General features: G+C 44.5%; 1 protein-coding gene and 1 long non-coding RNA gene across 2 annotated transcripts; both read left to right on the top strand.

The window, feature by feature from the left end:
• The first annotated feature begins 29,483 nt into the window (after positions 1-29,483).
• On the top strand, positions 29,484-32,526 carry LOC140591691 (uncharacterized). Its single transcript, XM_072713188.1, has 11 exons — positions 29,484-29,582; positions 29,710-29,770; positions 29,853-29,956; positions 30,044-30,316; positions 30,409-30,502; positions 31,252-31,319; positions 31,405-31,557; positions 31,643-31,780; positions 31,874-31,933; positions 32,153-32,281; positions 32,467-32,526. The coding sequence occupies exons 1-11, from the start codon at positions 29,484-29,486 to the stop codon at positions 32,524-32,526; spliced, it is 1,239 nt and encodes a 412-aa protein (XP_072569289.1).
• A 2,070-nt stretch (positions 32,527-34,596) lies between these two features.
• Positions 34,597-35,696, top strand: LOC140578778 (uncharacterized). Its single transcript, XR_011983052.1, has 3 exons — positions 34,597-34,660; positions 35,002-35,082; positions 35,614-35,696. It is a non-coding gene; the product is annotated as an uncharacterized lncRNA (long non-coding RNA).
• Positions 35,697-72,089: the final 36,393 nt, after the last annotated feature.

Here is a 72,089-nt window from a genome sequence, read left to right as displayed (position 1 = left end):
ATTTCAGTCAAAGTTGTCCCACTTGGCCAGCGTTCATACCAGAGCAACAAGACTTGGTATTCAACCTTAGGCCTCATCACCCCACACCCCAAGTCCAACATCTTCACCCGCACTCGTCTTTCATCCCTCGTTCTCTCCCATTGACTTCAATGCATTTCTGTCAAAGTTTCATTATTTGGCCACTACTTCTGCCACAGCTACAAGACTGAATAATTAAATCAATAAGTAAAAGCACCAGCTCTTCCTCGGTCAGCAGAATAGGCCCATCTCAAAATTTCTTCAGGAATTTTCGTTTCTAGTTTATTATTTATTATTCTTCCGTAGATTTTCGGCAATTAATGCGGGTCGTACCGTAGCGTGCAGCCAGGCAAGCTATATGTCAAAAGTGAGTCCTTCATGGTGTGAGGTGTGCTATTACTTTTCTGCGCAGAATATGTTACCATGGCGACGTTATTCACGTTAAAACACACTAAAAATCCCATAGGAATGCATTAAATGCTAACTTTTACTTAGCATTAGCCATGTGAATAGTAGTAAGGCGCATCTTTTTACATGGGAGTGAATGGCCCATTGGCTTCAATGCATTTTAGTCAAAGTTGTCCCACTCGGCCAGCGTTCATACCAGAGCAACAAGACTTGTTATTCAACCTTAGGCCTCATCACCCAACACCCCAAGTCCAACATCTTGACCCGCACTCGTCTTTCATCCCTCGCTCTCTCCCATTGACTTCAATGCATTTCAGTCATAGTTTTACCACTCGGCCAGCATTCATACCATAACAACAAGACTCGGTATTCAAGCTTAGGCCTCATCACCCAACACATTAAGACCACCATCTTGACCCGCACTCGTTTTTCATCCCTCGTTCTCTCCCATTGACTTCAATGCATTTCAGTCAAAGTTTTCCCACTGGGCCAGTGTTCATACCACAGCAACAAGGCTCGGTATTATACCGTACGCCTCATCACTCAACACCGCAAGTCCAACATCTTGACCCGCACTCGTCTTTCATCCCTCGTTCTCTCCCATTGACTTCAATGCATTTCAGTCAAAGTTGTCCCACTGGGCCAGCGTTCATACCACAGCAACAAGACTCGGTATTCAACCTTAGGCCTCATCACACAACACCTTAAGACCACCAACCTGACCCGTACTCGTCTTTCATCCCTCGTTTATTATTATTATTCTTCCGTAGATTTTCGGCAATTAATGCGGGTCGTACCGTTACGTGCAGCCAGGCAATCTATATATCAAAAGTGAGTCCTTGGTTGTGTGAGGTGTGCTATTACTTTTCTGCGCAGAATATGTTACCATGGCGACGTTATTCACGTTCAAACACACTTAAAATCCCATAGGAATGCATTAAATGCTAACTTTTACCTAGCATTAGCCATGTGAATAGTAGTAAGGCGCATCTTTTTTCATGGGAGTGAATGGCCCATTGACTTCAATGCATTTCAGTCAAAGTTGTCCCACTCGGCCAGCGTTCATACCACAGCAACAAGACTCGGTATTGAACCTTAGGCCTCATCACCCAACACCTCAAGTCCAACATCTTGACCCACACTCGTCTTTCATCCCTCGTTCTCTCCCATTGACTTTAATGCATTTCAGTCAAAGTTTTCCCACTGGGCCAGCGTTCATACCACAGCAACAAGACTCGGTATTCAACCTTAGGCCTCATCACCCAACACCCCAAGTCCACCATCTTGACCCGCACTCGTCTTTCATCCCTCGTTCTCTCCCATTGACTTCAATGCATTTCAGTCAAAGTTTTCCCACTGGGCCAACGTTTATGCCACAGCAACAAGACTCGGTATTAAACCTTAGGCCTCATCATCCAACACCACAAGTCCAACATCTTGACCCGCACTCGTCTTTCATCCCTCGTTCTCTCCCATTGACTTCAATGCATTTCAGTCAAAGTTTACCCACTCGGCCAGCGTTCATGCCACAGCAACAAGACTCGGTATTCAACCTTAGGCCTCATCACCCAACACCCCAAGTCCACCATCCTGACCCGCACTCGTCTTTCATCCCTCGTTCTCTCCCATTGGCTTCAATGCATTTTAGTCAAAGTTGTCCCACTCGGCCAGCGTTCATACCAGAGCAACAAGACTTGTTATTCAACCTTAGGCCTCATCACCCAACACCCCAAGTCCAACATCTTGACCCGCACTCGTCTTTCATCCCTCGTTCTCTCCCATTGACTTCAATGCATTTCAGTCATAGTTTTACCACTCGGCCAGCATTCATACCATAACAACAAGACTCGGTATTCAAGCTTAGGCCTCATCACCCAACACATTAAGACCACCATCTTGACCCGCACTCGTTTTTCATCCCTCGTTCTCTCCCATTGACTTCAATGCATTTCAGTCAAAGTTTTCCCACTGGGCCAGTGTTCATACCACAGCAACAAGGCTCGGTATTATACCGTACGCCTCATCACTCAACACCGCAAGTCCAACATCTTGACCCGCACTCGTCATTCATCCCTCGTTCTCTCCCATTGACTTCAATGCATTTCAGTCAAAGTTGTCCCACTCGGCCAGCGTTCATGCCACAGCAACAAGACTCGTTATTCAACCTTAGGCCTCATCACCCAACACCCCAAGTCCACCATCTTGACCCGCACTCATCTTTCATCCCTCGTTCTCTCCCATTGACTTCAATGTATTTCAGTCAAAGTTTTGTCACTTGGCCAGTGTTAATGCCACAGCAACAAGACTTGTAATTCAACCTTAGGCCTCATCACCCAACACCCCAAGTCCACCATCTTCACCTGCACTCGTCTTTCATCCCTCGTTCTCTTGCATTGACTTCAATACATTTCAGTCAAAGTTTTCCCACTCGGCCAGCGTTCATACCACAGCAACAAGACTCGGTATTCAACCTCAGGCCTCATCACCAAACACATAGCAACTGCCTAGCAACCACCTAGGAACACCTTAGCAACACCTTAGCAACCATCTAGCTATGCCTAGCAACCAGCTACTGAGACCATAGCAACACCTTCTGACAACATAGCCACCACCTAGCAACACCTTAGCAACCACCTAGAATTGCATAGCAACACCATAGCAACCATCTAGCTATGCCTAGCAACCAGCTACTGAGACCATAGCAACGCCATCTGACATCATAGCAACCCACTTGCAGCACCTAGCAACCACCTAGCAGCACCATAGCAACCACCAAAACATGCATAGCAACACCATAGCAACCATCGAGCTATGCCTAGCAACCAGCTACTGAGACCATAGCAACGCCTTCTGACATCATAGCAACCCACTTGCAGCACCTAGCAACCACCTAGCAACACCTTAGCAACCACCTAGAATTGCATAGCAACACCATAGCAACCATCAAGCTATGCCTAGCAACCAGCTACTGAGAACATAGCAACGCCTTCTGACATCATAGCAACCCACTTGCAGCACCTAGCAACCACCTAGCAACACCTTAGCAAACACCTACAATTGCATAGCAACACCATAGCAACCATCTAGCTATGCCTAGCAACCAGCTACTGAGACCATAGCAACGCCTTCTGACATCATAGCAACCCACTTGCAGCACCTAGCAACCACCTAGCAACTCCTTAGCAACCACCTAGAATTGCATAGCAACACCATAGCAACCATCTAGCTATGCCTAGCAACCAGCTACTGAGACCATAGCAACGCCTTCTGACATCATAGCAACCCACTTGCAGCACCTAGCAACCACCTAGCAACACCTTAGCAACCACCTAGAATTGCATAGCAACACCATAGCAACCATCAAGCTATGCCTAGCAACCAGCTACTGAGAACATAGCAACGCCTTCTGACATCATAGCAACCCACTTGCAGCACCTAGCAACCACCTAGCAACACCTTAGCAAACACCTACAATTGCATAGCAACACCATAGCAACCATCTAGCTATGCCTAGCAACCAGCTACTGAGACCATAGCAACGCCTTCTGACATCATAGCAACCCACTTGCAGCACCTAGCAACCACCTAGCAACTCCTTAGCAACCACCTAGAATTGCATAGCAACACCATAGCAACCATCTAGCTATGCCTAGCAACCAGCTACTGAGACCATAGCAACGCCTTCTGACATCATAGCAACCCACTTGCAGCACCTAGCAACCACCTAGCAACACCATAGCAACCACCTAGAATTGCATAGCAACACCATAGCAACCATCTAGTTATGGGCCTATTCATGTAATGAAAGGCCCATATTGTTCTTCACCTAGTAAACTACATTTTGCCAATTTGCGCTGAGCCCGTGAAAGGCACGGAGCTCAATTTGGTGACAAATCGTAGGGCTTACCTAGCCGGACGGATTGACATATCGCTTGTCTCCGTCCTCCTTAAGGATTGCGTGCAATTGCCTCTCAAAGTCGAAAAAAAACTTTATTATTTATTATGGGCCTATTCATGTAATGAAAGGCCCATATTGTTCTTCACCTAGTAAACTACATTTTGCCAATTTGCGCTGAGCCCGTGAAAGGCACGGAGCTCACTTTGGTGCCAAATCGTAGGGCTTACTTAGCTGCACGGATTGACATATCGTTTGTCTCCGTACTGCTTACGGATTGCGTGCAATTGCCTCTCAAAGTCGAAAAAAAAACTTTATTATTATTATGGGCCTATTCATGTAATGAAAGGCCCATATTGTTCTTCACCTAGTAAATTACATTTTGCCAATTTGCGCTGAGCCCGTGAAAGGCACGGAGCTCACTTTGGTGCCAAATCGTAGGGCTTACTTAGCTGCACGGATTGACATATCGTTTGTCTCCGTACTGCTTACGGATTGCGTGCAATTGCCTCTCAAAGTCGAAAAAAAAACTTTATTATTATGGGCCTATTCATGTAATGAAAGGCCCATATTACTCTTCACCTAGTAAACTACATTTTGCCAATTTGCACTGAGACCGTGAAAGGCACGGAGCTCACTTTGGTGCCAAATCGTAGGGCTTACTTAGCTGCACGGATTGACATATCGTTTGTCTCCGTACTGCTTACGGATTGCGTGCAATTGCCTCTCAAAGTCGAAAAAAAACTTTATTATGGGCCTATTCATGTAATGAAAGGCCCATATTGTTCTTCACCTAGTAAACTACATTTTGCCAATTTGCGCTGAGCCCGTGAAAGGCACGGAGCTCACTTTGGTGCCAAATCGTAGGGCTTCCTTAGCTGCACGGATTGACATATCGTTTGTCTCCGTACTGCTTACGGATTGCGTGCAATTGCCTCTCAAAGTCGAAAAAAAAACTTTATTATTATTATGGGCCTATTCATGTAATGAAAGGCCCATATTACTCTTCACCTAGTTATGGGCCTATTCATGTAATGAAAGGCCCATATTGTTCTTCACCTAGTAAACTACATTTTGCCAATTTGCGCTGAGCCCGTGAAAGGCACGGAGCTCACTTTGGTGCCAAATCGTAGGGCTTACTTAGCTGCACGGATTGACATATCGATTGTCTCCGTACTTCTTACGGATTGCGTGCAATTGCCTCTCAAAGTCGAAAAATAAAAACTTTATTTATTATGGGCCTATTCATGTAATGAAAGGCCCATATTATTCTTCACCTAGTAAATTACATTTTGCCAATTTGCGCTGAGCCCGTGAAAGGCACGAAGCTCACTTTGGTGCCAAATCGTAGGGCTTACGTAGCTGCACGGATTGACATATCGTTTGTCTCCGTACTGCTTACGGATTGCGTGCAATTGCCTCTCAAAGTCGAAAAAAAACTTTATTATTTATTATTATGGGCCTATTCATGTAATGAAAGGCCCATATTACTCTTCACCTAGTAAATTACATTTTGCCAATTTGCGCTGAGCCCGTGAAAGGCACGGAGCTCACTTTGGTGCCAAATCGTAGGGCTTGATTAGCTGGACGAATTGACATATCGTTTGTCTCCAGGCTCCTTACGGATTGCGAGCAATTCCCTCTCAAAGTGGAAAAAAAAACTTTATTATGGGCCTATTCATGTAATGAAAGGCCCATATTACTCTTCACCTAGTAAATTACATTTTGCCAATTTGCGCTGAGCCCGTGAAAGGCACGGAGCTCACTTTGGTGCCAAATCGTAGGGCTTGATTAGCTGGACGAATTGACATATCGTTTGTCTCCAGGCTCCTTACGGATTGCGTGCAATTCCCTCTCAAAGTGGAAAAAAAAACTTTATTATGGGCCTATTCATGTAATGAAAGGCCCATATTGTTCTTCACCTAGTAAACTACATTTTGCCAATTTGCGCTGAGCCCGTGAAAGGCACAGAGCTCACTTTGGTGCCAAATCGTAGGGCTTACTTAGCTGCACGGATTGACATATCGATTGTCTCCGTACTTCTTACGGATTGCGTGCAATTGCCTCTCAAAGTCGAAAAAAAAACTTTATTATGGGCCTATTCATGTAATGAAAGGCCCATATTGTTCTTCACCTAGTAAACTACATTTTGCCAATTTGCGCTGAGCCCGTGAAAGGCACGGAGCTCACTTTGATGCCAAATCGTAGGGCTTGCCTGGCCGGACGGATTGACATATCGCTTGTCTCCCTACTGCTTACGGATTGCGTGCAATTCCCTCTCAAAGTCGAAAAAAAAACTTTATTATTATTTATTTATTTATTATTCTTCCGTGATTTTCGGCAATTAATGCGGGTCGTACCGTAGCGTGCAGCCAGGCAATCTATATATCAAAAGTGAGTCCTTGGTTGTGTGAGGTGTGCTATTACTTTTCTGCGCAGAATATGTTACCATGGCGACGTTATTCACGTTCAAACACACTTAAAATCCCATAGGAATGCATTGAATGCTAACTTTTACCTAGCATTAGCCATGTGAATAGTAGTAAGGCGCATCTTTTTTAATGGGAGTGAATGGCCCATTGGCTTCAATGCATTTCAGTCAAAGTTGTCCCACTCGGCCAGCGTTCATACCACAGCAACAAGACTCGGTATTCAACCTTAGGCCTCATCACCCAACACCCCAAGTCTACCATCTTGACCCGCACTCGTCTTTCATCCCTCGTTCTCTCCCATTGACTTCAATGCATTTCAGTCAAAGTTTTCCTACTCGGCCACCGTTCATACCACAGCAATAACACTCGGTATTCAAACTCAGGCCTCATCACTCAACTCCTTAAGACCACCATCTTCACCCGCACTCGTCTTTCATCCCTCGTTCTCTCCCATTGACTTCAATGCATTCCAGTCAAAGTTGTCCCACTCGCCCAGCGTTCATACCAGAGCAACAAGACTTGGTATTCAACCATAGGCCTCTTCACCCAACACCCCAAGTCCAACACCTTGACCCGCACTCCTCTTTCATCCCTCGTTCTCTCCCATTGACTTCAATGCATTTCGGTCAAAGTTTTCCTACTAGGCCAGGGTTTATGCCACAACAATAAGACTCATTATAAAACCTCAGGCACCATCACCCAACACCTTAAGACCCCCATCCTGACCCGCACTCGTCCTTCATCCCTCGTTCTCTCACATTGACTTCAATGCATTTCTGTCAAAGTTTCATTTTTTGGCCAATACTTCTGCCACAGCAACAAGGCTAAATAATTAAATCAATAAGTAAAAGCCCCAGCTCTTCCTCGGTCAGCAGAATAGGCCCATCTCAAAATTTCTTCAGGAATTTTCGTTTCTAGTTATTATTTATTATGGGCCTATTCATGTAATGAAAGGCCCATATTGTTCTTCACCTAGTAAAGTACATTTTGCCAATTTGCGCTGAGCCCGTGAAAGGCACGGAGCTCACTTTGGTGCCAAATCGTAGAGCTTGGTTAGCTGGACGGATTGACATATTGATTGTCTCCGTAATCCTTACGGATTGCGTGCAATTCCCTCTCAAAGTCGAAAAAAAACTTTATTATTTATTATTATTCTTCCGTGATTTTCGGCAATTAATGCGGTTCGTACCGTAGCGTGCAGCCAGGTAATCTATATATCAAAAGTGAGTCCTTCATGGTGTGAGGTGTGCTATTACTTTTCTGCGCAGAATACGTTACCATGGCGACGTTATTCACGTTAAAACACACTAAAAATCCCATAGGAATGCATTGAATGCTAACTTTTACCTAGCATTAGCCATGTGAATAGTAGTAAGGCGCATCTTTATTCATGGGAGTGAATGGCCCATTGGCTTCAATGCATTTCAGTCAAAGTTGTCCCACTCGGCCAGCGTTCATACCAGAGCAACAAGACTTGGTATTCAACCTTAGGCCTCATCACCCAACACCCCAAGTCCACCATCTTGACCCGCACTCGTCTTTTATCCCTCGTTCTCTCCCATTGACTTCAATGCGTTTCAGTCAAAGTTTTCCCATTCGTCCAGCGTTCATACCACAGCAACAAGACTAGGTATTCAACCTTAGGCCTCATCACGCAACACCTTAAATCCATCATCTTGACCCGCACTCGTCTTTCATCCCTCGTTCTCTTACATTGACTTCAATGCATTTCAATCAACGTTTTGCCACTTGGCCAGTGTTAATGCCACAGCAACAAGACTTGATATTAAACCTCAGGCCTCATCACCAAACACATAGCAACTGCCTAGCAACCACCTAGCAACACCTTAGCAACCACCTATAATTGCATAGCAACACCATAGCAACCATCTAGCTATGCCTACCAACCAGCTACTGAGACCATAGCAACGCCTTCTGACATCATAGCAACCTACTTGCAGCACCTAGCAACCACCTAGCAACACATTAGCAACCACCTATAATTGCATAGCAACACCATAGCAACCATCTAGCTATGCCTAGCAACCAGCTACTGAGACCATAGCAACGCCTTCTGACATCATAGCAACCCGCTTGCAGCACCTAGCAACCACCTAGCAACACCTTAGCAACCACCTAGAATTGCATAGCAACACCATAGCAACCATCTAGCTATGCCTAGCAACCAGCTACTGAGACCATAGCAACGCCTTCTGACATCATAGCAACCCATTTGCAGCACCTAGCAACCACCTAGCAACACCTTAGCAACCACCTAGAATTGCATAGCAACACCATAGCAACCATCTAGCTATGCCTAGCAACCAGCTACTGAGACCATAGCAACGCCTTCTGACATCATAGCAACCCACTTGCAGCACCTAGCAACCACCTAGCAACACCTTAGCAACCACCTATAATTGCATAGCAACACCATAGCAACCATCTAGCCATGCCTAGCAACCAGCTACTGAGACCATAGCAATGCCTATTGACATCATAACAACCCACTTGCAGCACCTAGCAACCACCTAGCAACACCTTAGCAACCACCCAGAATTGCATAGCAACACCATAGCAACCATCTAGCTATGCCTAGCAACCAGCTACTGAGACCATAGCAATGCTTTATGACACCATAGCAACCACCTTGCAACAGCTAGCAACCACCTACGAACACCATAGCAACCACCAAAAAATGCATAGCAACACCATAGCAACCATTTACTTATGCCTAGCAATCAGCTACTGAGGCCATAGCAACGCCTTCTGATGCCATAGCAAACACCTTGCAGCACCTAGCAACCACCATGCAACACCATAGCAACCACCTATAATTGCATAGCAACAACATAGCAACCACGTAGCAATGCCTAGCAACCAGCTACCAACACACTTCCAATGCCTAATAACAACATTGCAACCACCTAGCAATGCCTAGCGGCACTTCGGTAACCACCTAGCAGCACCGTAGCAACTAACTTGCAAATCTTAGCAATCGCCTAGCAGTACACAGACCACCCATTTTATAAGTAGCACAGGCTCTTCCACGGTCAGCGGAATAGGCCCATCTCAAAATTTCTTCAGGAATTTTCGTTTCTAGTTATTATTATTATTCTTCCGTGATTTTCGGCAATTAATGCGGGTCGTACCGTAGCGTGCAGCCAGGCAAGCTATATATCAAAAGTGAGTCCTTCATGGTGTGAGGTGTGCTATTACTTTTCTGCGCAGAATATGTTACCATGGCGACGTTATTCACGTTAAAACACACTTAAAATCCCATAGGAATGCATTGAATGCTAACTTTTACCTAGCATTAGCCTGACTAACCATGTGAATAGTAGTAAGGCGCATCTTTTTTCATGGGAGTGAATGGCCCATTGACTTCAATGCATTTCAGTCAAAGTTGTCCCACTCGGCCAGCGTTCATACCACAGCAACAAGACTCGGTATACAACCTTAGGCCTCATCACCCAACACCGCAAGTCCAACATCTTGACCCGCACTCGTCTTTCATCCCTCGTTCCCTCCCATTGACTTCAATGCATTTCAGTCAAAGTTTTCCCACTCGGCCAGCGTTCATACCACAGCAACAAGACTCGATATTCAACCTTAGGCCTCATCACCCAACACCCCAAGTCCAACATCTTGACCCACACTCGTCTTTCATCCCTCGTTCTCTCCCATTGACTTCAATGCATTTCAGTAAAAGTTTTCCCACTGGGCCAGCGTTCATAACACAGCAACAAGACTCGGTATTCAACCTTAGGCCTCATCACCCAACACCCCAAGTCCACCATCTTGACCCGCACTCATCTTTCATCCCTCGTTCTCTCCCATTGACTTCAATGTATTTCAGTCAAAGTTGTCCCACTCGGCCAGCATTCATACCACAGCAACAAGACTCGGTATTCAACCTCAGGCCTCATCACCCAACACCCCAAGTCCAACATCTTGACCCGCACTCGTCTTTCATCCCTCGTTCTCTCCCATTGACTTCAATGCATTTCAGTCAAAGTTGTCCCACTCGGCCAGCGTTCATACCACAGCAACAAGACTTGGTATTCAACCTCAGGCCTCATCACCAAACACCTAGCAACTGCCTAGCAACCACCTAGCAACACCTTAGCAACTACCTAGAATTGCATAGCAACACCATAGCAACCATCTAGCTATGCCTAGCAACCAGCTACTGAGACCATAGCAACACCTTCTGACATCATAGCAACCCACTTGCAGCACCTAGCAACCACCTAGCCACACCTTAGCAACCACCTAGAATTGCATAGCAACACCATAGCAACCATCTAGCTATGCCTAGCAACCAGCTGCTGAGACCATAGCAAGGCCTTCTGACATCATAGCAACCCACTTGCAGCACCTAGCAACCACCTAGCAACACCTTAGCAACCACCTAGAATTGCATAGCAACACCATAGCAACCATCTAGCTATGCCTAGCAACCAGCTACTGAGACCATAGCAACGCCTTCTGACATCATAGCAACCAGCTTACAGCACCTAGCAACCACCTAGCAACACCTTAGCAACCACCTAGAATTGCATAGCAACACCATAGCAACCATCTAGCTATGCCTAGCAACCAGCTACTGAGCCCATAGCAACACCTTCTGACAACATAGCAACCACCTAGCAACACCTTAGCAACCACCTAAAATTGCATAGCAACACCATAGCAACCATCTAGCTATGCCTAGCAACCAGCTACTGAGACCTTAGCAACACCTTCTGACAACATAGCAACCACCTAGCAACACCTTAGCAACCACCTACAATTGCATAGCAACACCATAGCAACCATTTAGCTATGCCTAGCAACCAGCTACTGAGACCATAGCAACGCCTTCTGACATCATAGTATCCCACTTGCAGCACCTAGCAACCAGCTAGCAACACCATAGCAACCACCTAGAATTGCATAGCAACCATCTAGCTATGCCTAGCAACCAGCTACTGAGACCATAGCAACGCCATCTGACATCATAGCAACCCACTTGCAGCACCTAGCAACCACCTAGCAACACCTTAGCAACCACCTATAATTGCATAGCAACACCATAGCAACCATCTAGCTATGCCTAGCAACCAGCTACTGAGACCATAGCAACGCCTTCTGATATCATAGCAACCCGCTTGCAGCACCTAGCAACCACCTAGCAACACCTTAGCAACCACCTATAATTGCATAGCAACACCATAGCAACCATCTAGCTATGCCTAGCAACCAGCTACTGAGACCATAGCAACACCTTCTGAGGCCATAGCAACCACCTTTCAGCAGCTAGTAACCACCTAGCAACACCATAGCAACCACCAAAAAATGCATAGCAACACCATAGCAACCATTTAGCTATGCCTAGCAACCAGCTGCTGAGACCATAGCAAGGCCTTCTGATGCCATTGCAAACACCTTGCAGCACCTAGCAACCACCTTGCAACACCATACAACCATGTAGCAACGCCTAGCAACCAGCTAAAAACAGCATTGCAATGCCTAATAACAACATTGCAATCACCTAGCAATGCCTAGCGGCACTACAGCAACCGCCTAGCAGCACCATAGCACCAAACTAGCAACATCATAGCAATCACCTAGCAGTGCACAGACCAGCCACTTTATTAGTAGCACAGGCTCTTCCTCGGTCAGCAGAATAGGCCCATCTCAAAATTTCTTCAGGAATTTTTGTTTCTAGTTATGGGCCTATTCATGTAATGAAAGGCCCATATTGTTCTTCACCTAGTAAACTACATTTTGCCAATTTGCGCTGAGCTCGTGAAAGTCACGGAGCTCACTTTGGTGCCAAATCGTAGGGCTTACTTAGCTGCACGGATTGACATATCGTTTGTCTCCGTACTCCTTAAGGATTGCGTGCAGTTGGCTCTCAAAGTGGGAAAAAAAACTTTATTATTATTATGGGCCTATTCATGTAATGAAAGGCCCATATTACTCTTCACCTAGTAAACTACATTTTGCCAATTTGCACTGAGACCGTGAAAGGCACGGAGCTCACTTTGGTGCCAAATCGTAGGGCTTACTTAGCTGCACGGATTGACATATCGTTTGTCTCCGTACTGCTTACGGATTGCGTGCAATTGCCTCTCAAAGTCGAAAAAAAACTTTATTATTTATTATTATTATTTATTATTCTTCCGTGATTTTCGGCAATTAATGCGGGTCGTACCGTAGCGTGCAGCCAGGCAAGCTATATGTCAAAAGTGAGTCCTTCATAGTGTGAGGTGTGCTATTACTTTTCTGCGCAGAATATGTTACCATGGCGACGTTATTCACGTTAAAACACACTTAAAATCCCATAGGAATGCATTGAATGCTAACTTTTACCTAGCATTAGCCATGTGAATAGTAGTAAGGCGCATCTTTTTTAATGGGAGTGAATGGCCCATTGACTTCAATGCATTTCAGTCAAAGTTGTCCCACTCGGCCAGCGTTCATACCAGAGCAACAAGACTTGGTATTCAACCTTAGGCCTCATCACCCAACACCCCAAGTCCAACATCTTGACCCGCACTCGTCTTTCATCCCTCGTTCTCTCCCATTGACTTCAATGCAATTTAGTCAAAGTTTTCCTACTCGGCCAGGGTTTATGCCACAGCAATAAGACTCGGTATTCAACCTCAGGCATCATCACCCAACACCATAAGACCCCCATCCTGGCCCGCACTCATCTTTCATCCCTCGTTATTTATTATTATTCTTCCGTGATTTTCGGCAATTAATGCGGGTCGTACCGTAGCGTGCAGCCAGGCAATCTATATATCAAAAGTGAGTCCTTGGTTGTGTGAGGTGTGCTATTACTTTTCTGCGCAGAATATGTTACCATGGCGACGTTATTCACGTTAAAACACACTTAAAATCCCATAGGAATGCATTGAATGCTAACTTTTACCTAGCATTAGCCTGACTAACCATGTGAATAGTAGTAAGGCCGCATCTTTTTTCATGGGAGTGAATGGCCCATTGACTTCAATGCATTTCAGTCAAAGTTGTCCCACTCGGCCAGCGTTCATACCACAGCAACAAGACTCGGTATTCAACCTTAGGCCTCATCACCCAACACCCCAAGTCCAACATCTTGACCCGCACTCGTCTTTCATCCCTCGTTCTCTCCCATTGACTTCAATGCATTTCAGTCAAAGTTGTCCCACTGGGCCAGCGTACATACTACAGCAACAAGACTCGGTATTCAACCTCAGGCCTCATCACCCAACGCCCCAAGTCCACCATCTTGACCCGCACTCGTCTTTCATCCCTCGTTCTCTCCCATTGACTTCAATAGATTTTAGTCAAAGTTTTCCTACTCGGCCAGGGTTTATGCCACAACAATAAGACTCGGTATTAAACCTCAGGCACCATCACCCAACACCTTAAGACCCCCATCCTGACCCGCACTCGTCCTTCATCCCTCGTTCTCTCACATTGACTTCAATGCATTTCTGTCAAAGTTTCATTATTTGGCCAATACTACTGCCACAGCAACAAGACTAAATAATTAAATCAATAAGTAAAAGCACCAGCTCTTCCAAGGTCAGCGGAATAGGCCCATCTCAAAATTTCTTCAGGAATTTTCGTTTCTAGTTATTATTTATTATTCTTCCGTGATTTTCGGCAATTAATGCGGGTCGTACCGTAGCGTGCAGCCAGGCAAGCTATATATCAAAAGTGAGTCCTTCATGGTGTGAGGTGTGCTATTACTTTTCTGCGCAGAATATGTTTCCATGGCGACGTTATTCAGGTTAAAACAAACTTAAAATCCCATAGGAATGCATTGAATGCTAACTTTTACCTAGCATTAGCCTGACTAACCATGTGAATAGTAGTAAGGCGCATCTTTTTTCATGGGAGTGAATGGCCCATTGACTTCAATGCATTCCAGTCAAAGTTGTCCCACTCGGCCAGCGTTCATACCACAGCAACAAGACTTGGTATTCAACCTTAGGCCTCATCACCCAACACCCCAAGTCCAACATCTTGACCCGCACTCGTCTTTCATCCCTCGTTCTCTCCCATTGACTTCAATGCAATTTAGTCAAAGTTTTCCTACTCGGCCAGGGTTTATGCCACAGCAATAAGACTCGGTATTCAACCTCAGGCATCATCACCCAACACCATAAGACCCCCATCCTGGCCCGCACTCATCTTTCATCCCTCGTTCTCTCCCATTGACTTCAATGCATTTCAATCAAAGTTTTGCCACTTAGCCAGTGTTAATGCCACAGCAACCAGACTTGGTATTAAACCTCAGGCCTCATCACCAAACACCTAGCAACTGCCTAGCAACCACCTAGCAACACCTTAGCAACTACCTACAATTTCATAGCAACACCATAGCAACCATCTAGCTATGCCTAGCGACCAGCTACTGAGACCATAGCAACACCTTCTGAGAACATAGCAACCACCTAGCAACACCTTAGCAACCACCTAGAATTGCATAGCAGCACCATAGCAACCATCTAGCTATGCCTAGCAACCAGCTACTGAGACCATAGCAACGCCTTCTGACATCATAGCAACCCACTTGCAGCACCTAGCAACCACCTAGCAACACCTTAGCAACCACCTAGAATTGCATAGCAACACCATAGCAACCATCTAGCTATGCCTAGCAACCAGCTACTGAGACCTTAGCAACACCTTCTGACAACATAGCAACCACCTAGCAACACCTTAGCAACCACCTACAATTGCATAGCAACACCATAGCAACCATTTAGCTATGCCTAGCAACCAGCTACTGAGACCATAGCAACGCCTTCTGACATCATAGTATCCCACTTGCAGCACCTAGCAACCAGCTAGCAACACCATAGCAACCACCTAGAATTGCATAGCAACCATCTAGCTATGCCTAGCAACCAGCTACTGAGACCTTAGCAACGCCTTCTGACATCATAGCAACCCACTTGCAGCACCTAGCAACCACCTAGCAACACCTTAGCAACCACCTAGAATTGCATAGCAACACCATAGCAACCATCTAGCTATGCCTAGCAACCAGCTACTGAGATCATAGCAACGCCTTCTGACATCATAGCAACCCACTTGCAGCACTTAGCAACCACGTAGAATTGCATAGCAACACCATAGCAACCATCTAGGTATGCCTAGCAACCAGCTACTGAGACCATAGCAACGCCTTCTGACATCATAGCAACCCACTTGCAGCACCTAGCAACCACCTAGCAACACCTTGGCAACCACCTAGAATTGCATAGCAACACCATAGCAACCATCTAGCTATGCCTAGCAACCAGCTACTGAGACCTTAGCAACGCCTTCTGACATCATAGCAACCACCTTGCAGCACCTAGCAACCACCTAGCAACACCTTAGCAACCAGCTATAATTGCATAGCAACCATCTAGCTATGCCTAGCAACCAGCTACTGAGACCATAGCAACGCCTTCTGACATCATAGCAACCCGCTTGCAGCACCTAGCAACCACCTAGCAACACCTTAGCAACCACCTAGAATTGCATAGCAACACCATAGCAACCATCTAGCTATGCCTAGCAACCAGCTGCTGAGACCATAGCAAGGCCTTCTGATGCCATTGCAAACACCTTGCAGCACCTAGCAACCACCATGCAACACCATAGCAACCATGTAGCAACGCCTAGCAACCAGCTACCAACACCCTTGCAATGCCTAATAACAACATTGCAACTAGCTAGCAATGCCTAGCGGCACTTCGGTAACCACCTAGCAGCACCGTAGCAACTAACTTGCAAATCTTAGCAATCACCTTGCAGTACACAGACCACCCATTTTATTAGTAGCACAGGCTCTGCCACGGTCAGCGGAATAGGCCCATCTCAAAATTTCTTCAGGAATTTTCGTTTCTAGTTATGGGCCTATTCATGTAATGAAAGGCCCATATTACTCTTCACCTAGTAAATTACATTTTGCCAATTTGCGCTGAGCCCGTGAAAGGCACGGAGCTCACTTTGGTGCCAAATCGTAGGGCTTGATTAGCTGGACGAATTGACATATCGTTTGTTTCCAGGCTCCTTACGGATTGCGTGCAATTCCCTCTCAAAGTGGAAAAAAAAACTTTATTATTATTTATTATTCTTCCGTGATTTTCGGCAATTAATGCGGGTCGTACCGTAGCGTGCAGCCAGGCAAGCTATATATCAAAAGTGAGTCCTTCATGGTGTGAGGTGTGCTATTACTTTTCTGCGCAGAATATGTTACCATGGCGACGTTATTCACGTTAAAACACACTAAAAATCCCATAGGAATGCATTAAATGATAACTTTTACCTAGCATTAGCCATGTGAATAGTAGTAAGGCGCATCTATTTTCATGGGAGTGAATGGCCCATTGACTTCAATGCATTTCAGTCAAAGTTGTCCCACTCGGCCAGCGTTCATACCAGAGCAACAAGACTTGGTATTCAACCTTAGGCCTCATCACCCAACACCCCAAGTCCAACATCTTGACCCGCACTCGTCTTTCATCCCTCGTTCTCTCCCATTGACTTCAATGCATTTCAGTCATAGTTTTACCACTCGGGCAGCATTCATACCATAACAACAAGACTCGGTATTCAAGCTTAGGCCTCATCACCCAACACCCCAACTCCACCATCTTGACCCGCACTCGTCTTTCATCCCTCGTTCTCTCCCATTGACTTCAATGCATTTCAGTCATAGTTTTACCACTCGGGCAGCATTCATACCATAACAACAAGACTCGGTATTCAAGCTTAGGCCTCATCCCCCAACACATTAAGACCACCATCTTGACCCGCACTCGTTTTTCATCCCTCGTTCTCTCCCATTGACTTCAATGCATTTCAGTCAAAGTTTTCCCACTGGGCCAGAGTTCATACCACACCAACAAGATTCGGTATTATACCGTAGGCCTCATCACTCAACACCGCAAGTCCAACATCTTGACCCGCACTCGTCTTTCATCCCTCGTTCTCTCCCATTGACTTCAATGCATTTCAGTCAAAGTTTACCCACTCGGCCAGCGTTCATGCCACAGCAACAAGACTCGGTATTCAACCTTAGGCCTCATCACCCAACACCCCAAGTCCACCATCTTGACCCGCACTCATCTTTCATCCCTCGTTCTCTCCCATTGACTTCAATGTATTTCAGTCAAAGTTGTCCCACTCGGCCAGCATTCATACCACAGCAACAAGACTCGGTATTCAACCTCAGGCCTCATCACCCAACACCCCAAGTCCAACATCTTGATCTGCACTCGTCTTTCATCCCTCGTTCTCTCCCATTGACTTCAATGCATTTCAGTCAAAGTTGTCCCAATCGGCCAGCGTTCATACCACAGCAACAAGACTTGGTATTCAACCTCAGGCCTCATCACCAAACACCTAGCAACTGCCTAGCAACCACCTAGCAACACCTTAGCAACTACCTAGAATTGCATAGCAACACCATAGCAACCATCTAGCTATGCCTAGCAACCAGCTACTGAGACCATAGCAATGCCTTCTGACATCATAGCAACCCACTTGCAGCACCTAGCAACCACCTAGCAACTCCTTAGCAACCACCTAGAATTGCATAGCAACACCATAGCAACCATCTAGCTATGCCTAGCAACCAGCTACTGAGACCATAGCAACGCCTTCTGACATCATAGCAACCCACTTGCAGCACCTAGCAACCACCTTAGCAACCACCTAGAATTGCATAGCAACACCATAGCAACCATCTAGCTATGCCTAGCAACCAGCTACTGAGACCATAGCAACGCCTTCTGACATCATAGCAACCCACTTGCAGCACCTAGCAACCACCTAGCAACACCTTAGCAACCATCTATAATTGCATAGCAACACCATAGCAACCATCTTGCTATGCCTAGCAACCAGCTACTGAGACCATAGCAACGCCTTCTGACATCATAGCAACCCACTTGCAGCACCTAGCAACCACCTAGCAACACCTTAGCAACCACCTAGAATTGCATAGCAACACCATAGCAACCATCTAGCTATGCCTAGCAACCAGCTACTGAGACCATAGCAACGCCTTCTGACATCATAGCAACCCACTTGCAGCACCTAGCAACCACCTAGCAACACCTTAGCAACCATCTATAATTGCATAGCAACACCATAGCAACCATCTTGCTATGCCTAGCAACCAGCTACTGAGACCATAGCAACGCCTTCTGACATCATAGCAACCCACTTGCAGCACCTAGCAACCACCTAGCAACACCATAGCAACCACCTAGAATTGCATAGCAACACCATAGCAACCATCTAGCTATGCCTAGCAACCAGCTACTGAGACCATAGCAACGCCTTCTGATATAGCAACCAGCTTGCAGCACCTAGCAACCACCTAGCAACACCTTAGCAACCACCTATAATTGCATAGCAACACCATAGCAACCATCTAGCTATGCTTAGCAACCAGCTACTGAGACCATAGCAACAACTTCTGATATCATAGCAACGCACTTGCAGCACCTAGCAAACACCTAGCAACACCATAGCAACCACCTAGAATTGCATAGCAACACCATAGCAACCATCTAGCTATGCCTAGCAACCAGCTACTGAGACCATAGCAACGCCTTCTGACATCATAGCAACCAGCTTACAGCACCTAGCAACCACCTAGCAACACCTTAGCAACCACCTATAATTGCATAGCAACACCATAGCAACCATCTAGCTATGCCTAGCAACCAGCTACTGAGACCATAGCAACGCCATCTGACATCATAGCAACCCACTTGCAGAACCTAGCAACCACCTAGCAACACCTTAGCAACCGCCTATAATTGCATAGCAACACCATTGCAACCATCTAGCTATGCCTAGCAACCAGCTACTGAGACCTTAGCAACGCCTTCTGACATCATAGCAACCGACTTGCAGCACCTAGCAACCACCTAGCAACACCATAGCAACCACCAAAAAATGCATAGCAACACCATAGCAACCATTTAGCTATGCCTAGCAACCAGCTACTGAGACCATAGCAACACCTTCTGAGGCCATAGCAACCACCTTTCAGCAGCTAGTAACCACCTAGCAACACCATAGCAACCACCAAAAAATGCATAGCAACACCATAGCAACCATTTAGCTATGCCTAGCAACCAGCTGCTGAGACCATAGCAAGGCCTTCTGATGCCATTGCAAACACCTTGCAGCACCTAGCAACCACCATGCAACACCATAGCAACCATGTAGCAACGCCTAGCAACCAGCTACCAACACCCTTGCAATGCCTATTAACAACATTGCAACCACCTAGCAATGCCTAGTGGCACTACAGCAACCGCCTAGCAGCACCATAGCACCAAACTAGCAACATCATCGCAATCACCTAGCAGTGCACAGACCAGCCACTTTATTAGTAGCACAGGCTCTTCCTCGGTCAGCAGAATAGGCCCATCTCAAAATTTCTTCAGGAATTTTCGTTTCTAGTTATGGGCCTATTCATGTAATGAAAGGCCCATATTGTTCTTCACCTAGTTTATTATTATTATTCTTCCGTAGATTTTCGGCAATTAATGCGGGTCGTACCGTTACGTGCAGCCAGGCAATCTATATATCAAAAGTGAGTCCTTGGTTGTGTGAGGTGTGCTATTACTTTTCTGCGCAGAATATGTTACCATGGCGACGTTATTCACGTTCAAACACACTTAAAATCCCATAGGAATGCATTAAATGCTAACTTTTACCTAGCATTAGCCATGTGAATAGTAGTAAGGCGCATCTTTTTTCATGGGAGTGAATGGCCCATTGACTTCAATGCATTTCAGTCAAAGTTTTCCCATTCGTCCAGCGTTCATACCACAGCAACAAGACTAGGTATTCAACCTCAGGCCTCATCACCCAACACCCCAAGACCACCATCTTGACCCGCACTCGTCTTTCATCCCTCGTTCTCTCCCATTGACTTCAATGCATTTCAGTCATAGTTTTACCACTCAGCCAGCATTCATACCATAACAACAAGACTCGGTATTCAAGCTTAGGCCTCATCACCCAACACATTAAGACCACCATCTTGACCCGCACTCGTTTTTCATCCCTCGTTCTCTCCCATTGACTTCAATGCATTTCAGTCAAAGTTGTCCCACTCGGCCAGCGTTCATACCACAGCAACAAGACTCGGTATTCAACCTCAGGCCTCATCACCCAACACCCCAAGTCCAACATCTTGACCCGCACTCGTCTTTCATCCCTCGTTCTCTCCCATTGACTTCAATGCATTTCAGTCAAAGTTGTCCCACTCGGCCAGCGTTCATACCACAGCAATAAGACTCGGTATTCAACCACAGGCATCATCACCCAACACCTTAAGACCACCATCCTGACCCGCACTCGTCTTTCATCCCTCGTTCTCTCCCATTGATTTCAATGCATTTCAGTCAAAGTTTTCCCACTCGGCCAGCGTTCATACCACAGCAACAAGACTAGGTATTCAACCTCAGGCCTCATCACCCAACACCCCAAGACCACCATCTTGACCCGCACTTGTCTTTCATCCCTCGTTCTCTCCCATTGACTTCAATGCATTTCTGTCAAAGTTTCATTATTTGGCCAATACTTCTGCCACAGCAACAAGACTAAATAATTAAATCAATAAGTAAAAGCACCAGCTCTTCCTCGGTCATTATGGGCCTATTCATGTAATGAAAGGCCCATATTACTCTTCACCTAGTAAATTACATTTTGCCAATTTGCGCTCAGCCCGTGAAAGGCACGGAGCTCAATTTGGTGACAAATCGTAGGGCTTACCTAGCCGGACGGATTGACATATCGCTTGTCTCCGTCCTCCTTAAGGATTGCGTGCAATTGCCTCTGAAAGTCGAAAAAAAACTTTATTATTTATTATGGGCCTATTCATGTAATGAAAGGCCCATATTGTTCTTCACCTAGTAAACTACATTTTGCCAATTTGCGCTGAGCCCGTGAAAGGCACGGAGCTCACTTTGGTGCCAAATCGTAGGGCTTACTTAGCTGCACGGATTGACATATCGTTTGTCTCCGTACTGCTTACGGATTGCGTGCAATTGCCTCTCAAAGTCGAAAAAAAACTTTATTATTTATTATGGGCCTATTCATGTAATGAAAGGCCCATATTGTTCTTCACCTAGTAAACTACATTTTGCCAATTTGCGCTGAGCCCGTGAAAGGCATGGAGCTCACGTTGGGGCCAAATCGTAGGGCTTACCTTGCCGGACGGATTGACATATCGTTTGTCTCCGTACTGCTTACGGATTGCGTGCAATTCCCTCTCAAAGTGGAAAAAAAACTTTATTATTTATTATTATGGGCCTATTCATGTAATGAAAGGCCCATATTGTTCTTCACCTAGTAAACTACATTTTGCCAATTTGCGCTGAGCCCGTGAAAGGCACGGAGCTCACTTTGGTGCCAAATCGTAGGGCTTACTTAGCTGCACGGATTGACATATCGTTTGTCTCCGTACTGCTTACGGATTGCGTGCAATTGCCTCTCAAAGTCGAAAAAAAAACTTTATTATGGGCCTATTCATGTAATGAAAGGCCCATATTACTCTTCACCTAGTAAATTACATTTTGCCAATTTGCGCTGAGCCCGTGAAAGGCACGGAGCTCACTTTGGTGCCAAATCGTAGGGCTTACTTAGCTGCACGGTTTGACATATCGTTTGTCTCCGTACTGCTTACGGATTGCGTGCAATTGCCTCTCAAAGTCGAAAAAAAACTTTATTATTTATTATGGGCCTATTCATGTAATGAAAGGCCCATATTGTTCTTCACCTAGTAAACTACATTTTGCCAATTTGCGCTGAGCCCGTGAAAGGCACGGAGCTCACTTTGGTGCCAAATCGTAGGGCTTACTTAGCTGCACGGATTGACATATCGATTGTCTCCGTACTTCTTACGGATTGCGTGCAATTGCCTCTCAAAGTCGAAAAATAAAAACTTTATTTATTATGGGCCTATTCATGTAATGAAAGGCCCATATTACTCTTCACCTAGTAAATTACATTTTGCCAATTTGCGAGGAGCCCGTGAAAGGCACGGAGCTCACTTTGGTGCCAAATCGTAGGGCTTACCTAGCCGGACGGATTGACATATCGCTTGTCTCCGTCCTCCTTACGGATTGCGTGCAATTGCCTCTCAAAGTCGAAAAAAAACTTTATTATTTATTATTATTATGGGCCTATTCATGTAATGAAAGGCCCATATTGTTCTTCACCTAGTAAACTACATTTTGCCAATTTGCGCTGAGCCCGTGAAAGGCATGGAGCTCACGTTGGGGCCAAATCGTAGGGCTTACCTTGCCGGACGGATTGACATATCGTTTGTCTCCGTACTGCTTACGGATTGCGTGCAATTCCCTCTCAAAGTGGAAAAAAAACTTTATTATTTATTATGGGCCTATTCATGTAATGAAAGGCCCATATTGTTCTTCACCTAGTAAACTACATTTTGCCAATTTGCACTGAGCCTGTGAAAGCCACAGAGCTCACTTTGGTGCGAAATCGTAGGGCTTGCTTAGCTGGACGGATTGACATATCGTTTGTCTCTGTACCCCTTACGGATTGCGTGCAATTGCCTCTCAAACACGAAAAAAAAACTTTATTATTATTATTCTTCCGTGATTTTCGGCCTTTAATGCGGGTCGTACCGTAGCATGCAGCCAGGTAATCTATATATCAAAAGTGAGTCCTTCATGGTGTGAGGTGTGCTATTACTTTTCTGCGCAGAATATGTTACCATGGTGACGTTATTCACGTTAAAACACACTAAAAATCCCATAGGAATGCATTGAATGCTAACTTTTACCTAGCATTAGCCTATACCTAACTAACCATGTGAATAGTAGTAAGGATCGTCTTTTTTCATGGCAGTGAATGGCCCATTGACTTCAATGCATTTCAGTCAAAGTTTTCCCACTGGGCCAGCGTTCATACCACAGCAACAACACTCGATATTCAACCTTAGGCCTCATCACCCAACACCCCAAGTCCACCATCTTGACCCGCACTCGTCTTTCATCCCTCGTTCTCTCCCATTGACTTCAATGCATTTCAATCAAAGTTTTGCCACTTGGCCAGTGTTAATGCCACAGCAACAAGACTTGGTATTACACCTCAGGCCTCATCACCAAACACATAGCAACTGCCTAGCAACCACCTAGCAACACCTTAGCAACCACCTAGAATTGCATAGCAACAGCATAGCAACCATCTAGCTATGCCTAGCAACCAGCTACTGAGACCATAGCAACGCCATCTGACATCATAGCAACCCACTTGCAGCACCTAGCAACCACCTAGCAACACCTTAGCAACCACCTATAATTGCATAGCAACACCATAGCAACCATCTAGCTATGCCTAGCATCCAGCTACTGAGACCTTAGCAACGCCTTCTGACATCATAGCAACCCACTTGCAGCACCTAGCAACCACCTAGCAACACCTTAGCAACCACCTAGAATTGCAGAGCAACACCATAGCAACCATCTAGCTATGCCTAGCAACCAGCTACTGAGACCTTAGCAACGCCTTCTGACATCATTGCAACCCACTTGCAGCACCTAGCAACCACCTAGCAACTGCTTAGCAACCACCTACAATTGCATAGCAACACCATAGCAACCATCTAGCTATGCCTAGCAACCAGCTACTGAGACCATAGCAACGCCTTCTGACATCATAGCAACCCGCTTGCAGCACCTAGCAACCACCTAGCAACACCTTAGCAACCACCTAGAATTGCATAGCAACAGCATAGCAACCATCTAGCTATGCCTAGCAACCAGCTACTGAGACCATAGCAACGCCATCTGACATCATAGCAACCCACTTGCAGCACCTAGCAACCACCTAGCAACACCTTAGCAACCACCTATAATTGCATAGCAACACCATAGCAACCATCTAGCTATGCCTAGCATCCAGCTACTGAGACCTTAGCAACGCCTTCTGACATCATAGCAACCCACTTGCAGCACCTAGCAACCACCTAGCAACACCTTAGCAACCACCTAGAATTGCAGAGCAACACCATAGCAACCATCTAGCTATGCCTAGCAACCAGCTACTGAGACCTTAGCAACGCCTTCTGACATCATTGCAACCCACTTGCAGCACCTAGCAACCACCTAGCAACTGCTTAGCAACCACCTACAATTGCATAGCAACACCATAGCAACCATCTAGCTATGCCTAGCAACCAGCTACTGAGACCATAGCAACGCCTTCTGACATCATAGCAACCCGCTTGCAGCACCTAGCAACCACCTAGCAACACCTTAGCAACCACCTAGAATTGCATAGCAACAGCATAGCAACCATTTAGCTATGCCTAGCAATCACCTAGCAACCAGGTACTGAGACCATAGAAACGCCTTCAGACATCATTACAACCATCTTGCAGCACCTAGCAACCACCATGCAACACTGTAGCAACCACCTCTATTTGCTTAGCAACACCATAGCATCCACGTAGCATCGCCTAGCAACCAGGTAGCAACCAGCTACTGAGACCATAGCAACGCCTTCTGACATCATAGCAACCACCTAAAATTGCATAGCAACACCATAGCAACCACCTATGAACCACCTAGCAACCAGCTACGCACACCCTACATACACCTTCTGACATCATAGCAGCCACCACGCAACACCCTAGCAACCACCTATAATTACATAGCAACACCTTACCAACACCTTACCAACCACCTAGCAGCCAGCTACTGAAACCCTACCAACACCTTCCGACACCATAGCATCCACCTAGTAATGCCTAGCAGCACCGTAGTAACCACCTAGCAACACTTATCGACACCCTAGCTACTGCCTAGCAATGCTTAGCAACCACCTATCAACCTATCCACTAGCTACCTACGCCTATCCATCCTCTGACACACACACATCCCCCACTAACAAACACCCACCTACATACCCACAAACACCCACATAGACACATCCCAAGTAGCACTCAGACACACGCTCCCCCAACCAACAAACTCCTACCCACCCACACACCGCCCCAACCCAACACATTCTGCACTAATACATACTGTACCCGTTCATCAGTTACACTTCTCTTTCAGCCTCCCACCACACGCACAGAACTGAGAAAATCCAGCTTATATAATATATTGCAAAATATATTCAATTTAGACTCCTTGCCTTCTCTGATTGTGTTTAAAAATCTCTTAAACTCTGAGCTTAAACAACAGTGTCATTGTTCAATATAACTTAATTTTATTATATGTATAGCTTTAGTATTTCTATGCTTTTCAGTTTTTTGTTCATATTAATCATCTCTGTATGTATCTTCATACATGAAACTTTTGTCTTACTTTTCTTATTTTCTGCCATTTTAGCTAGAACTTCCTGGAAGACGAGATATTGTATCTCAATGGAACCTTCCTAGTTAAACAAAGGATAGATAAATAAAGAATACAATTAGAAGACAGTAATGGTAACAGAAGCACACAGATTTCAACATACGGGACATGCATTTCTATGGTGAATGAATATTTTAAGATTTAACACTTAATACTAGGGTACACACAATAAGCCCATCCATCGATCCATCCATCCATCATCTACCGCTTGTCCGGGGTTCGGGTCGCGGGGGTAGCAGCTTCAGTAGAGGCACCCAGAATAAATAAACCCATTTTATTTAATTAAGTTATCTCTGACAAAGGCGTATGACACTACTGTTAAAATATATATAACCATAAAGATTAAAAACTACAAATGATAGCATTGTCGTTCGGATTTATGACAGGCGTACAAAAGCCGGAAGTTGATTTGCCGGTATACACAAAGCCTGAAGCCTAAATGCTTTAAAGTTAGAAATAATTTGGTTGCATTGTTCAATCATTTGCATAATAGTAAAAAAAAAAAAAAACAATCGTCACAAACCCATGCTAAAAACCTGATAAAATCGTGATTTAAATATAAAACCATTGTGATATAATATTTTCCTCCATATCGCCCACCCCTAATGCGCGCCCACATTGAGTCATATGTGCCCCATTTAGACTGGGTCCAGACTTCCAGAATCGCTTGCATGCATACAAGGTGGTTGCTATGCCATTGCTATGTGCCACTACTCACATATGATTGGATGTTGGATGAAAAGAATTGTCCAATACGAATGATTTATTCATACCATATATAACTTCCCAGATCTTTCTGGAAGTTGCAGGTGGTTTTGGCGGTTGGTTGAGACAAAAGCTACTGGATTTCATATTGCATTGCTACGAGTTTCCTGACTATCTAAACGTCACACGTCGAGCTGGTAAGCATCTGCTTTTTTATTTAACCTTTTCAACTGTAGTTTGCGGCTGCACGGTGGCGCAGTGTTTATCGGAGAAGGATCTCGGTTCGATCCTTCGGTTGGCCTTTCTGTGTGGACCTTGCGTGCTCTCCCCGTGTTCGCGTGGGGCTCCGCTTTCCCCCTAAAGCATGTCCATTATACAGCTTTTAGCTGTAGTTTTGTTCGGCTATAACGGACATGCAGCTCCGCCTACAAGGCGCCTGACGTGCCGGTGATTATTAATAGTCATGCATCTGGTCAGGTAAAGTTAGATTACTACACGTAAAATATAATAATCTATGCTACAAGGTTGTCTGCTGGGGTGTGGCAGGAGTAAATGGTGTCCTGTAGTTCTGTTCTGGCCGTACAGCAACCCTAGATATAACGAATTTTAGATATAACGGACTGCTTTGCCAAGTCCCTTGAAGTCCGTTATAACTGGATTTTACTGTACTCGCGACTGATTTCTCCTCATGAAAAAAATAATATTGTATGTACACATCAAATTATTATATATCTAAGTAGCCCAGAAAGTCCTGAAAACAAAACCATAAATCATATTTTGCTAACTTATGTCCATACAATATAATAAGCCTAAATCTAATGGAATACAAAAATAGCTCAAGGTACCTTAGGTTTGATAAGGTTAATTCACATAGTATGTGAAATGCAGTGTGTGATTTTGGACACAGACATGTTATTTCGTTTTATTACACGGCTCTCTGGAATGCTTGATTCTGATTGGTCAGTTGAGACATTTGCAGGTTCGTTCTTTTCAAATAATAACCGCTCCAAAGTAATAACGCATAGCCGGTACTACTTGTATGTTTAAAATCCCTCCGGGCCAACAAAGATTACCGTTTAAAAATGTTAATTTAAAACAAATATGCCAATAACATGTTTCAAATTCATATTCATGTCCAGTTTTTTTCCTTATGTGGCAAGTAGCCGTGTAATAAGCGGGATAATGTACAGGCAGCCGGTAGTTATCGCGAAATAAGCCCCTTCAGTGTGATACACTGATCACAATGTCGGGGCTTATTTCTGCGATAACTACCGGCTGCCTGTACATTATCCCTTACGTGTATGAGTGGGTGTTGTGCAAATGAACTGAAATTAAATGAGGTGCGAAATGTGCAATAAAAGGACTTACTACATCAGTACATTGAACGTGTATTCTATGTATGAAGTACTTTGTATTGAATGTCATTTTCTTACAAGAAACTTGTATTGCTAAATGTGTAAATGTCTTTTAAAAAATCCTTATTGATTTGCATTTCTGTATTGAAGTTTATTGAATGTTCCTGCAGTTTTGTACAATTGCATTGCTTAATGAATGAATGAAATACTCTAAGCATTCTTACATTTGGCAGGTAACTAAGTCAGTATTTAATAGCTCTGTGTGCTGTGAGGGTATTGTCATGCTGTGGTTGGCATCACTGTATAACTGACAGAGTTTGTGACTGCTTTGCTGGCCTTTCAGTGTCATTCCATAATTAATAATAATCGAGTATGTTAGCAGAGTATGTTGTGATATATATTTCATATAAAAAGTCTACACACTGCTCTACAAACTTATAATACTCTGGTTCCATAATTATGCACATCCTTAAACCTACTACTGTGTCAACACCTTTTAATTTAATTACATGAATTCTTTAAATTATATTTCTCATTTGCCTAAGTGTTACTTTCAAGACGTGTCAGTTTCAATAGTGCAGTGGTTATTAGAGTTCAGGCTTCAGAGAGGCTGCCACAGCAACACAAAAATAAATTCTACGCTGCATCGTGGCTTGCTATACATATGGTTTGACCTTTCGCCTTGTGTTGAGATGGTTTAGATAAATTCTAAATAAACTCACATGTCGAGAAGAGAAATTCAGGGCACTATGGATAAAACTAGCAGTTCACAATAATGGCTTTTGTGTTTGATCAACTATGTCGAACAGGCTATGTGAAACTACAATGTAGGCTATTTCATTGCACTCGGGTTTCTTGCTAAAACAGTTTTTCCTCTTAAGTAATGTTCTACAGTACAAATAATACCAATCTATTCTGCTTCTCTTTACAGTTCCTCATTCTGTGAGAGCTGCTGTGCTTTGGCATCACCACAAATCATTAAGTACATTGCAGTCAGCACATTACCACAAAAAAAGAGAAAAAAAACCTTAACACACATCCATTAATAACTGTCATTTTAAATACCCACACACATCCACACCTCCCGTGCCCACACACACACACACACACACACACACACTACCTACAAAAAACATATACATATTTCTAGAAGTTGTTCCATAACTGTATTTTTTACATTTTTCTGCTTGTCTGCTCTCCATCCACTTTGGGTGGAGATAACCTTGTTCTTGCCAGTTTTCGTGTATTTCACAGGTTTACACCAGAGAGGATGCCGCGTAAAGGGAGTCGTTCCGAGGCTGCCAAGAAGAGATGGAGGAAGCTGGACCTGGCAGATCCTCCGATTTGTCCATATGACGTCACCAAGGAGGTATCTAACCTACAAATCAGAAAAGTCTTCTTCTGTTCTCATGACAGTGGCTGCTAGTAATTTTATTTTGTTACAGTGTCATGATGCCATTGTACTTATCAAAAACTTTGATGAAAACCTGTTGTAGGTGTCACGTTCCACGGCCTTCCAAGAGGAACCCCAGCAGATGGCAACATACGTCTCTTCACGTATGTAGTGCTTGTGTGTTCATTTCGTTGACTGCTCCAAGAATTGAAAGTTTTATCTTGGTTTCTGTGTGTCTCTAAATAGGCCGTGGGACTGGCTTTCGTCATCGGGTGAGGCGGTGGCCACTATCTCGTGTGACTGGACGGAGCCACAAGTTGGTTATTCCAGCCGAGGACCTGGAGAAGAAGGTAATTCTGTTTTGTTCTTTACATACATTTTGCTCTTCACAATTAACTGCCCATTTTTAATCATGTATTGTGCTTTTGCTTTTGCAGTTGGCTCTGTTGGTTGGTGACTCCCATTTGCGAGCGATCGTAGATGGGTTTGTCACCATGCCACAGGGCCGACTCTCCTTCGGCTTGATGTCGACTCCAGGGGCGAGCGCGGCTGAGTTGAGGCGTGAGGTGCTGCATGCAGTTCTTCCTCGGACACCCGAGGTAGTCTGCGTGTTAGCACCCAGCAACAACTTGACCGCCAGCAGGACCATCACCGAGGCTGGAGCTGACTTCCGGAGGCTGCTCACCACTCTCTGCAACCGCTGGCCTAATGTAACTCTTTATTTTTTCAATGCATTCGTTCATTGAAGTCTTGCGAATTAAATATTGTTTAAATGATTGTTATTCTTTTTAAATAAATACAGGTGGTTGTTCTGGATTTCCCTACACGTCTCACCGTGGATGAAGCAGTGCAACGTCTCCTGCGCCAGGAGTACCATCGTGTGGCCGCTCAGGAGGGTATGTACAAAACACTGCTCTTTTTCAGAAGACTATTTAACAAAAATACAAAATTGCTTTAAAAGTTTAAAAAGACAGCTATTACCATTATTTGGGGAGCTGTTTTGTTACTGTCAATGAAATATCAATGTTACACCCACATCCCAAACCACCTTGCGGATGAGGGCTAACAAGCCGCACCTGCGTGGGATCCCTTAAACAGGATTGTCTCCCCACACACGGGGCGAGGTATTGTTGTTGTGTCCCGCTCGGCACATGCCGAGCGGCTCTCTCTGTTCTCTTCCCACAGCTCGAGTTCTGTTCCTACAAGCCACGCCTGTCGGTGCCACTTGTTGACCTCTGCGTCCCTTTGTCCTGTTTCCGTTCCTGCCCTCCAGTCCTCACGGACCCCTCGCCTTTGCCAAAGCCTTATTTGCAGCCAAAACCACTGCGCCCCCAGCCCTACCTAAGTTCACCTGTTTGATTCCTCAGTTTACCTGTGTTAATAGACCCCCTCACTCGGGGAAAAGTGACTCTTTTGCCACACGAGTGTTTCTGTCATAACGATCAACATGTTTTTGCAGTCTAAAATTTCCTTGGTTGAGCAATGACATTTGTCCTTCAGCACACAGTAAATCGTAATTAATTTCATCTCAAATTAAACCAATATTTTCTTCTCTTGCTACACATTTCTACTTTATCTGTGCAGTATTACAAAATTCTAGGCTGGCTAGAAATAAGATTCATGGTTGAACTGCTTTTTCTTCTAGGTATTCGGTACCTATCCGTTGCTGAACACTTCCCGCTGAGTCGCCTGGAGCTGTGGTGCAAAGATGGTGTACGTAAAACATGTTGCTGTAAAAATGCTAATGAAGATTTACTGTCAATGTCTACATTTGTTTACGTGTCACTATGTCTGGCAGGTGCACCTAAGTGACAATGTAGGGATGGAGATCCTTACATGGTTGCTCTGGGATGCTGCCTCTTTGCAACTACAGGCAGCTACTCCAGATGCACCGGCCTCTCCGAAGACTTCACCACCAGTGGAGAGACCAGTGCCCCCCAATTTGGTTGTGGTAATGATGGTCCATTACATGCATTGCAGCTTATATGCAAACACATTGCGGTCTATGGAGCCTAAACAAACTCTTTGAATTGCAGGCGGCTCCTTCTAAGGCACCAGCTACCACGAAGACTTCACCACCAGTGGTCAGACGAGTCTCCCCCAAGTTGGTTGTGGTTGGCGAGGTGACTGTGCCACGTGCTTCCAACCCGTTCGACTGGACGCTTGTTCAGCAGGTAATGGATGCATGCTGTAACTTGGTGGCCTATATTTTACGGGATGTTTGATCAGTACTTCTCCAACAAAACTTTGTTTTTTAATCATAATAGAAGAGGCAGCGCGTGCAGGGTGAACGCACTCAGGAGAGTAGGAGGATGGCTGGCCAGCAGGTGTGTTTTCTCTTAACACTACATATGACAAATAAATTGTGCATGCTTATGTCATATATATATATATATATATATATATATATATATATATATATATATATATACATACATACATACATACATACATACATATATATATATATATATATATATATATATATATATATATATATATATATATATATATATATCTCATCTCTGTGCAATTTTACTTGACAGGGAAACTTGTTGCAGTGTTCCATCCCCCTAAATCCGGTGTGGTTCAGCCCTGCAGTTCAGGAGAAGATGGACCGCTTTGTTCCAGCATGTGGCGCTTTGGAATCCACTGGTGGTACGAAGGGCAGGAAGGTAATTTGGATTAAATTTATTTATGTTTGTGTAACAGTCATAAGATATTTTCAGGTTGCTTACACAACAGCATTTAAACAATGCTAATCCTGCTGGTTTTTAGTGCAAAAAACACTACAACAAATGGTATAAGAAAATGTTTCTTTTTCTTTGTGATTTATTACACATCTACCATGGAACATCAGCGGAGACGTGCTGCTTCCAAGAAGAGATGGGAAGAGGAGAAGGTGTGTCATAGTTTTTAAAATGTCAAATGTTTCGTAAGTACAAACATTGCTAATGGATTAATGGTAATGCTGTCTTAAGAACTTAATCATAGGGGCAACACACAGCTCACTTCTCTGAATGTTCCTCTTGGCGGCAACAATCTTTCTTATGCTTTGTCATTTCTTAGACATCTACGGTGGACCATCGGCGGAGACCTGCTGCATCCAAGACGACACTGGAGGAGGAGCAGGTGTGTCATAGTTTTTAAAATGTCAAATGTTTCGCAAGTACAAACATTGCTAATGGATTAATGGTAATGCTGTCTTAAGAACTTAATCATAGGGGCAACACACAGCTCACTTCTCTGAATGTTCCTCTTGGCGGCAACAATCTTTCTTATGCTTTGTCATTTCTTAGACATCTACGGTGGACCATCGGCGGAGACCTGCTGCATCCAAGACGACACTGGAGGAGGAGCAGGTGTGTCATAGTTTTTAAAATGTCAAATGTTTCGCAAGTACAAACATTGCTAATGGATTAATGGTAATGCTGTCTTAAGAACTTAATCATAGGGGCAACACACAGCTCACTTCTCTGAATGTTCCTCTTGGCGGCAACAATCTTTCTTATGCTTTGTCATTTCTTAGACATCTACGGTGGACCATCGGCGGAGACCTGCTGCATCCAAGACGACACTGGAGGAGGAGCAGGTGTGTCATAGTTTTTAAAATGTCAAATGTTTCGCAAGTACAAACATTGCTAATGGATTAATGGTAATGCTGTCTTAAGAACTTAATCATAGGGGCAACACACAGCTCACTTCTCTGAATGTTCCTCTTGGCGGCAACAATCTTTCTTATGCTTTGTCATTTCTTAGACATCTACGGTGGACCATCGGCGGAGACCTGCTGCATCCAAGACGACACTGGAGGAGGAGCAGGTGTGTCATAGTTTTTAAAATGTCAAATGTTTCGCAAGTACAAACATTGCTAATGGATTAATGGTAATGCTGTCTTAAGAACTTAATCATAGGGGCAACACACAGCTCACTTCTCTGAATGTTCCTCTTGGCGGCAACAATCTTTCTTATGCTTTGTCATTTCTTAGACATCTACGGTGGACCATCGGCGGAGACCTGCTGCATCCAAGACGACACTGGAGGAGGAGCAGGTGTGTCATAGTTTTTAAAATGTCAAATGTTTCGCAAGTACAAACATTGCTAATGGATTAATGGTAATGCTGTCTTAAGAACTTAATCATAGGGGCAACACACAGCTCACTTCTCTGAATGTTCCTCTTGGCAGCAACAATCTTTCTTATGCTTTGTCATTTCTTAGACATCTACGGTGGACCATCGGCGGAGACCTGCTGCATCCAAGACGACACTGGAGGAGGAGCAGGTGTGTCATAGTTTTTAAAATGTCAAATGTTTCGCAAGTACAAACATTGCTAATGGATTAATGGTAATGCTGTCTTAAGAACTTAATCATAGGGGCAACACACAGCTCACTTCTCTGAATGTTCCTCTTGGCGGCAACAATCTTTCTTATGCTTTGTCATTTCTTAGACATCTACGGTGGACCATCGGCGGAGACCTGCTGCATCCAAGACGACACTGGAGGAGGAGCAGGTGTGTCATAGTTTGACTAGTTAATAACTACGATTAGGGATGATTATTTTAAATTGTTTTCTGCATTTCAAATGCAATGATACTGGTAGTTCTTCTTTGTTTAAATTTAATGCACATGGTGCACTGCAAATGCAGTTGTTGTATTTTCCAGATAATCATAGTAGCACCGTATAGTACATTAACTTTAGACTTGTCTACTTTTTCTCTGAGGGAAGCTTAGTCAAAGAGCCTAGGTTTAAGCATTGTGGTTTGACTGTTTGAATCACATTCAAAGCGGTTGAAATGTGAAACATCAAATGTGATTATACACATGTGCATGTACACAACATGACAATTCCACAGAGTCAAAGGAACAAAAGTACATATATTTACTCTGTCCTTTCCATACAGTTCACTAATTACTTTAATTTTAGGAGGACGTGACAGCGAGGGAGTTGACCAGGCCAACACCTTGCAAGCCAGGACGAGTGCCGTTGAAGGGCGTTGGTGCTGAGTCACCTGCTGTGCCACCAGAGAATGGCACACTGGATCACATCAGCCAGGTAGTTTTCATACACTGTACACACATATTAAAATGTCAAATGTTTCAAAACTACACAAATTATTAATGGTTATTGGATTTACGGTAATGCTCTGTTAAAAAGATAATCCTAGGGGCAACAGACAGCATGTTCAACTTATAGTTGCCTTTTCTTTTTCTGAGGATAGCGCAGTGAATATGCCTATGTTTAAGAATTTTGGTTTCACTATTTAAATCACATCCCAGCAACTCAAATTTTGAAATGTCAAATGTGACTCATGTACATGTGTATCACAGAGAGAATCAATAGCACAAATGTACATATTTACTATGTTCTTCCTTTACTAACCATTTCCATTTTAGTTAGGAGTGGTGCTAATGAAGGACACTGGTGCTGATTCATCCACCATCCTACTGGACAGCATGCTGGACCTCAGCAGCCAGGTAATTTGCATGCTTCCTGTACACTAGGGTTGCGGTCGATTCAGGAATGAGCTCAATTTCAATTTACATAAGAAAATGCAATTGGAAGTAGAATTTAACAACAGGAAAGTGTATTACAATTAAATTGGACTGTCAGGAAGTGCAATTCAATTCAGTGAACACCAATTTCTATTTCTTGCTGTTTGAGCATGTGTTTGTGATTATATGTAGTAACATACATTGGAATTTTAATCACAGTGCCTTACAAATACAATGGAATACATGAAAAATAGTTAATGAAACGTAAGTAAATTAGACATAGAACTGTACATTAATTGCAAATAGTGAATTGGAATTCACCATACATTTTCATTTCAGTCCATGAATGGCCCCAACCCTAGTACACATAGTGAAATGTCAACTGCGGTTAAGTACAAAAGATGTTAATGGTTATTTAAATGGTTTTGATTGATTATGACGTGTATAACTTTAAAATTGTCAGTAGCAAAAGAAATAGGACTATAAAAATTATACTTTTCTTTGTCATTACAGCATTCAGCTATGAACAGCAGCGTCAGTGGTCTACCCACCCAGTCAGTGAGAGCGACACATTCCCAGGCAGACAAGAGATACAGTACTTTTTCCCGTGGTCACCAGTGCACATGCATGGCTCTCACTTTTTTGGCTTACCACAATGAGGGAGTACAGCTTGAAACAATGTCACTTGACACAGTGCTTCAAAAAGGAAATGCACTTTACATTGGTATTAAACAGCAGCTCTTATTGGATGGCACATTCATTGATGACCACCTCACAGTCGAAGAAATGCCGAAACAGGTACTGACAGACAGATGTATGTATAATGTACACGCAGAAAATGTAAGAGTGGGTCACCTGCTACATCAAGGAGGACTGGGTTTGCCCCTTGCCACCCAACTGGAGTGTTTGTCAGAAAATGTTAACCATGCTTTACTTATTGTGAGTCCAGAATGCATTGCAGTTTTTCGGGACAGATCAGGTACATATGGACTGTTTGATTCACATTCCAGATGTTCAGCAGGTCTGCCCCATCATGATGGAACTGCAATTATGATGAGTTTTGGCAAACTGACGGACATGGTTGAGCACCTATACAAGCTCTTTGAGAATCGCGGTCCCAATACCACTTATGAGTTTGTCCCAGTTACTTTTCTCAGTGACGACGCTGATGATGCCCCTCCTACACACATGGGCATTGTAAATATTTCTTCAAGATTAACAGAATCAAACCAGTGTGTCAAAAACCAAAAGTGCTGTTTTGATGAGCGAGAGCCAAATGATATGCTCAATCAAGTGCCCAATGTATTGCAAGTAAGTCAAACACCAATCTCAGATGTGTCAAAAATGACAAAAGCAAGGCGACGCAAAGGAAGTCGGAGGACCAAAAGCAACACCAGAAGTACAACAACAAGAAGTACATCAGAAAAAGAAAAATATTCTACCTGTCCTGCATTTAAGTTAAAAAAACTACAGGCCATGAAACAAGCGTATGTTAAAAAGCAAACATGGAAGAAACAATACATCAGCAACAGATACAAAACTGATCCTCACTTTCGGAGCAGACAAATGAAATATGTAACACAAAGATACGGTACGGATCCTGACTTCAGAAGTAAACAAATGAAGTACGTGACACAGAGATACGGTACGGATCCTGACTTCAGAAGTAAACAAATGAAGTACGTGACACAGAGATACAGTACGGATCCTGACTTCAGAAGTAAACAAAAAACATTTATGAAGAAGTATATGAAAGACAAATCTTACAATGAAACACGTTTTAGGCTCCACTATATTAAACAATATGCTGCCAAAAAGAAACTCAGTCAGTCCAAGACTGCACTTGTTACTAATCAAATGCTGCAGTGTGCTTTCAGAATAAGGAGGAAATATAGAACACTGGCAGGCTCCCGCCAGGAAACCCCACAGCCCCTGATCAGCAATGAAATGCAAGCTGCAATAGTTAAATTCCAAGAGAAGATTCAATGTGGACCCACACATGTCTGCACGGTGTGTCATAGAGCTCTTTTCCCCAGTCAAGTTAAGCATTGTAACAGAGGCACATACTCCAAAAATCTTCAGCTGGTGGCTGAATGTCTAACAGGTACATATGTTCACATTTGTGTTCCTGCTTGTTCAGCTCCATGTTCTGTACGGAGAGAGAGGATGCAGGAATGGATCTGCTACACATGTGACAGCCACCTAAGACGAGGAAGGATGCCACCGATTGCCGCTGCAAATAATTTGCACCTAGCACCCATTCCCTCAGAGCTGTTTGAATTAAATGTGCTCGAAAGGCAATTGATTGCAAAGATTATTCCTTTTGCCAAGATTGTTGCATTACCCAAAGGACAGCAAAGAGCAGTGCATGGAGCCGTTGTGTGTGTACCTTCTGAGATGGAAACGACTGTAAATACTCTTCCAAGGGCTAGCAATGAAGCTGAGCTTTTAAAAGTCAAGCTTAAGAGGAATATTAAATACAAAGGTCACCAACACTTCTACACAGTAGACATGAAAAATGTGCTAGCAGGACTAGCTAAACTTAAAGAGGCCCATCCAGATTACACAGATGTTGAGATATGTGAGAATGCCACGTTTGACATTGTTGAAGATGATCAGCTAGGTAACGAGCCAGACAAGGATGATGAGACAGATGCAGCTGTGGAACAGCAGCCCAGCCACGTGGGGGAAGAACATCAGGCACTTCGCCCTGGTCTGATACTAGATACCTGCATGCAGCCTCCTGACATAGCACAGGAAGTTCTGTCATATGGGGCTGGAGTGTTCAGCATAGCTCCGGCCCAAAGAAACAAACCCGTGGGCTTCTTTAGTGTTCCAAGGCTTGAAGCCAAGGCCTTTCCTGTGCAGTTCCCGACTGGCAATAATACGTTTGATCAAGACAGGAAAGTTCGGTTGTCCCTGAGTATGTATTTCAATGTAAGGCTTTTCTCTGTAGATACCAGATTTGCCAAAGACCAGAGTTACCTTTTCTTCTGCCAGTTTGTAACAGAAACGCACATGGCCACCAGCAGCATGTCAATTCAGACGCGCAAAGGCCAAACAAAGACCAGAGATGGACGCAACATTTCCAACAAAATGTTGCAAGACAAGGAAGAGGTTGAAAGACTGATACAACATAGAGAGGCCACTCGATTCATGCGTCCCCTAAGAGGCACTCCAGCTTACTGGGAGAAATGCCTTCGTGACCTTCATGCAATGGTGAGGCAGCTAGGCAGACCCACGTTTTTTGTAACCTTTTCTGCTGCCGAAATGAGATGGCCGGAAGTCGTTAAGGTCATCAAAGCTCAACAGGGAGAAGAGGTAGAATTTTCTGAGCTCGACTGGAACGCCAAATGCGACATTCTCCGGAGCAACCCAGTCACAGTCATGCGCATGTTTGAGAAAAGAGTGGACGCGCTCATAACTAACCTCATCCTGTCTCCTGCCCAGCCCATCGGCCCAGTGGAAGATTACTTTTATCGAGTGGAATTTCAAGCACGAGGAAGTCCACATATTCATATGTTGGTATGGGTGAAAGATGCACCTGACGCTGCAAAAGATGGAGATGATGAAGTTGTCAAGTTCATCGATCGCTACATATCCTGCCAGCTACCAGATAAAAACAGAGACCCCGAGCTTCACAAAATTGTGACTGAGGTTCAGATGCACAGCAAGAAGCATTCCAAATCATGCAAGAAAGGACATGTAGAATGCAGATTTGGATTCCCCAAACTACCCATGGAGAGCACTAGAATCACCACCCCAGCTGAAATTGACTCTAGTGATGAGGATACAGAGAAGGGGAATAAAAGTGAAGATAAAGCCTGTGGGAAAAAACCTAAAACATCAAAGTGGAAAATTCTGTCAAAAAGACAAAGGCAGGCTAAGCAGAAGCTGAAACCAGTGAGAGATTTACTCATGGATGAAAAAGTATCGTTCAAAGATTTATCTGAGCTGCTCACAGTTTGTAAGATGACCAAGGAAGAATACAGCTCTTATGTTGACGCTCTCACTTCTGGAATGGTTGTTATGATGAAGCGTGATCCCAAAGACTGCTGGGTGAATGGATTCAACGCTGATCTGCTCCGAGTATGGAACGCTAACATGGACATTCAGTACGTGCTTGATGAGTACAGCTGCATCGAGTACATGATGTCTTATTTAACCAAGCCTGAGCATGAAATGACAGAGATCCTTAACTCCGTCATTGAAGTCGTCAAGAAATCAAACGTCGACCAAAAAGATGAGATGAAAATCATCTTGCAGGCTTATTCAAAGCACAGAGAGGTCAGTGCTCAAGAGTCCGTAGCCCGCACATGCAGCTTACCGCTAAAAAAGTGCTCACGCAGTGTTATTTTCATCCAGACGGATGAGGATGGTGTGAAAATGAGCCTTCCGATGAGCAAATTAATGAACATGCGCCTGGATGAAGAAAATGTTTGGATGTCGGGTTTGACAGAAAAATACATCAACAGACCTACAACATTGGAATTTGAATATATGTGTCTGGCTGAATTTGTGTCAGCGTACAGGGTCCTCTACGGACACCAAGTTGAAGGACCAAATGCTGTTCCCCTCTTAAACAATGCGGGGTACATCCAGAAGAGGACTGTGGGCAAACCAGCTATTGTAAGATTTGCCCGTTTCTCTCAAACTAAACAACCAGAAAAGTTTTACAGACGGATCTTGAAATTATACTTCCCGCACAGAACAGACGACGACCTTAAAAACGCAGACTATCCAACATACAGAGAATTCTATTATGATGGACTCTCAAAACAAATGAAACAGTATGTTGACTTCAACAAGAAGCGGTATGAAGGACATGGAAAAAAAATAGATAAGGTAATGGAAGAACTCCAGAAGAAAGGGCCAGTTGTAAATGCGTGGAACACTTATGCGGCCGAGGTTGAAGTAGACCGTCTGGAATGTCTCGCTGAACGAGAACCGATTCAGCAAAATGAAGAAGACACAGACCCAGTTCCAGATTACCAGATCCATCAAGACCACAGAGAAGCTATGCCCATAATCGAAGCCCCAAAATTGAGCCCTGATCTTATAAAAGCAATGTACAGAAGTCTCAATGAGACCCAGGCATCTGTGTTCTATGCAGTTCGTGAATGGTGCCTGCGACGTGTCTGGGGTCGTAATCCGGATCCCTTCTTCTATTTTGTTACTGGAGGAGCTGGCTGTGGGAAATCACACGTCATCAAGTGTGTTTATCAGGAAGCGACCAAGATCCTGCGCCAACTTCCCAGGTTTCGTGATGTTGGTGACATGTCCCAGCCCACGGTGCTCCTCACAGCCTTCACTGGTACTGCAGCTTACAACATTTCAGGAAAGACTTTGCACTCCATCCTGAGGTTGCCTAAGAATTTAAAGCCACCATACACAGGGCTTGGAAACACATTGGATGAAGTGAGAGCAGTACTTGGGAATGCAGAAATCTTAATTATTGATGAAATATCCATGGTCTCCAAAGAACTATTTGCTTATGTTCACTGGAGATTTCAACAAATAAAAGGAAACTCAAAGCCATTTGGAGGATTGTCTGTCCTGGCTGTAGGAGATTTCTACCAGCTGCCACCACTTGGCAGGGCAAAACCTCTTTGTGTCTATGAGGAAGGTGTTCTTGATGTCTGGAAAGACAATTTCCAACTGGTCAGCCTAACAGAGATCATGCGACAGAAAGACGATAAAGCTTTTGCAGAACTCCTGAACAGAATTAGAATCAAAAGGAAGGCTGATTTGCTCAGTGTCAACGACAAAGCCCTGCTGACACAGGCCGTCATTGAACCTAAAGATTCTCCAACAGATGTCCTGCATATTTTTGCCACAAACAAACAGGTAGAACAGCACAATACCACGGTTGTTGCCTCCCTAAACTCAGAGGTTGTTGATGTTTGGGCACAGGATATCAAAAAGGATACCAAAACAGGAAAAAGTTTGATCCTGCCCCATTGCATCAATGGCAAAAAACAAGACTTGCCTGACAGGATTCAAGCTGCTCTTGGCGTTCGAGTCATGCTCATAAGGAACCTGGACGTTGAAGATGGCTTGGTCAATGGAACCTTCGGAACGATCGCAGACATTATAACAAACAGCAAAGATGGTAAGACAACTGTAAAGCTCATTGGACTTAAATTAGATAATCCCACAGCAGGAAGTAAGATGAAAGTTCAAGGAAAGCCAGAAAACTTAGTATACATTGACAGATTTGAGGAACGTACAAGTCTAAAGGGAGTGGTTCGGATGCAGTTTCCCATGAAGTTGGCCTTTGGATGTACGGCCCACAAAGTGCAAGGGATGACCATGAAGTCTGCCACCGTTTGTCTGAAGCGGATCTTTGAGCCAGGGATGGCGTACGTTGCCCTCAGTCGTACAACCTCCCTAGAAGGACTGAAAATCATCGATTTTGATGAAAATAAGATCTATGCTGATGAAAACATCAGGGCAGCCATAGAGACCATGACTCAAGCCTCATTCCTTAACACAAGACCACTGTTGCACTTTGCCAAGTCAGAACATCCAGATACAAAAATAACAATTGTCCACCACAACGTTGAAGGTCTTCTCTGTCATGTCGAGGACATGAAACGTCATCACGAACTTCAGCTCGCAGATGTTTTATGCCTTACAGAGACTCATTTGTTTGGATCCTCTGTTTCCCCAAAATGCCAGTTAGAAGGATACAAATTGTTCTCACGCAACAGAGAAGTGTCCTACAGCAACAGAGTGGACATGGCTACCAAAGATGGGGGTGGAGTCGCAACCTATTGCCGGAGTATTCTCCAATCCAAAGAACGGCGATACTTTCAAAGCGTGACTGATCTTGAGTTCACGGTTGTCAGAATTGAGACACCGATCAGTGTTGTCTGTGCCACGGTTTACAGGCCACCAAGTTATGACCTTGGCACATTTCTAAAAAACATGCAAAGCCTCTTGGATGCCCTACATGCAATGAATATTCAGCCCATTGTTGTATGTGGGGACTTCAACGAGGACCTGCTTTCTACAGGAAAAAAATCCATCAAGGACTTGTTCGAAACGAGAGGCTTTACCCAACTCATCTCACAACCAACCACAGAAAAGCAGACACTGATTGATCACATTTACATATCACGACCAGAATCTTGTCTTCAATCAGGTGTACTACAGACTTATTACAGTTACCACAGTCCTGTATTTTGCATTTTGATGTCATGAGCACAGTGCTATTCCTATTGTGACGGTCCAGCCTGTTTTACTATGTCTTGTTTTCATTCTGGAAGTAAAGGATTGGCTAGTGTTAGAGTTTTAGTTTAGTGACCACTGGAGCTTTGTCAGTCCCTGCTGTAGGTAGTGATAGCATTTAGTTCTGTTTTTATTTTAGTTTGTTTTTTTAGTTTGTTGTGTTTGGTGCATCGGACGCGGGTAGACCGCATTTTGCGGTTGAGCTGCATGTGGGTGCACTGAAGACTAGGTTAGAATGTAGATAGTTAGGTAGTAACAAAGCGGGAAAGCTCCAGTTTTCACTTGTCCAGTTGTATTTTGCGTTGTGTCCTCCGTGAAGTTATAACGCTACAACAGCGGGATTTTTTGGTGTAGTTGATCACTCAGCTACTTTGTTTACATTAGGAAATTGATGTGCTTAAGGACTTTTTTGCTTCTCATTCAGTGAAATTGTTCTATCAGTTACATATGGACCAGTTGTTTGAGGTGGTAGAGCACTATGGTTTTGGAGTGGATATTCCTATATAAGTTGCAACAGAGGAGCATATCAAAGCAGCAGAAGAAAAAGAAAAGCACAAAGCTAAGTCCTTCTACCATTTTCTCATTGTCCTGATAAATCATTTTTGATATAGACATTGTTAGTGATGGTTTACTTGCTGTAAATACTAACTTTTTTCATGTTTCATTCCGATCCAGGCTGCAACACATGCATGTACAGCACCAATGCAAGGCAACACAGGAAAAAAAGAACAAAGCTAAGTTCTTTTCCTACTTCTCACGTTTTCCCTTTGTCTTGATGATCCACTCATTTTCAATGTTAGAAGTTAATAATGTATGTCTTTTCTGTCCTATCCAACTTCCAACAGACGACCACATCAAAGCAGCAGAAGACAAAGAAAAGCACAAAGCTAAGTCCTTCTACCATTTTCTCATTGTCCTGATAAATCATTTTTGATATAGACATTGTTAGTGATGGTTTACTTCCTGTAAATACTAACTTTTTTTATGTTTTATTCCGATCCAGGCTGCAACACATACATGTACAGCACCAATGCAAGGCAACACAGGAAAAAAAGAACAAAGATAAGTCCTTTTCCTACTTCTCACATTTTCCCTTTGTCTTGATGATCCACTCATTCTCAATGTTAGAAGTTAATAATGTATGTCTTTTCTGTCCTATCCAACTTCCAACAGACGACCACATCAAAGCAGCAGAAGACAAAGAAAAGCACAAAGCTAAGTCCTTCTATCATTTTCTCATTCTCCTGATAAATCATTTTTCATATAGACATTGTTAGTGATGGTTTACTTCCTGTAAATACTAACTTTTTTATGTTTTATTCCGATCCAGGCTGCAACACATGCAATTACAGCACCAATGCAAGGCACGTCCCTCAAAAAGAACAAAGCTAAGTCCTTTTCCTACTTCTCACATTTTCCCTTTGTCTTGATGATCCACTAATTTTCAATTTTAGAAGTTAATAATGTATGTCTTTTCTGTCCAGAATTCCAATGGATCGAAGAGATTTCCTCCTGTAGCAAATCCCTGCAAAGCATACTGGATGCAGCCAATAAGATCATCGGTGCCCCACTGCCTTCCCTCAAGGACACATTCCAGACCAGCCTCAACCGTAGAGCCATCAGCATTGCCAACAACTCTTCTCAACCGTTACAATACCTCTTCAGCCTCTTCCCCTCAGGGAAAACATGCCAGACCCTCTACGCCCGCTCCACAAGACTGTCCAACAGCTTCATCCACCAAGCTGTCAGGATGCTGAACTCTTTCCACTACCACCACCCCTTGCCCCCTGCCCCTGGACAATAACTAGTCACTACCTACCAAGTAACTACCTGCCTTTTTGCACTCCAAAGCTGCTCTACAATTCACTTCCTCACTTTACATCACTGTTACTGTTTTTTTTATGCTGTTTCTGCACTACTGACTGTAAATTGTACTGTATACTGTATAGAGGTTTACTTATTTTAGTTTTATCATATCTTACATCTTGTTTATACTTTTTTTATATTGTATGACAAAGACGAGACAGGAACAGGATTTTGATTCCCTTGTATGTTATAAACATAGGAAATTCACAATAAAGCCTATTTGATTTGGTTTTGATTTTATTTGAAAAGCAGCAACTAAAAGCACCATTTGAAGGGGCTGTAAATATGTAAAATGTAAAATTAACCTGATCAGTGTTAACCTTAGTTTTGTCTTAAGTTTTGCAATCCTCTGATATCCCTTGAGTCAAGCTGACCAAAAACATATTTGGGATTTTAAAAACAACAAAAATTTTTACTTCATAACATATATTATATTTATCTCAGTGTCAAAGAATATAGATAACATATATATGGTTAATGTTTGCAATCAATCTCTACCTGATCATATTTAACAATGGAAGTGTGATTTATTATTATTCATTGGGTTAAAATTTATGTTAAAAATCTACTGTACTCAAGACTTCAGTGTTGTAGATCATGCTTATCTTAGAAAAGATGAAGACAATGTTTTCTTTACCATGTATTATTTTAAATGCAAACTTGTTATTATTGTTATTGTTGTTATTATAATCAAATGAAATAAATATGATCAATTGAGACATGGTCAATACAGCTGTGGTGGTGATGACTGTCTAGAAAACATATCAACAGATTTTAGCAGTGTGTGTACCACCTATATACGTTTTGCAGTATGTTTCTATGATTATCACAAGAACTAAGACAAGGCCATTGAGTTCCAGTTGGGAAAAATGTACCATATTTCTTCTTGTGAAAATCTTAAATGGATCAACCTCACCCAAACACCATACCAAGACTAAAACCATAGAGTGTCATCTCCTAAAGCCACAGCTTTTTCCGATATTACTGTGTGTACAATAAAATGTCAGAATAATACTTGGAAATGATTGTGAAATGTTCACCACTACAAAAAAAAACTTTCACACCAATTTAAACACTTTATAAGGAACACCAGCACAGACCAGCCACTTTATTAGTAGCACAGGCTCTTCCTCGGTCAGCAGAATAGGCCCATCTCAAAATTTCTTCAGGAATTTTCGTTTCTAGTTATGGGCCTATTCATGTAATGAAAGGCCCATATTGTTCTTCACCTAGTAAACTACATTTTGCCAATTTGCGCTGAGCCCGTGAAAGGCACGGAGCTCATTTTGGTGCCAAATCGTAGGGCCTGCTTAGCTGGACGGATTGACATATCTTTTGTCTCTGTACTCCTTACGGATTGCGTGCAATCGCCTCTCAAACACGAAAAAAAAACTTTATTATTATTATTCTTCCGTGATTTTCGGCAATTAATGCGGGTCGTACCGTAGCATGCAGCCAGGTAATCTATATATCAAAAGTGAGTCCTTCATGGTGTGAGGTGTGCTATTACTTTTCTGCGCAGAATATGTTACCATGGTGACGTTATTCATGTTAAAACACACTAAAAATCCCATAGGAATGCATTGAATGCTAACTTTTACCTAGCATTAGCCTATACCTAACTAACCATGTCAATAGTAGTAAGGATCGTCTTATTTCATGGCAGTGAATGGCCCATTGACTTCAATGCATTTCAGTCAAAGTTGTCCCACTCGGCTAGCGTTCATACCACAGCAACAAGACTCGGTATTCAACCTTAGGCCTCATCACCCAACACCCCAAGTCCAACATCTTGACCCGCACTCATTTTTCATCCCTCGTTCTCTCCCATTGACTTCAATGCATTTCAGTCAAAGTTTTCCTACTCGGCCAGCGTTCATACCACAGCAACAAGACTCGATATTCAACCTTAGGCCTCATCACCCAACAACCCAAGACCACCATCCTGACCCGCACTCGTCTTTCATCCCTCGTTCTCTCCCATTGACTTCAATGCATTTCAGTCTAAGTTGTCCCACTCGGACAGCGTTCATACCACAGCAACAACACTCGGTATTCAACCTTAGGCCTCATCACCCAACACCCCAAGTCCAACATCTTGCCCCGCACTCGTCTTTCATCCCTCGTTCTCTCCCATTGACTTCAATGTATTTCAGTCAAAGTTGTCCCACTCGGCCAGCGTTCATACCACAGCAACAAGACTCAGTATTCAATCTTAGGCCTCATCACCCAACACCCCAAGTGTACCATCTTGACCCGCACTCGCCTTTCATCCCTCGTTCTCTCCCATTGACTTCAATGTATTTCAATCAAAGTTTTGCCACTTGGCCAGTGTTAATGCCACAGCAACAAGACTTGGTATTACACCTCAGACCTCACCATCAAACACATAGCAACTGCCTAGCAACCACCTAGCAACACCTTAGCAACTACCTACAATTTCATAGCAACACCTTAGCAACCATCTAGCTATGCCTAGCAACCAGCTACTGAGCCCATAGCAACACCTTCTGACAACATAGCAACCACCTAGCAACACCTTAGCAACCACCTAGAATTGCATAGCAACACCATAGCAACCATCTAGCTATGCCTAGCAACCAGCTACTGAGACCATAGCAACTCCATCTGACATCATAGCAACCCACTTGCAGCACCTAGCAACCACCTAGCAACACCTTAGCAACCACCAATAATTCCATAGCAACACCATAGCAACCATCTAGCTATGCCTGGCAACCAGCTACTGAGCCCATAGCAACACCTTCTGACAACATAGCAACCACCTAGCAACACCTTAGCAACCACCTATAATTCCATAGCAACACCATAGCAACCATCTAGGTATGCCTAGCAACCAGCTACTTAGACCTTAGCAACACCTTCTGAGGCCATAGCAACCACCTTTCAGCAGCTAGTAACCACCTAGCAACACCATAGCAACCACCAAAAAATGCATAGCAACACCATACCAACCATTTAGCTATGCCTAGCAACCAGCTGCTGAGACCATAGCAAGGCCTTCTGATGCCATTGCAAACACCTTGCAGCACCTAGCAACCACCATGCAACACCATAGCAACCATATAGCAACGCCTAGCAACCAGCTACCAACACCCTTGCAATGCCTAATAACAACATTGCAACCACCTAGCAATGCCTAGCGGCACTACAGCAACCGCCTGGCAGCACCATAGCACCAAACTAGCAACATCATAGCAATCACCTAGCAGTGCACAGACCAGCCACTTTATTAGTAGCACAGGCTCTTCCTCGGTCAGCAGAATAGGCCCATCTCAAAATTTCTTCAGGAATTTTCGTTTCTAGTTATGGGCCTATTCATGTAATGAAAGGCCCATATTGTTCTTCACCTAGTAAACTACATTTTGCCAATTTGCGCTGAGCCCGTGAAAGGCACGGAGCTCACTTTGGTGCCAAATCGTAGGGCTTACTTAGCTGCACGGATTGACATATCGTTTGTCTCCGTACTGCTTACGGATTGCGTGCAATTGCCTCTCAAAGTCAAAAAAAAAACTTTATTATTATTTATTTATTATGGGCCTATTCATGTAATGAAAGGCCCATATTGTTCTTCACCTAGTAAACTACATTTTGCCAATTTGCGCTGAGCCCGTGAAAGGCACGGAGCTCACTTTGGTGCCAAATCGTAGGGCTTACTTAGCTGCACGGATTGACATATCGTTTGTCTCCGTACTGCTTACGGATTGCGTGCAATTGCCTCTCAAAGTCGAAAAAAAAACTTTATTATTATTATGGGCCTATTCATGTAATGAAAGGCCCATATTGTTCTTCACCTAGTAAATTACATTTTGCCAATTTGCGCTGAGCCTGTGAAAGGCATGGAGCTCACGTTGGGGCCAAATCGTAGGGCTTACCTTGCCGGACGGATTGACATATCGTTTGTCTCCGTACTGCTTACGGATTGCGTGCAATTCCCTCTCAAAGTGGAAAAAAAACTTTATTATTTATTATGGGCCTATTCATGTAATGAAAGGCCCATATTGTTCTTCACCTAGTAAACTACATTTTGCCAATTTGCGCTGAGCCCGTGAAAGGCACGGAGCTCACTTTGGTGCCAAATCGTAGGGCTTACTTAGCTGCACGGATTGACATATCGTTTGTCTCCGTACTGCTTACGGATTGCGTGCAATTGCCTCTCAAAGTCAAAAAAAAAACTTTATTATTATTTATTATGGGCCTATTCATGTAATGAAAGGCCCATATTGTTCTTCACCTAGTAAATTACATTTTGCCAATTTGCGCTGAGCCTGTGAAAGGCATGGAGCTCACGTTGGGGCCAAATCGTAGGGCTTACCTTGCCGGACGGATTGACATATCGTTTGTCTCCGTACTGCTTACGGATTGCGTGCAATTCCCTCTCAAAGTGGAAAAAAAACTTTATTATTTATTATGGGCCTATTCATGTAATGAAAGGCCCATATTGTTCTTCACCTAGTAAACTACATTTTGCCAATTTGCGCTGAGCCTGTGAAAGGCACGGAGCTCACTTTGGTGCCAAATCGTAGAGCTTGGTTAGCCGGACGGATTGACATATCGATTGTCTCCGTAATCCTTACGGATTGCGTGCAATTCCCTCTCAAAGTCGAAAAAAAAACTTTATTATTATTTATTTATTTATTATTCTTCCGTAGATTTTCGGCAATTAATGCGGGTCGTACCGTAACATGCAGCCAGGCAAGCTATATGTCAAAAGTGAGTCCTTGGTTGTGTGAGGTGTGCTATTACTTTTCTGCGCAGAATATGTTACCATGGCGACGTTATTCACGTTAAAACACACTAAAAATCCCATAGGAATGCATTAAATGCTAACTTTTACCTAGCATTAGCCAAGTGAATAGTAGTAAGGCGCATCTTTTTTCATGGGAGTGAATGGCCCATTGGCTTCAATGCATTTCAGTCAAACTTGTCCCACTCGGCCAGCGTTCATACCACAGCAACAAGACTCGGTATTCAACCTTAGGCCTCATCACCCAACACCGCAAGTCCAACATCTTGACCCGCACTCGTCTTTCATCCCTCGTTCTCTCCCATTGACTTCAATGCATTTCAGTCAAAGTTGTCCCATTCGGCCAGCATTCATACCACAGCAACAAGACTCGGTATTCAACCTCAGGCCTCATCACCCAACACCTTCAGACCACCATCCTGACCCGCACTCGTCTTTCATCCCTCGTTCTCTCACATTGACTTCAATGCATTTCAGTCAAAGTTCTCCTACTCGGCCAGTGTTCACGCCACAGCAATAACACTCGGTATTAAACTTTAGGCCTCATCACCAAACACCTTAAGACCCCCATCCTGACCCGCACTCGTCCTTCATCCCTCGTTCTCTCACATTGACTTCAATGCATTTCTGTCAAAGTTTCATTATTTGGCCAATACTTCTGCCACAGCAACAAGACTAAATAATTAAATCAATAAGTAAAAGCACCAGCTCTTCCTCGGTCAGCAAAATAGGCCCATCTCAAAATTTCTTCAGGAATTTTCGTTTCTAGTTATGGGCCTATTCATGTAATGAAAGGCCCATATTGTTCTTCACCTAGTAAACTACATTTTGCCAATTTGCGCTGAGCCCGTGAAAGGCACGGAGCTCACTTTGGTGCCAAATCGTAGGGCTTACTTAGCTGCACGGATTGACATATCGTTTGTCTCCGTACTGCTTACGGATTGCGTGCAATTGCCTCTCAAAGTCGAAAAAAAAACTTTATTATTATTATTATGGGCCTATTCATGTAATGAAAGGCCCATATTGTTCTTCACCTAGTAAACTACATTTTGCCAATTTGCGCTGAGCCCGTGAAAGGCACGGAGCTCACTTTGGTGCCAAATCGTAGGGCTTACTTAGCTGCACGGATTGACATATCGATTGTCTCCGTACTTCTTACGGATTGCGTGCAATTGCCTCTCAAAGTCGAAAAAAAACTTTATTATTTATTATTATTCTTCCGTGATTTTCGGCAATTAATGCGGGTCGTACCGTAGCGTGCAGCCAGGTAATCTATATATCAAAAGTGAGTCCTTCATGGTGTGAGGTGTGCTATTACTTTTCTGCGCAGAATACGTTACCATGGCGACGTTATTCACGTTAAAACACACTAAAAATCCCATAGGAATGCATTGAATGCTAACTTTTACCTAGCATTAGCCATGTGAATAGTAGTAAGGCGCATCTTTTTTCATGGGAGTGAATGGCCCATTGGCTTCAATGCATTTCAGTCAAAGTTGTCCCACTCGGCCAGCATTCATACCAGAGCAACAAGACTTGGTATTCAACCTTAGGCCTCATCACCCAACACCCCAAGTCCAACATCTTGACCCGCACTCGTCTTTCATCCCTCGTTCTCTCCCATTGACTTCAATGCATTTCAGTCAAAGTTGTCCCACTCGGCCAGCGTTCATACCACAGCAACAAGACTCGGTATTCAAGCTCAGGCCTCATCACCCAACACCACAAGTCCACCATCTTGACCCGCACTCGTCTTTCATCCCTCTTTCTCTCCCATTGACTTCAATGCATTTCAGTCAAAGTTGTCCCACTCGGCCAGCATTCATACCACAGCAACAAGACTCGGTATTCAACCTTAGGCCTCATCACCCAACGCCTTAAGACCACCATCTTGACCCACACTCATCTTTCATCCCTCGTTCTCTCCCATTGACTTCAATGCATTTCAGTCAAAGTTTTGCTATTCGGCCACCGTTCATGCCTCAGCAAGAAGACTTAATATTCAACCTCAAGACTCATCACCCATCAACTAGCAACACCTTAGCAACCACCTAGCGATGCCTAGCAACACCATAGCAACCACCGAAAATTGCATAGCAACGCCATAGCAACCACCTAGCTATGCCTAGCAACCACCTAGCAACCAGCTACTGAGACCATAGCAACGTCTTCCGACACCATAGCAACCACCTAGCAACACCATAGCAACCACAGAAAATTGCATAGCAACACCTTAGCAACCACCTAGCTATGCCTAGCAACCACCTAGCAACCAGCTACTGAGACCATAGCAACGCCTTCCGACACCATAGCAACCACCTAGCAACACCTTAGCAACCACCTAAAATTGCATAGCAACACCATAGCAACCACCTAGCTATGCCTAGCAACCACCTAGCAACCAGCTACTGAGACCATAGCAACGCCTTCCGACACCATAGCAACCACCTAGCAACACCTTAGCAACCACCTAAAATTGCATAGCAACACCATAGCAACCATCTAGCTATGCCTAGCAACCAGCTACTGAGACCATAGCAACAACTTCTGACAACATAGCAACCACTTAGCAACACCTTAGCAACCATCTATAATTGCATAGCAACACCATAGCAACCATCTAGATATGCCTAGCAACCAGCTACTGAGACCATAGCAACGCCTTCTGACATCATAGCAACCCACTTGCAGCACCTAGCAACCACCTAGCAACACCTTAGCATCCACCTATAATTGCATAGCAACACCATAGCAACCATCTAGCTATGCCTAGCAACCAGCTACTGAGACCATAGCAACGCCATCTGACATCATAGCAACCCGCTTGCAGCACCTAGCAACCACCTAGCAACACCTTAGCAACCACCTAAAATTGCATAGCAACACCATAGCAACCATCTAGCTATGCCTAGCAACCAGCTACTGAGACCATAGCAATGCCTTATGACACCATAGCAACCACCTAGCAACAGCTAGCAACCACCTAGCAACACCATAGCTACCACCAAAAAATGCATAGCAACACCATAGCAACCATTTAGATATGCCTAGCGACCAGCTACTGAGACCATTGCAACACCTTCTGATGCCATAGCAAACACCTTGCAGCACCTAGCAACCACCATGCAACACCATAGCAACCACCTATAATTGCATAGCAACAACATAGCAACCACGTAGCAATGCCTAGCAACCAGCTACCAACACACTTGCAATGCCTAATAACAACATTGCAACCACCTAGCAATGCCTAGCGGCACTTCGGTAACCACCTAGCAGCACCGTAGCAACTAATTTGCAAATCTTAGCAATCACCTAGCAGTACACAGACGAGCCATTTTAATAGTAGCACAGGCTCTTCCACAGTCAGCGGAATAGGCCCATCTCAAAATTTCTTCAGGAATTTTCGTTTCTAGTTATTATGGGCCTATTCATGTAATGAAAGGCCCATATTACTCTTCACCTAGTAAATTACATTTTGCCAATTTGCGCTGAGCCCGTGAAAGGCACGGAGCTCACTTTGGTGCCAAATCGTAGGGCTTACTTAGCTGCACGGATTGACATATCGTTTGTCTCCGTACTGCTTACGGATTGCGTGCAATTGCCTCTCAAAGTCGAAAAAAAAACTTTATTATTATTTATTTATTATTATTATTATTCTTCCGTGATTTTCGGCAATTAATGCGGGTCGTACCGTAGCGTGCAGCCAGGCAATCTATATATCAAAAGTGAGTCCTTCATGGTGTGAGGTGTGCTATTACTTTTCTGCGCAGAATATGTTACCATGGCGACGTTATTCACGTTAAAACACACTTAAAATCCCATAGGAATGCACTGAATGCTAACTTTGACCTAGCATTAGCCATGTGAATAGTAGTAAGGCGCATCTTTTTTCATGGGAGTGAATGGCCCATTGACTTCAATGCATTTCAGTCAAAGTTGTCCCACTCGGCCAGCGTTCATACCAGAGCAACAAGACTCGGTATTCAACCTTAGGCCTCATCAACCAACACCGCAAGTCCAACATCTTGACCCGCACTCGTCTTTCATCCCTCGTTCCCTCCCATTGACTTCAATGCATTTCAGTCAAAGTTTTCCCATTCGTCCAGCGTTCATACCACTGCAACAAGACTTCATATTCACCCTTAGGCCTCATCACCCAACGCCCCAAGTCCACCATCTTGACCCGCACTCGTCTTTCATCCCTCGTTCTCTCCCATTGACTTCAATGCATTTCAGTCAAAGTTTTCCTATTCGGCCAGCGTTCATACCACTGCAACAAGACTAGGTATTCAACCTCAGGCCTCATCACCCAACACCCCAACACCACCATCTTGACCCGCACTCGTCTTTCATCCCTCGTTCCCTCCCATTGACTTCAATGCATTTCAGTCAAAGTTTTCCCATTCGTCCAGCGTTCATACCACTGCAACAAGACTTCATATTCACCCTTAGGCCTCATCACCCAACGCCCCAAGTCCACCATCTTGACCCGCACTCGTCTTTCATCCCTCGTTCCCTCCCATTGACTTCAATGCATTTCAGTCAAAGTTTTCCCACTGGGCCAGCATTCATACCACAGCAACAAGACTCGGTATTCAACCTCAGGCCTCATCACCCAACATCCCAAGTCCACCATGTTGACCCGCACTCGTCTTTCATCCCTCGTTCTATCCCATTGACTTCAATGCATTTCAGTCAAAGTTGTCCCACTGGGCCAGCGTTCATACCACAGCAACAACACTCGGTATTCAACCTTAGGCCTCATCACACAACACCTTAAGACCACCATCCTGACCCGTACTCGTCTTTCATCCGTCGTTCTCTCCTATTGACATCAATGCATTTCTGTCAAAGTTTCCCTATTTGTCCACTGCTCCTCTCACTGCTACAAGACTAAATAATTAAATCAATAAGTAATGGCACCTGCTCTTCCTCGGTCAGCAGAATAGGCCCATCTCAAAATTTCTTCAGGAATTTTTTATTATTATTATTCTTCCGTGATTTTCGGCAATTAATGCGGGTCGTGCCGTAGCGTGCAGCCAGGCAAGCTATATATCAAAAGTGAGTCCTTCATGGTGTGAGGTGTGCTATTACTTTTCTGCGCAGAATATGTTACCATGGCGACGTTATTCACGTTAAAACACACTTAAAATCCCATAGGAATGCATTGAATGCTAACTTTTACCTAGCATTAGCCTGACTAACCATGTGAATAGTAGTAAGGCGCATCTTTTTTCATGGGAGTGAATGGCCCATTCACTTCAATGCATTTCAGTCAAAGTTTTCCCACTCGGCCAGCGTTCATACCACAGCAGCATGACTTGGTATTTAACCTCAGGCCTCATCACCCAACATCTTAAGACCAAGGACTTGACCCGCACTCGTCTTTCATCCCTCGTTCTCTCCCATTAGTTTCAATGCATTTCAGTCAACGTTGTCCCACTCGGCCAGTGTTCATACCACAGCAACAAGACTCGGTATTTAACCTTAGGCCTCATCCCCCAACGCCCCAAGTCCCCCATCTTGACCCGCACTCGTCTTTCATCCCTCGTTCTCTCCCATTGACTTCAATGCATTTCAGTCAAAGTTTTCCCACTGGGCCAACGTTTATGCCACAGCAACAAGACTCGGTATTAAACCTTAGGCCTCATCACCCAACACCACAAGTCCAACATCTTGACCCGCACTCGTCTTTCATCCCTCGTTCTTTCCCATTGACTTCAATGCATTTCAGTCAAAGTTTTCCCACTGGGCCAGCGTTCATACCACAGCAACAAGACTCGGTATTCAACCTTAGGCCTCATCACCCAACACCCCAAGTCCACCATCTTGACCCGCACTCGTCATTCATCCCTCGTTCTCTCCCATTGACTTCAATGCATTTCAATCAAAGTTTTGCCACTTGGCCAGTGTTAATGCCACAGCAACAAGACTTGGTATTAAACCTCAGGCCTCATCACCAAACACATAGCAACTGCCTAGCAACCACCTAGCAACACCTTAGCAACTACCTACAATTTCATAGCAAAACCTTAGCAACCATCTAGCTATGCCTAGCAACCAGCTACTGAGCCCATAGCAACACCTTCTGACAACATAGCAACCACCTAGCAACACCTTAGCAACCACCTAGAATTGCATAGCAACACCATAGCAACCATCTAGCTATGCCTAGCAACCAGCTACTGAGACCATAGCAACGACTTCTGACATCATAGCAACCCACTTGCAGCACCTAGCATCCACCTAGCAACACCTTAGCAACCACCTAGAATTGCATAGCAACACCATAGCAACCATCTAGCTATGCCTAGCAACCAGCTACTGAGACCATAGCAACGACTTCTGACATCATAGCAACCCACTTGCAGCACCTTGCATCCACCTAGCAACACCTTAGCAACCACCTAGAATTGCATAGCAACACCATAGCAACCATCTAGCTATGGCTAGCAACCAGCTACTGAGACCATAGCAACGCCTTCTGACATCATAGCAACCCACTTGCAGCACCTAGCAACCACCTAGCAACACCTTAGCAACCACCTAGAATTGCATAGCAACACCATAGCAACCATCTAGCTATGCCTAGCAACCAGCTACTGAGACCATAGCAATGCCTTATGACACCATAGCAACCACCTTGCAACAGCTAGCAACCACCTAGGAACACCATAGCAACCACCAAAAAATGCATAGCAACACCATAGCAACCATTTAGTTATGCCTAGCGACCAGCTACTGAGACCTTAGCAACGCCTTCTGATGCCATAGCAAACACCTTGCAGCACCTAGCAACCACCATGAAACACCATAGCAACCACCTATAATTGCATAGCAACAACATAGCAACCACGTAGCAATGCCTAGCAAACAGCTACCAACACACTTGCAATGCCTAATAACAACATTGCAACCACCTAGCAATGCCTAGCGGCACTTCAGTAACCACCTAGCAGCACCGTAGCAACTAACTTGCAAATCTTAGCAATCACCTAGCAGTACACAGACCACCCATTTTATTTATTATGGGCCTATTCATGTAATGAAAGGCCCATATTGTTCTTCACCTAGTAAACTACATTTTGCCAATTTGCGCTGAGCCCGTGAAAGGCACGGAGCTCATTTTGGTGCCAAATCGTAGGGCTTACTTAGCTGCACGGATTGACATATCGATTGTCTCCGTACTTCTTACGGATTGCGTGCAATTGCCTCTCAAAGTCGAAAAAAAAACTTTATTATTATTATGGGCCTATTCATGTAATGAAAGGCCCATATTACTCTTCACCTAGTAAATTACATTTTGCCAATTTGTGCTGAGCCCGTGAAAGGCACGGAGCTCACTTTGGTGCCAAATCGTAGGGCTTGCTTAGCTGGAGGGATTGACATATCGTTTGTCTCCGTACTCCTTACGGATTGCGTGCAATCGCCTCTCAAAGTCGAAAAAAAACTTTATTATTATGGGCCTATTCATGTAATGAAAGGCCCATATTGTTCTTCACCTAGTAAACTACATTTTGCCAATTTGCGCTGAGCCCGTGAAAGGCACGGAGCTCACTTTGGTGCCAAATCGTAGGGCTTACTTAGCTGCACGGATTGACATATCGTTTGTCTCCGTACTGCTTACGGATTGCGTGCAATTGCCTCTCAAAGTCGAAAAAAAAACTTTATTATTATTATGGGCCTATTCATGTAATGAAAGGCCCATATTGTTCTTCACCTAGTAAACTACATTTTGCCAATTTGCGCTGAGCCCGTGAAAGGCATGGAGCTCACGTTGGGGCCAAATCGTAGGGCTTACCTTGCCGGACGGATTGACATATCGTTTGTCTCCGTACTGCTTACGGATTGCGTGCAATTCCCTCTCAAAGTGGAAAAAAAACTTTATTATTTATTATTTATTATTATTATTCTTCCGTGATTTTCGGCAATTAATGCGGGTCGTACCGTAGCGTGCAGCCAGGCAAGCTATATATCAAAAGTGAGTCCTTCATGGTGTGAGGTGTGCTATTACTTTTCTGCGCAGAATATGTTACCATGGCGACGTTATTCAGGTTAAAACAAACTTAAAATCCCATAGGAATGCATTGAATGCTAACTTTTACCTAGCATTAGCCTGACTAACCATGTGAATAGTAGTAAGGCGCATCTTTTTTCATGGGAGTGAATGGCCCATTGACTTCAATGCATTCCAGTCAAAGTTGTCCCACTCGGCCAGCGTTCATACCACAGCAACAAGACTTGGTATTCAACCTTAGGCCTCATCACCCAACACCCCAAGTCCAACATCTTGACCCGCACTCGTCTTTCATCCCTCGTTCTCTCCCATTGACTTCAATACATTTTAGTCAAAGTTTTCCTACTCGGCCAGTGCTCATACCACAGCAACAAGACTAGGAATTCAACCTTAGGCCTCATCACCAAACACCTCAAGACCACCATCTTCACCCGCACTCGTCTTTCATCCCTCGTTCTCTCCCATTGACTTCAATGCATTTCAGTCAAAGTTTTCCCACTGGGCCAACGTTTATGCCACAGCAACAAGATTCGGTATTCAACCTTAGGCCTCATCACCCAACACCACAAGTCCAACATCTTGACCCACACTCGTCTTTCATCCCTCGTTCTTTCCCATTGACTTCAATGCATTTCAGTCAAAGTTGTCCCTCTCGGCCAGCGTTCATACCACAGCAACAAGACTCGGTATTCAACCTTAGGCCTCATCACCCAACACCCCAAGTCCATCATCTTGACCCGCACTCGTCTTTCATCCCTCGTTCTCTCCCATTGACTTCAATGCATTTCAATCAAAGTTTTGCCACTTGGCCAGTGTTAATGCCACAGCAACAAGACTTGGTATTAAACCTCAGGCCTCATCACCAAACACATAGCAACTGCCTAGCAACCACCTAGCAACAGCTTAGCAACTACCTACAATTTCATAGCAACACCTTAGCAACCATCTAGCTATGCCTAGCAACCAGCTACTGAGACCATAGCAACACCTTCTGACAACATAGCAACCACCTAGCAACACCTTAGCAACCACCTACAATTGCATAGCAACACCATAGCAACCATCTAGCTATGCCTAGCAACCAGCTACTGAAACCTTAGCAACGCCATCTGACATCATAGCAACCCACTAGCAGCACCTAGCAACCACCTAGCAACACCTTAGCAACCACCTAGAATTGCATAGCAACACCATAGCAACCATCTAGCTATGCCTAGCAACCAGCTACTGAGACCATAGCAACGCCATCTGACAACATAGCAACCACCTAGCAACACCTTAGCAACCACCTAGAATTGCATAGCAACACCATAGCAACCATCTAGCTATGCCTAGCAACCAGCTACTGAGACCATAGCAACGCCTTCTGACATCATAGCAACCAGCTTGCAGCACCTAGCAACCACCTACCAACACCTTAGCAACCACCTAAAATTGCATAGCAACACCATAGCAACCATCTAGCTATGCCTAGCAACCAGCTACTGAGACCATAGCAACGCCTTCTGACATCATAGCAACCAGCTTGCAGCACCTAGCAACCACCTACCCATACCTTAGCAACCACCTACAATTGCATAGCAACACCATAGCAACCATCTAGCTATGCCTAGCAACCAGCAACTGAGACCATAGCAACGCCATCTGACATCATAGCAACCGACTTGCAGCACCTAGCAACCACCTACCAACACCTTAGCAACCACCTATAATTGCATAGCAACACCATAGCAACCATCTAGCTATGCCTAGCAACCAGCTACTGAGACCTTAGCAACGCCTTCTGACATCATAGCAACCCACTTGCAGCACCTAGCAACCACCTAGCAACACCATAGCAACCACCAAAAAATGCATAGCAACACCATAGCAACCATTTAGCTATGCCTAGCAACCAGCTGCTGAGACCATAGCAAGGCCTTCTGATGCCATTGCAAACACCTTGCAGCACCTAGCAACCACCATGCAACACCATAGCAACCATGTAGCAACGCCTAGCAACCAGCTACCAACACCCTTGCAATGCCTAATAACAACATTGCAACCACCTAGCAATGCCTAGCGGCACTACAGCAACCGCCTAGCAGCACCATAGCACCAAACTAGCAACATCATAGCAATCACCTAGCAGTGCACAGACCAGCCACTTTATTAGTAGCACAGGCTCTTCCTCGGTCAGCATAATAGGCCCATCTCAAAATTTCTTCAGGAATTTTCGTTTCTAGTTATTATTATTATTCTTCCGTAGATTTTCGGCAATTAATGCGGGTCGTACCGTAGCGTGCAGCCAGGCAATCTATATATCAAAAGTGAGTCCTTGGTTGTGTGAGGTGTGCTATTACTTTTCTGCGCAGAATATGTTACCATGGCGACGTTATTTACGTTAAAACACACTAAAAATCCCATAGGAATGCATTAAATGCTAACTTTTACCTAGCATTAGCCAAGTGAATAGTAGTAAGGCGCATCTTTTTTCATGGGAGTGAATGGCCCATTGGCTTCAATGCATTTCAGTCAAAGTTGTCCCACTCGGCCAGCGTTCATACCAGAGCAACAAGACTTGGTATTCAACCTTAGGCCTCATCAGCCAACACCCCAAGTCCAACATCTTGACCCGCACTCGTCTTTTATCCCTCGTTCTCTCCCATTGACTTCAATGCATTTCAATCAAAGTTCTCCCACTCGGCCAGCGTTCATACCACAGCAACAAGACTCGTTATTCAACCTTAGGCCTCATCACGCAACACCTTAAGTCCACCATCTTGACCCGCACTCGTCTTTCATCCCTCGTTCTCTCCCATTGACTTCAATGCATTTCAATCAACGTTTTGCCACTTGGCCAGCGTTCATACCACAGCAACAAGACTAGGTATTCAACCTTAGGCCTCGTCACACAACACCTTAAGACCACCATCCTGACCCGTACTCGTCTTTCATCCCTCGTTCTCTCCTATTGACATCAATGCATTTCTGTCAAAGTTTCCCTATTTGTCCACTGCTCCTCTCACTGCTACAAGACTAAATAATTAAATCAATAAGTAAAGGCACCTGCTCTTCCTCGGTCAGCAGAATAGGCCCATCTCAAAATTTCTTCAGGAATTTTCGTTTCTAGTTATTATTATTCTTCCGTAGATTTTCGGCAATTAATGCGGGTCGTACCGTAACGTGCAGCCAGGCAATCTATATATCAAAAGTGAGTCCTTGGTTGTGTGAGGTGTGCTATTACTTTTCTGCGCAGAATATGTTACCATGGCGACGTTATTCACGTTAAAACACACTAAAAATCCCATAGGAATGCATTAAATGCTAACTTTTACCTAGCATTAGCCATGTGAATAGTAGTAAGGCGCATCTTTTTTCATGGGAGTGAATGGCCCATTGGCTTCAATGCATTTCAGTCAAAGTTGTCCCACTCGGCCAGCGTTCATACCACAGCAACAAGACTCGGTATTCAACCTTAGGCCTCATCACCCAACACCCCAAGTCCACCATCTTGACCCGCACTCGTCTTTCATCCCTCGTTCTCTCCCATTGACTTCAATACATTTTAGTCAAAGATTTCCTACTCGGCCAGTGTTCATACCACAGCAACAAGACTAGGAATTCAACCTTAGTCCTCATCACCAAACACCTCAAGACCACCATCTTCACCCGCACTCGTCTTTCATCCCTCGTTCTCTCCCATTGACTTCAATGCATTTCAGTCAAAGTTTTCCCACTGGGCCAACGTTTATGCCACAGCAACAAGATTCGGTATTCAACCTTAGGCCTCATCACCCAACACCACAAGTCCAACATCTTGACCCACACTCGTCTTTCATCCCTCGTTCTTTCCCATTGACTTCAATGCATTTCAGTCAAAGTTGTCCCTCTCGGCCAGCGTTCATACCACAGCAACAAGACTCGGTATTCAACCTTAGGCCTCATCACCCAACACCCCAAGTCCATCATCTTGACCCGCACTCGTCTTTCATCCCTCGTTCTCTCCCATTGACTTCAATGCATTTCAATCAAAGTTTTGCCACTTGGCCAGTGTTAATGCCACAGCAACAAGACTTGGTATTAAACCTCAGGCCTCATCACCAAACACATAGCAACTGCCTAGCAACCACCTAGCAACAGCTTAGCAACTACCTACAATTTCATAGCAACACCTTAGCAACCATCTAGCTATGCCTAGCAACCAGCTACTGAGACCATAGCAACACCTTCTGACAACATAGCAACCACCTAGCAACACCTTAGCAACCACCTAGAATTGCATAGCAACACCATAGCAACCATCTAGCTATGCCTAGCAACCAGCTACTGAAACCTTAGCAACGCCTTCTGACATCATAGCAACCCACTAGCAGCACCTAGCAACCACCTAGCAACACCTTAGCAACCACCTAGAATTGCATAGCAACACCATAGCAACCATCTAGCTATGCCTAGCAACCAGCTACTGAGACCATAGCAACGCCATCTGACAACATAGCAACCACCTAGCAACACCTTAGCAACCACCTAGAATTGCATAGCAACACCATAGCAACCATCTAGCTATGCCTAGCAACCAGCTACTGAGACCATAGCAACGCCTTCTGACATCATAGCAACCAGCTTGCAGCACCTAGCAACCACCTACCAACACCTTAGCAACCACCTAAAATTGCATAGCAACACCATAGCAACCATCTAGCTATGCCTAGAAACCAGCTACTGAGACCATAGCAACGCCTTCTGACATCATAGCAACCAGCTTGCAGCACCTAGCAACCACCTACCCATACCTTAGCAACCACCTAGAATTGCATAGCAACACCATAGCAACCATCTAGCTATGCCTAGCAACCAGCAACTGAGACCATAGCAACGCCATCTGACATCATAGCAACCGACTTGCAGCACCTAGCAACCACCTACCAACACCTTAGCAACCACCTATAATTGCATAGCAACACCATAGCAACCATCTAGCTATGCCTAGCAACCAGCTACTGAGACCTTAGCAACGCCTTCTGACATCATAGCAACCCACTTGCAGCACCTAGCAACCACCTAGCAACACCATAGCAACCACCAAAAAATGCATAGCAACACCATAGCAACCATTTAGCTATGCCTAGCAACCAGCTGCTGAGACCATAGCAAGGCCTTCTGATGCCATTGCAAACACCTTGCAGCACCTAGCAACCACCATGCAACACCATAGCAACCATGTAGCAACGCCTAGCAACCAGCTACCAACACCCTTGCAATGCCTAATAACAACATTGCAACCACCTAGCAATGCCTAGCGGCACTACAGCAACCGCCTAGCAGCACCATAGCACCAAACTAGCAACATCATAGCAATCACCTAGCAGTGCACAGACCAGCCACTTTATTAGTAGCACAGGCTCTTCCTCGGTCAGCATAATAGGCCCATCTCAAAATTTCTTCAGGAATTTTCGTTTCTAGTATATTTATTATTATTCTTCCGTAGATTTTCGGCAATTAATGCGGGTCGTACCGTAGCGTGCAGCCAGGCAATCTATATATCAAAAGTGAGTCCTTGGTTGTGTGAGGTGTGCTATTACTTTTCTGCGCAGAATATGTTACCATGGCGACGTTATTCACGTTAAAACACACTAAAAATCCCATAGGAATGCATTAAATGCTAACTTTTACCTAGCATTAGCCATGTGAATAGTAGTAAGGCGCATCTTTTTTCATGGGAGTGAATGGCCCATTGGCTTCAATGCATTTCAGTCAAAGTTGTCCCACTCGGCCAGCGTTCATACCACAGCAACAAGACTCGGTATTCAACCTTAGGCCTCATCACCCAACACCCCAAGTCCACCATCTTGACCCGCACTCGTCTTTCATCCCTCGTTCTCTCCCATTGACTTCAATACATTTTAGTCAAAGATTTCCTACTCGGCCAGTGTTCATACCACAGCAACAAGACTAGGAATTCAACCTTAGTCCTCATCACCAAACACCTTAAGACCACCATCTTCACCCGCACTCGTCTTTCATCCCTCGTTATTATGGGCCTATTCATGTAATGAAAGGCCCATATTGTTCTTCACCTAGTAAACTACATTTTGCCAATTTGCGCTGAGCCCGTGAAAGGCACGGAACTCACTTTGGTGCCAAATCGTAGGGCTTACTTAGCTGCACGGATTGACATATCGTTTGTCTCCGTACTGCTTACGGATTGCGTGCAGTTGCCTCTCAAAGTCGAAAAAAAAACTTTATTATTATTATGGGCCTATTCATGTAATGAAAGGCCCATATTGTTCTTCACCTAGTAAACTACATTTTGCCAATTTGCGCTGAGCCCGTGAAAGGCACGGAGCTCACTTTGGTGCCAAATCGTAGGGCTTACTTAGCTGCACGGATTGACATATCGTTTGTCTCCGTACTGCTTACGGATTGCGTGCAATTGCCTCTCAAAGTCGAAAAAAAAACTTTATTATTATTATGGGCCTATTCATGTAATGAAAGGCCCATATTGTTCTTCACCTAGTAAATTACATTTTGCCAATTTGCGCTGAGCCTGTGAAAGGCATGGAGCTCACGTTGGGGCCAAATCGTAGGGCTTACCTTGCCGGACTGATTGACATATCGTTTGTCTCCGTACTGCTTACGGATTGCGTGCAATTCCCTCTCAAAGTGGAAAAAAAACTTTATTATTTATTATTATGGGCCTATTCATGTAATGAAAGGCCCATATTGTTCTTCACCTAGTAAACTACATTTTGCCAATTTGCGCTGAGCCCGTGAAAGGCACGGAGCTCACTTTGGTGCCAAATCGTAGAGCTTGGTTAGCTGGACGGATTGACATATTGATTGTCTCCGTCATCCTTACGGATTGCGTGCAATTCCCTCTCAAAGTCGAAAAAAAACTTTATTATTTATTATTATTCTTCCGTGATTTTCGGCAATTAATGCGGGTCGTACCGTAGCGTGCAGCCAGGCAATCTATATATCAAAAGTGAGTCCTTCATGGTGTGAGGTGTGCTATTACTTTTCTGCGCAGAATATGTTACCATGGCGACGTTATTCACGTTCAAACACACTTAAAATCCCATAGGAATGCATTGAATGCTAACTTTTACCTAGCATTAGCCTGATAACCATGTGAATAGTAGTAAGGCGCATCTTTTTTCATGGGAGTGAATGGCCCATTGGCTTCAATGCATTTCAGTCAAAGTTGTCCCACTCGGCCAGCGTTCATACCAGAGCAACAAGACTTGGTATTCAACCTTAGGCCTCATCACCCAACACCCCAAGTCCAACATCTTGACCCGCACTCGTCTTTCATCCCTCGTTCTCTCCCATTGACTTCAATGCATTTTGGTCAAAGTTTTCCCACTCGGCCAGCGTTCATACCACAGCAACAAGACTCGATATTCAACCTTAGGCCTCATCACCCAACACCCCATGACCACCATCATGACCCGCACTCGTCTTTCATCCCTCGTTCTCTCCCATTGACTTCAATGCATTTCAGTTAAAGTTTTGCTATTCGGCCAGCGTTCATGCCTCAGCAACAAGACTCGGTATTCGACCTCAGACCTCATCACCCAACACCCCATGACCACCATCATGACCCGCACTCGTCTTTCATCCCTCGTTCTCTCCCATTGACTTCAATGCATTTCAGTTAAAGTTTTGCTATTCGGCCAGCGTTCATGCCTCAGCAACAAGACTAGGTATTTGACCTCAGGCCTCATCACCCAACACCCCAAGTCCACCATCTTGACCCGCACTCGTCTTTCATCCCTCTTTCTCTCCCATTGACTTCAATGCATTTCAGTCAAAGTTGTCCCACTCGGCCAGCGTTCATACCACAGCAACAAGACTTGGTATTCAACCTCAGGCCTCATCACCAAACACCTAGCAACTGCCTAGCAACCACCTAGCAACACCTTAGCAACTACCTAGAATTTCATAGCAACACCATCGCAACCATCTAGCTATGCCTAGCATCCAGCTACTGAGACCTTAGCAACGCCTTCTGACATCATAGCAACCCACTTGCAGCACCTAGCAACCACCTAGCAACACCTTAGCAACCACCTATAATTGCATAGCAACACCATAGCAACCATCTAGCTATGCCTAGCAACCAGCTACTGAGACCTTAGCAACGCCTTCTGACATCATTGCAACCCACTTGCAGCACCTAGCAACCACCTAGCAACACCTTAGCAACCATCTAGAATTGCATAGCAACACCATAGCAACCATCTAGATATGCCTAGCAACCAGCTACTGAGACCTTAGCAACGCCTTCTGACATCATAGCAACCCACTTGCAGCACCTAGCAACCACCTAGCAACACCTTAGCAACCACCTATAATTGCATAGCAACACCATAGCAACCATCTAGCTATGCCTAGCAACCAGCTACTGAGACCTTAGCAACGCCTTCTGACATCATAGCAACCGACATGCAGCACCTAGCAACCACCTAGCAACACCATAGCAACCACCAAAAAATGCATAGCAACACCATAGCAACCATTTAGCTATGCCTAGCAACCAGCTACTGAGACCATAGCAACACCTTCTGAGGCCATAGCAACCACCTTTCAGCAGCTAGTAACCACCTAGCAACACCATAGCAACCACCAAAAAATGCATAGCAACACCATAGCAACCATTTAGCTATGCCTAGCAACCAGCTGCTGAGACCATAGCAAGGCCTTCTGATGCCATTGCAAACACCTTGTAGCACCTAGCAACCACCATGCAACACCATAGCAACCATGTAGCAACGCCTAGCAACCAGCTACCAACACCCTTGCAATGCCTAATAACAACATTGCAACCACCTAGCAATGCCTAGCGGCACTACAGCAACCGCCTAGCAGCACCATAGCACCAAACTAGCAACATCATAGCAATCACCTAGCAGTGCACAGACCAGCCACTTTATTAGTAGCACAGGCTCTTCCTCGGTCAGCATAATAGGCCCATCTCAAAATTTCTTCAGGAATTTTCGTTTCTAGTTATTATGGGCCTATTCATGTAATGAAAGGCCCATATTACTCTTCACCTAGTAAATTACATTTTGCCAATTTGCGCTGAGCCCGTGAAAGGCACGGAGCTCACTTTGGTGCCAAATCGTAGGGCTTGATTAGCTGGACGAATTGACATATCGTTTGTCTCCAGGCTCCTTACGGATTGCGTGCAATTCCCTCTCAAAGTGGAAAAAAAAACTTTATTATTATTTATTATTCTTCCGTGATTTTCGGCAATTAATGCGGGTCGTACCGTAGCGTGCAGCCAGGCAAGCTATATATCAAAAGTGAGTCCTTCATGGTGTGAGGTGTGCTATTACTTTTCTGCGCAGAATATGTTACCATGGCGACGTTATTCACGTTCAAACACACTTAAAATCCCATAGGAATGCATTGAATGCTAACTTTTACCTAGCATTAGCCTGACTAACCATGTGAATAGTAGTAAGGCGCATCTTTTTTCATGGGAGTGAATGGCCCATTGACTTCAATGCATTCCAGTCAAAGTTGTCCCACTCGGCCAGCGTTCATACCACAGCAACAAGACTTGGTATTCAACCTTAGGCCTCATCACCCAACACCCCAAGTCCAACATCTTGACCCGCACTCGTCTTTCATCCCTCGTTCTCTCCCATTGACTTCAATGCAATTTAGTCAAAGTTTTCCTACTCGGCCAGGGTTTATGCCACAGCAATAAGACTCGGTATTCAACCTCAGGCATCATCACCCAACACCATAAGACCCCCATCCTGGCCCGCACTCATCTTTCATCCCTCGTTATTTATTATTATTCTTCCGTGATTTTCGGCAATTAATGCGGGTCGTACCGTAGCGTGCAGCCAGGCAATCTATATATCAAAAGTGAGTCCTTGGTTGTGTGAGGTGTGCTATTACTTTTCTGCGCAGAATATGTTACCATGGCGACGTTATTCACGTTCAAACACACTTAAAATCCCATAGGAATGCATTGAATGCTAACTTTTACCTAGCATTAGCCTGATAACCATGTGAATAGTAGTAAGGCGCATCTTTTTTCATGGGAGTGAATGGCCCATTGGCTTCAATGCATTTCAGTCAAAGTTGTCCCACTCGGCCAGCGTTCATACCAGAGCAACAAGACTTGGTATTCAACCTTAGGCCTCATCACCCAACACCCCAAGTCCAACATCTTGACCCGCACTCGTCTTTCATCCCTCGTTCTCTCCCATTGACTTCAATGCATTTTGGTCAAAGTTTTCCCACTCGGCCAGCGTTCATACCACAGCAACAAGACTCGATATTCAACCTTAGGCCTCATCACCCAACACCCCATGACCACCATCATGACCCGCACTCGTCTTTCATCCCTCGTTCTCTCCCATTGACTTCAATGCATTTCAGTTAAAGTTTTGCTATTCGGCCAGCGTTCATGCCTCAGCAACAAGACTCGGTATTCGACCTCAGACCTCATCACCCAACACCCCATGACCACCATCATGACCCGCACTCGTCTTTCATCCCTCGTTCTCTCCCATTGACTTCAATGCATTTCAGTTAAAGTTTTGCTATTCGGCCAGCGTTCATGCCTCAGCAACAAGACTAGGTATTTGACCTCAGGCCTCATCACCCAACACCCCAAGTCCACCATCTTGACCCGCACTCGTCTTTCATCCCTCTTTCTCTCCCATTGACTTCAATGCATTTCAGTCAAAGTTGTCCCACTCGGCCAGCGTTCATACCACAGCAACAAGACTTGGTATTCAACCTCAGGCCTCATCACCAAACACCTAGCAACTGCCTAGCAACCACCTAGCAACACCTTAGCAACTACCTAGAATTTCATAGCAACACCATCGCAACCATCTAGCTATGCCTAGCATCCAGCTACTGAGACCTTAGCAACGCCTTCTGACATCATAGCAACCCACTTGCAGCACCTAGCAACCACCTAGCAACACCTTAGCAACCACCTATAATTGCATAGCAACACCATAGCAACCATCTAGCTATGCCTAGCAACCAGCTACTGAGACCTTAGCAACGCCTTCTGACATCATTGCAACCCACTTGCAGCACCTAGCAACCACCTAGCAACACCTTAGCAACCATCTAGAATTGCATAGCAACACCATAGCAACCATCTAGATATGCCTAGCAACCAGCTACTGAGACCTTAGCAACGCCTTCTGACATCATAGCAACCCACTTGCAGCACCTAGCAACCACCTAGCAACACCTTAGCAACCACCTATAATTGCATAGCAACACCATAGCAACCATCTAGCTATGCCTAGCAACCAGCTACTGAGACCTTAGCAACGCCTTCTGACATCATAGCAACCGACATGCAGCACCTAGCAACCACCTAGCAACACCATAGCAACCACCAAAAAATGCATAGCAACACCATAGCAACCATTTAGCTATGCCTAGCAACCAGCTACTGAGACCATAGCAACACCTTCTGAGGCCATAGCAACCACCTTTCAGCAGCTAGTAACCACCTAGCAACACCATAGCAACCACCAAAAAATGCATAGCAACACCATAGCAACCATTTAGCTATGCCTAGCAACCAGCTGCTGAGACCATAGCAAGGCCTTCTGATGCCATTGCAAACACCTTGTAGCACCTAGCAACCACCATGCAACACCATAGCAACCATGTAGCAACGCCTAGCAACCAGCTACCAACACCCTTGCAATGCCTAATAACAACATTGCAACCACCTAGCAATGCCTAGCGGCACTACAGCAACCGCCTAGCAGCACCATAGCACCAAACTAGCAACATCATAGCAATCACCTAGCAGTGCACAGACCAGCCACTTTATTAGTAGCACAGGCTCTTCCTCGGTCAGCATAATAGGCCCATCTCAAAATTTCTTCAGGAATTTTCGTTTCTAGTTATTATGGGCCTATTCATGTAATGAAAGGCCCATATTACTCTTCACCTAGTAAATTACATTTTGCCAATTTGCGCTGAGCCCGTGAAAGGCACGGAGCTCACTTTGGTGCCAAATCGTAGGGCTTGATTAGCTGGACGAATTGACATATCGTTTGTCTCCAGGCTCCTTACGGATTGCGTGCAATTCCCTCTCAAAGTGGAAAAAAAAACTTTATTATTATTTATTATTCTTCCGTGATTTTCGGCAATTAATGCGGGTCGTATCGTAGCGTGCAGCCAGGCAAGCTATATATCAAAAGTGAGTCCTTCATGGTGTGAGGTGTGCTATTACTTTTCTGCGCAGAATATGTTACCATGGCGACGTTATTCACGTTCAAACACACTTAAAATCCCATAGGAATGCATTGAATGCTAACTTTTACCTAGCATTAGCCTGACTAACCATGTGAATAGTAGTAAGGCGCATCTTTTTTCATGGGAGTGAATGGCCCATTGACTTCAATGCATTCCAGTCAAAGTTGTCCCACTCGGCCAGCGTTCATACCACAGCAACAAGACTTGGTATTCAACCTTAGGCCTCATCACCCAACACCCCAAGTCCAACATCTTGACCCGCACTCGTCTTTCATCCCTCGTTCTCTCCCATTGACTTCAATGCAATTTAGTCAAAGTTTTCCTACTCGGCCAGGGTTTATGCCACAGCAATAAGACTCGGTATTCAACCTCAGGCATCATCACCCAACACCATAAGACCCCCATCCTGGCCCGCACTCATCTTTCATCCCTCGTTATTTATTATTATTCTTCCGTGATTTTCGGCAATTAATGCGGGTCGTACCGTAGCGTGCAGCCAGGCAATCTATATATCAAAAGTGAGTCCTTGGTTGTGTGAGGTGTGCTATTACTTTTCTGCGCAGAATATGTTACCATGGCGACGTTATTCACGTTAAAACACACTTAAAATCCCATAGGAATGCATTGAATGCTAACTTTTACCTAGCATTAGCCTGACTAACCATGTGAATAGTAGTAAGGCCGCATCTTTTTTCATGGGAGTGAATGGCCCATTGACTTCAATGCATTTCAGTCAAAGTTGTCCCACTCGGCCAGCGTTCATACCACAGCAACAAGACTCGGTATTCAACCTTAGGCCTCATCACCCAACACCCCAAGTCCAACATCTTGACCCGCACTCGTCTTTCATCCCTCGTTCTCTCCCATTGACTTCAATGCATTTCAGTCAAAGTTGTCCCACTGGGCCAGCGTACATACTACAGCAACAAGACTCGGTATTCAACCTCAGGCCTCATCACCCAACGCCCCAAGTCCACCATCTTGACCCGCACTCGTCTTTCATCCCTCGTTCTCTCCCATTGACTTCAATAGATTTTAGTCAAAGTTTTCCTACTCGGCCAGGGTTTATGCCACAACAATAAGACTCGGTATTAAACCTCAGGCACCATCACCCAACACCTTAAGACCCCCATCCTGACCCGCACTCGTCCTTCATCCCTCGTTCTCTCACATTGACTTCAATGCATTTCTGTCAAAGTTTCATTATTTGGCCAATACTACTGCCACAGCAACAAGACTAAATAATTAAATCAATAAGTAAAAGCACCAGCTCTTCCAAGGTCAGCGGAATAGGCCCATCTCAAAATTTCTTCAGGAATTTTCGTTTCTAGTTTATTATTATTATTCTTCCGTGATTTTCGGCAATTAATGCGGGTCGTGCCGTAGCGTGCAGCCAGGCAAGCTATATATCAAAAGTGAGTCCTTCATGGTGTGAGGTGTGCTATTACTTTTCTGCGCAGAATATGTTACCATGGCGACGTTATTCACGTTAAAACACACTTAAAATCCCATAGGAATGCATTGAATGCTAACTTTTACCTAGCATTAGCCTGACTAACCATGTGAATAGTAGTAAGGCGCAACTTTTTTCATGGGAGTGAATGGCCCATTCACTTCAATGCATTTCAGTCAAAGTTTTCCCACTCGGCCAGCGTTCATAATACAGCAACAAGACTCGGTATTCAACCTTAGGCCGCATCACCCAACACCCCAAGTCCACCATCTTGACCCGCACTCGTCTTTCATCCCTCGTTCTCTCCCATTGACTTCAATACATTTTAGTCAAAGTTTTCCTACTCGGCCAGCGTTCATACCACAGCAACAAGACTCGATATTGAACCTTAGACCTCATCAGGCAACACCCCAAGTCCAACATCTTGACCCGCACTCGTCTTTCATCCCTCGTTCTCTCCCATTGACTTCAATGCATTTCAGTCAAAGTTTTCCCACTGGGCCAACGTTTATGCCACAGCAACAAGACTCGGTATTAAACCTTAGGCCTCATCATCCAACACCACAAGTCCAACATCTTCACCCGCACTCGTCTTTCATCCCTCGTTCTTTCCCATTGACTTCAATGCATTTCAGTCAAAGTTGTCCCACTCGGCCAGCGTTCATACCAGAGCAACAAGACTTGGTATTCAACCTTAGGCCTCATCACCGAACACCCCAAGTCCAACATCTTGCCCCGCACTCATCTTTCATCCCTCGTTCTCTCCCATTGACTTCAATGCATTTCAGTCAAAGTTTTCCCACTGGGCCAACGTTTATGCCACAGCAACAAGACTCGGTATTAAACCTTAGGCCTCATCATCCAACACCACAAGTCCAACATCTTCACCCGCACTCGTCTTTCATCCCTCGTTCTTTCCCATTGACTTCAATGCATTTCAGTCAAAGTTTTCCCACTGGGCCAGCGTTCATACCACAGCAACAAGACTCGGTATTCAACCTTAGGCCTCATCACCCAACACCCCAAGTCCAACATCTTGACCCACACTCGTCTTTCATCCCTCGTTCTCTCCCATTGACTTTAATGCATTTCAGTCAAAGTTCTCCCACTCGGCCAGCGTTCATACCACAGCAACAAGACTCGTTATTCAACCTTAGGCCTCATCACGCAACACCTTAAGTCCACCATCTTGACCCGCACTGGTCTTTCATCCCTCGTTCTCTCCCATTGACTTCAATTCATTTCAGTCAAAGTTTTCCCACTGGGCCAACGTTTATGCCACAGCAACAAGATTCGGTATTCAACCTTAGGCCTCATCACCCAACACCACAAGTCCAACATCTTGACCCACACTCGTCTTTCATCCCTCGTTCTTTCCCATTGACTTCAATGCATTTCAGTCAAAG

Source organism: Paramormyrops kingsleyae, chromosome 1, assembly GCF_048594095.1.
Source record: "Paramormyrops kingsleyae isolate MSU_618 chromosome 1, PKINGS_0.4, whole genome shotgun sequence".
NCBI classification, from domain to species: domain Eukaryota; kingdom Metazoa; phylum Chordata; class Actinopteri; order Osteoglossiformes; family Mormyridae; genus Paramormyrops; species Paramormyrops kingsleyae.
The sequence above is the reverse complement of the archived record's forward strand: the minus strand, read 5'-3'. Positions and strand labels throughout refer to the sequence as shown.

Bases quoted from the DNA above. Each gene is read 5' to 3' on its own strand.
- LOC140591691 (XM_072713188.1), top strand. From the start codon at position 29,484: ATGCCGCGTAAAGGGAGTCGTTCCGAGGCTGCCAAGAAGAGATGGAGG. The intron at 31,320-31,404 runs GTACGTAAAACA...TATGTCTGGCAG, and splicing joins AGCTGTGGTGCAAAGATGGT to GTGCACCTAAGTGACAATGT. The intron at 32,282-32,466 runs GTAATTTGGATT...ATGGAACATCAG, and splicing joins GTGGTACGAAGGGCAGGAAG to CGGAGACGTGCTGCTTCCAA.